Source organism: Rhea americana, unplaced genomic scaffold (genome assembly GCF_003343005.1).
Source record: "Rhea americana isolate MKP2758 unplaced genomic scaffold, rheAme1 scaffold_230, whole genome shotgun sequence".
Taxonomy (NCBI): domain Eukaryota; kingdom Metazoa; phylum Chordata; class Aves; order Rheiformes; family Rheidae; genus Rhea; species Rhea americana.
Window position 1 is genome coordinate 763,472 of NW_028186347.1, and position 50,675 is coordinate 814,146.

The following is a 50,675-nucleotide window of genomic DNA, read 5'->3' on the forward strand; positions in this document are numbered from 1 at the left end:
GCTCCGCCGAGGTGGGAAACGCTCGCCGGGTTGGGGCGGGGGTGGCTGTTCCTCAGCCCCCTGGCATCATGAGAAACGTTCACAAAGTTTTTCATGGCAAAGAGCTAAATTTTAGGTCGGTGGGGATTGCACTAGATTGAGCAACAAAAAAAGCTTGTTAAACAATCTTTTGTTTTTGCAAGATCTCAATAATAAATGCGGTGGTGATTTCACCAGTAGAGGGTTTTTGTGGGAGATCCGTATTTATCTGATTTATTAGAAATGCTCCATTGAGACACAAAGCATTTTTCTAATAAACCTAGAGGTTAGCACTATTGTTTTCAGTACAGCTGACCCTTGGATTTGCTGTAAAACCAAGATCATTAGAAATGCTCCATTGGTTATATTGGAGCATCTCTAATGAATCAGAGGGTCAGCTCTAGTGAAATAATGTAAAATATCTAGATTCATGAGAAAAACTCCATTGAAATGCATAGAGCGTTTCTAATAAATCCAGATTTTAGTGGAGCTCAACCCTGAATATATTAAAACGTTATGAAAAAACAGTTACTAAGCATGCACCTTAAGTACTTTTTCTTGTGTTAATCTCTCATTTATTTTAAAATGCGTTGTAAAAATAGCAAATGGCATCAGCAAAAATTTGTTATTTAAAGAAGTCTGCCATTTCCTCTACCTAYATATGAGCAGAAAACCACTGGTGCCACCAGAAAGACAGCCTTGGCGCCTCCAGACAGGTGCTTAGCTCGCACTGCTCCCAGGCGCCTTCCGGGAAGGGGCTGCACGAGCGCCCGGCTGCCGGCACGGCACAGCCCGGCCCGGCCCGGCCCAGCCCGGCACGGCACGGCACGGCACAGCTCGTCCCCCAGACGTGTGGTGTGGCTTACGTGAGTCAGGGCCGCGGTGGTGAGAACGAGCCCCTCTGAGGGCGGGCAGGCCAGCGGCGCAGCACCGCACCCTCTGAGGGGGCCGAGCGTGGGGGGTCGGCGCTCAGCCAGCGGCGGCCTGACGGAGCAGAGCCCTCCGGAGCAGACACAGATGTCGGGCGTTTCAGGCACGTGGCCTGAAGTTTACTTAAAGGTTGCAGATATAACAGCTGTGGTGCTCTAATAGTGTGTCCTAGAGATGGATTTATTTTGGCCTCATGCAATCACTGACGTTGTTCTTTGCCATACAGCTAAATTACATATTCAGGGGAGCTGATATCTTTAACCAAGAAAGAATTTTTTAAAAGTATTAATTCTGTGTTCAGTATTTGCCCATTCAGTGTTGTTGGCCTGTTTAACTCCCTGAAAACTGAGGCCTGTAGTAATAAAGATTAGGTATGAATAGCTGCATGTTAGGAGCCAGAACACACACACAAAACCGCCCCCCAAAGTCTTTCTTAATTTATTTCATAACATAACAAGCAGAAGTAAACATTGGCAAATTTATATTAAGGGCATGCAAGAGTCAGTCCCTCAGTGCCTCTGACTGACAACCCCCTACTCAGAGCAAAGTTGAAGCTGACTGAGAGTTTTGCAAATAAACCACACATATGAAAGTTGCTGTGGCAAGTTGTCATGATGCTGAGGCCTACTACTTTCTGGTTTGAAGCTAACTTTATTTTGCATCTTCCAGAGTACTGCTGCTGAGATGCCCATGCTGTAGCCGTGGAGCTGCATGCACCAGCCCAGTGCAACGTCACGGAAGAGTTCCAAGGAGAATTTGGGTCAGTGACTCGCTGACAACCCCCTGAACTCAGGAGACGCATTTCAAAGCTCTGAAAACTTAGGCAAAAGGAATGACTGATACAATTTATGAGTTCAACCAAAAGACTCCGAGTGAGTGACAGGAGATTTGGTATATCTGATGCAGTAGTTGAAAGATTTAGATCCATCATGCCAGAACTGGTGAGATCAATGTTATCTTAGGTTACTTTCTCATTGGTACTTCTGAGGAGCACCTGGAGGCACGGTGAGCGAGCACCTGGAGGTTTGGATGTCACTGCTCTGTAATCCATAGGGATCTCCAGCCCTGGTCTCAGTTTCAAACGAATTGAAATAGATTTCTCTATAAGAAGCTGCTGCTTAGTGCAAGGGCAGGTCATGAGCCACTGAAAAGCAGCAGCTCAAGCTTGGGCAGAGGACAAGCTTATCTAGGTTTTGTAATGCTTGCACCTCAGTACTACCCTTTCATTGCAAAGGGTTCACCGTTGCTAACTGATTGAAGCCAAACTGGGTGGTGGGTAGGAGGGGGCTGCAACAGGGCTATGAAGTCCTCAAGCATCTTCTTCGCACTTTTGTAGCCTTGCATTATGTCTTAAATGTATTTCAGAATAGTTTGCTTAAAATCAGGCACAGAAAGACAGTACATTCATCACATCCTCTTTACAAGGCTGTTCAAGGAACTAGGCTTGTGTGTGTCGTAGCATTTTATAGCAACAGTCTTTCAATAGGTCCCCGTGCTTTTAGCAAATAATGGAGAAGCTGCCTTGCCTCAGAGATGCAGACAGGGTTCTGTTTATTTTATGAATGCATACAGCCAGTGTATCTGCAGTTTGTCAGATTATGGCTGTTCCTTTAACTGCTTTGTGTGTGTTTATGTATGTGTGTGTGTGTATATATATATATATATATAAAAAATATATATATGTATGTATATGTATACACACACCAAAAATGCATGTGGAATGTATATAAAATGTATATTTAAAGTATATTAATAGAATTCTGTCTCAGCAGATTTAATTCTTAAATGCTACATATACTTGTTTAATCTCTCGTTTTAAAAGTAGAAAAGGTTAGATTATAACATCAGGTTAGCTCTCTTTGAAGCAGGTAATAATTAAGTTGATTCACTGTTGCAATTACTGTCAAATCCCCCTTAATTACCACAGATTTTATAGCAGCTTCATTATATGTCTGCTGTAATGCATTGTGGCCCTAAGGAGAAGTGTTGCAGGAAATTCTGCATAGCATGTATAATTCTAACCTGCAGTTAAAGCTTCCAGTGAAAACCTCTGCACTAAATTTATCTTTTTTTGACATTTTTCCCCCTATCATTTAAAACAGTTGAACTGCAGCAACACCATTAAAATACACACCTAACTTTGTAAGTTAAAATTGATCTCTTTACAGGTATAAGGAATAAATACGGAGAAATTATAAGATTAGTGGTGAATTATTCTTGTGAAAGAGCTCAGYGAAAAAATGAATAACAATTCTGCTCTGACACGATGGGGATGGGGGAGAGCAAACTGCTGCCATATCCTGCAAACCATACACCCCTGACCAACCTTTTCTTGCTTGAGTAAACCCATTGAATTCAGTTTTCAAGGAAGTAAGGATTTGCAGGATCAATCATCTGCTATACATCAATATTTCCATTCATTGTTCATGTTTCCATTTTATGAACTGGATTATATATAAATTAAATACAAGGCACACACAAACAATAGCTTTAATGTTTTTTTATTTCATCTGCATATTAAAGATGCTGTTACATTACATGTTACATCATTACATGATACAGATATTTGGTGAAAATAGGAATTCAGAAAATATTAACATCTATTTTATTATTAACCATATAGGAATTTTTAAAACAATTCTTCGTTAAAATTGACCTTGCAACTAACTTTTGTAACAACATAGCCTTATGAAACTGCTGCTTTATGGTTCATGTGTCACTGCTTGTTTCCATTGGAAAAATCTTTACAAATCAGAGTCTGTAAATTGAGCCTGCAATAGTTCAAAACAGATAACTGAGTAATGTGTCCCATGGATTCTCTTGTAACGAAAGAATTTACTCCACAGAATATATTAGATGCAGAAAGGGCTTCAGTGTCAGTGACACTATTGGCAGCTGTGTTAACAGTTAAGGAGCTGGCTTTGTACAGCAGTACAGTTATTAAATTTCTCCAGAGACCATGACTCATTAATCAAATATTCATACATCTCTGTAAATACACACTGAACAGAGAATACCCTCAGAGCTGAGCATCCCRGCACAAGTGCTCTTTCATGTAACGCTGACAAAATCCTGAGAACATGCGGTCATGTTTTGCATTTCTAATGCTGTATGTACTGTTTAGTACCCCAATTCCTAAAAACAGAACACAAATGATCTTACTGATTGCAAGTGTTACATAGTCACAATTAAAATTGCTTCACTATTGCTTCATACCATCTTTTTTAAAGTGAAGACAGTGAATCAATTCTTCTGTTCTTTGTTTACCATCAGACAAGCAACTTTTTCCCATACGGATGGAGAAACCCAAGGCCATGCTCCTTTTAATACAAGAATTTGTATTAGCATGAAAACAACAAACCACTGGCTGAACTGCGAAGGCCAAAGAACTTCATATATTTGCAAAGACATGAGCTTGCTGTATTTAACAAATAGTATATTCTGTGTTTCCTCAATGCCATGAAATGGCATGTCCTCTCACCTGCTCCAGGGGAGGCTCCAGGGCAGGCAGGTCTGAACTGGAGGCTTGACCTTGATCAGGTAGAGATCACAGTTCATAGTGCAAACAGCTCTGATCAGCTACATCACTTCACCATTAGCCTTTCAAAAAAATTCAGGTCTTCATTTGAACCCCCCCATCCTAGGACTTTCCTATCCAGGAATGTGAGTTTGACTATTGCAGAGTTATAAAGTTCTGGTTTATAAGTCTGATTCAGACTCTATGTGGTTTGAACTAGACACTTTTATATAGTGTTAGCTGTAAATTAGGATTGGCTCATGTTTATGCAATATCATATATATTATATGCAATACTATATCATATGTTTATTTTTAAATTCTGCAGTATTGTGCTCTGCTGCTGTGAACCCAAAGGAGCAACGGAATGGAAGGGACTGGCCTGAGTCAGCAAGTCCAACCTGCTGAAAACATGGGCAAGCCCAAAGTCCCGAGTGATTTTGCTAAGAGAGGAGGAATTTACAGAGAAATCACAGTGAGAGGTGAGTCTCAGAAAATACTCCTTGGTAGTTTTTAGAGTCTACAGCACCACTGGAACCAGTACTCAGCTGCCAATTTTGCAGGGAAATTTATAAACTGGCAAAAATTCCTTATAGTTTGTAAATAATTTGCACATGTGCCATCTTAAGGGTCAAACTCTGATCAGTTTATTGCATAGCAGTTCAGGAGACTGGATTACCTTTCACCAATGGTGTGAAATGCTTCATTAGAGTTGCACTTGTTAGTGGGGATGCAATAACCCAAAGGAGCAAATTCTTCCTTTCCTAACTAAATAAATGCAGAGACTCTAATTTAAGCACTTCCACAGTTCTTACCACAATAATTTCAGTGCATTTGACATCTACATTTTAAAAAATAAAGCCACTCCTTATTGTAATTAGGACACTGATTGAGGCTGCAGTTAAAATCCCAGTTGCGTTTTGTCCATCTAAGTGTAAGGCCTAGTCCTGGGCTCAGTACAAATGATCCTACTGCCCTGGATGACCTTATCCACTGACCCACCAAGCTGCTGGGCGTGGATAAAGCCCTAACCCTTTGACTTTAATAGTGTTCCCTTGAGGCACAGGGATTCACTGGCAGGATCGGAGTATAAGAAGTGAGGGGATGGAAAATAAGAATAATATGAATGCAGAGCAGAGAACCCATAAAGTCTTGATTTTAACACATGCCTACACACCCACTAGAGCTAGGCGAAAACAGCAAACATTTATTTGCGCATCTTCTTGCATAAATAAAGCCCTGCTGATTTGCTTTGATGGCATTTACGACCACATTTATTCATAAACATTAGAGTGAGCAAGTTTTTATTTGCAGGAGTGTTCACAGAAAACAAAAGCGTCGTGAATTCTGGTGTGAATAAATATCAGAAAGCTCTCACACGAGAAGGGCTCCTGCAGACATTAAGTAAAGCTCTTTTTACTATTCACACCGTGGATTCAGACAATTACTGCTGCCCGTGAACTGCTTACAAACAGGGAAGGGAATTGTTTATAAAGCTCAGTTCTTCCAATTAGGCAACAGAAACCATCTCATGAAGATAAGCAATCGTATGGTCAAATGATGATCACTCAAGGCTCTATTCTGACTCTCTCAAATGCCCTTTTACACCTTTTGGCAGTATAGTTGAGATATCTGCATTTTAAGATCCCTTTACATACCATCATGGCCTAACTAAGATATCCAGGCCATGAGGATCACATAAGGAAGGGTTAGGCTGAAATACTGCTATGGGAATTATACCTGGTCGTGATCCACTGCCTTCAGTGCAGGATTAGGGATTTGCTCTCCAAGCATTGAGAAGAAAGCAAGCATCCGTGCTCCTGAACGAGTAACAGTAATCAGCTGCAGGGTGGCAAAGGATCATAACATATTCTGCCCCTTTGGAGGCTCCCAGTGCTACAAAAAGAGCTAGTGCTGCACCCCCCCTGCAAAGTTGTCTGTGGGTATATCATCAGCTTCAATGAAAACATTGCATAAACTGAGCATAGGGTAGGCTGGGCTTCAAACATGCTGTTTGTGTTCATTTGTGGTATTATTGACCTCTCATAACTCACTTATGGTTGCTTTTCATTCCATCATTCCAGTTAAGAGGTTGTCAATAACTCTGGAAATAAATCGGGTCTCCCAAGTAAGTCCAGTTTCTAACTACAGTAGATGGCAAAGGCGCGCTGCTGTGTGCTTCTGACGTGCTGTGCGTGACTGAAGGATCAGCCTGGTTTCTACTACTTCTTGTTGAGGGATAAGTAAAATAAATTATAAAAATAAAACACAAAAGCCTTTTCTTAGGATAAAAGCTCTGTAAGCCAAGGGCAAGGGCGCAAACCAAGATCAGGGCCTATTGCTGCCTCTAGCGCTCGCGAGCGTTGTCAAACCCGAGCAGCTCTCCCCTTGCACTGCGCGTGGCTACTGTGCAGCTGGGGAGACCCCGGAGCACAGGTGTGTTCTTGCATTCACATTCACACTTGCTCTTTTCCACTTAAATTTTCATATTGATGGTAGAAGGCTGAAAGCGCTGTTTAAGTGTCAGTTAATAGAGGTAGAGCAATGGCTTGTTTGTAACGCTTCAGCTGAGGAGCACGGCACCAAGCTGACCGTCACTCGGGTGTATTTACCCACTCCTAAAAGTGCAGTGTAGCGCAGACTCCTTTCAGGAGCCAAGGGGACTCACCATGGACGGATCCCGACTTCACACGCTCTTGCCCGTTCTGGGAGTCCAGAAGGGGTTTTGCTGAGAACATKCAGCCAGCGTTAGCTTGAAACATCGCCGGCAAGATACACGGGGTCACTTCGAGAGAAGTTGCTGCTGCCCCTGTAGGGAAATACAGCAGCTGCCCTTTACGCGCAGCTTGCTCTTGCCTGCTCACACTGCTGCTGTTTGAGGGAATCTCATTAATACTGCAGCAAAAAGATAACGTCAAGCAAGAAATGTGTTTGGGGGATTCCCACCAAGCTATTCTCCCAGGAGCAGACCTGCTTGCAGACCAGCAGCAACGATGTAGCAGGGTTTTACATAAAACCAGCTGAAGCACTGGGTACTGAAAAGCAAAATGTAAGCCTTCACAGAAAGTAAATACCAATAAGCAATTCTGCTTGTAGCCACAAATGGGCGCTAACTTTGTAACTGTCCTGAACTTCTTTTCCCTTCTAGACAGTCTAGAAATTGTTGCACAATTCTCCAGACACTGTTTAACATCAGTTGTCACTAGCAACGTGAGTAAATAAACCCCTTTCCTGAACGGTCACTTTAGAAACTGTCAGCTCAACAGTCATTATGGGGCAAACGCATCCTTCCAGCATGATCGTTCCCGAGAGCCATCCCCCAACGGGCTGCCGGCTGCCCCAGTACAGCTACACCAGCGTGCCAGATTTTTCTGACGTTCTCCGTCCCATCTGAGGCTGTGAAAGTCACCAGAAATGAGCCGCTGTCTTCAGTGATGATCTGCAGGGAAGGTAAGTCCTGGCCCTCAGACAGTTTTAAAATTGGGACTTTGGCTTGAAATGACAGCGGCTACAAACTAAGAGCCAACGGGAACGAGGTGACATGGCAGGATGGTTTTCCCACCGAGCAGCTGCACAGGCAGTCCCCCCCACGACGTCCTTGGGCTGCACGACGCAGGCAACGCACATGCTGCGTCCCCCCTGCGTCCCGGCCGGCACGCCGCCTCTGCGAGGGACAAATGCCAGCCCCGTCACCGTCGCTGCTCCAAGTGCCAAAGGTTTTGGGTCACTAGTCAACTAGAGGCAAGGAAAAGAGGCCCTGCGGCTTCCCATCACTTTGAAAAACGAGGTCAATATCTTGGCTAGACGGGGAAGACAAGTCCCAGCTACTTCGAGTCCCAGGCTTGTGTCATGCCCATATTACAAACACACAAGAAAAGTTCCTTTTAAGGGAAAAGGAAATGGTAGAAAAGTAAACGTTAGGAAGAATTAAAAGATCAGATTTTTTTGAAAAGAACTACTGCTTCCCACTGGCTGGGGTACGGGCAGGCTGGTTCTGCAGGAGAGCAAGTGATCAGGCAGTGATTTGTGGAAGTCCTTTCAGAAAACGGGCCACTGCTGGGTGTGTGAGTAACTAATGCTCCTTTGGTTTTTGTTTGAAGGCAGCAGCAGCAACAGTGATGACACAAATTAATTGCACAGTTTTCAGGAGATAATGCAGACGAGGTAAARAGAATTACTATGCGATTAACATAGCTTCCAATTAAAGTCCCCTGTAGTTACTGAAAAACATTAATTTCTAGTAACTTGGTAATTTAACTTGTGTCACCACTGTACATGGCTCTTCAGCACAAGGGCAACTTGTGGGYTCATCTATGCTAGAGTGTGTTGGGTGAGAAACATCATTAAAAAATATCTGGAAATAGCTATTAGTTTTTTAACAACTATTTATAGCAGGCTTCAAAAAAAACACCACTGTGGTAAACTAAAGGATTCAATAACAGATTTAAGGACTAAACAGTGTCAGCTTTTCTAGCACTAAAGTCTTGCCCTCATCCAAAAAGTATAAAAAAAATCCCCAAAACTCCACAAAAATCCCACCTCACAAGGGTGTTTCAACCTTTATGTTTCTTTATGAACAAGTTGCAGGAAGACTGAGATAAATGAAAGTATTTCTCCCTTGCAGGTAAGTTTGCTGTTAGGAAGGCAGAACTACATTTTTCTTTATAACACTTAGGTACTATAACTCTTTTATTTCCATTTAACCCTTTCTGGTAAAGGAGTGCCAAACCAGAAGACTTTCAAACAGCAGTGTATTTCTAGAGGAACAGCTAGCATTGTGGGTACATGCCCATAGGATTTTCTTAGCTACTTCAATTTCAAACAGTGGAGTTCAGGAACTGAGAAATTTAATCCTTCAGTTACTACTTAGGTTAAAGTTGCAGGTACTGCAGTGGAACAGTTACCCATGCTGTGCTTGTAAGTATTCAACAGATCAACAGGTACCAAGGGAGAGACAGGGAAAACTTGTAGAATTACCAGCCCAGAGCAATTTTGTTTCAGTCTGAGACAAAACGTCATCTCTCTGTCATCACCAAGTAGAGTCATTATTGTTTTTATCGTGCATTTTCAGAAACATACATCTGTTTTGAACAGCTTGTTTCAAAACGTAAGTATTTGCTGTGACTGATACTGGAATAGTCATTCCTTTGACGGCCGCCCGACTGACAGGCTTGCTACCAATAAYGTTACGAAGGGCAAAGTCTACAGCAGGATAGGACGGATCAAGTCCTCCAAGAGAGACGTGGTCTTTTGCTTAAGGCTGGAATGTCTTGAGACATATGCCAGTGTTTGTACAGTTACTTTCCATTTTCAAAAGTAAAAATACCACAAGGGAAACAGCACTAGGAAGAAGTCCATTGGGCAGCTAGATGTTTTTCTTAGTTTCACGCAACTAAACACTACTTCCAACTTCCTCATTACAAATATTGCAGACTCCTGTGCATTAAAGTCTGTAAATCTTATTACATTTTATTATTACTACAACAACAGAAGTTGTAAATGGAAAAGACATTATTGATTCAACTAATCAACTGAACGCAGGACTGTTCTTTATTGTGCAGTTGTTAGCCTTTGGGCCAGCCTGGTTTTTAACAGCCTTGCATGGTAAGACATTGAGCACTTCTGAGTGAGCGTATTCCACAACGTGGTATTCCCCTGTAGGAAGCTTTTCCTTTAGTCTTTTCCCATTCCTTAAAGATGTATGTCCTTTCAGCACTTCCTCTAATCCCTCTCCTCCTCACTGGTGCAGATATGCTAAGTACTTGTCAACTGTCACGCTTCCCTCACCCTAAGCTCACTCTCAGCCACAGAGTAACAGAGCCAGGAAGTTAGAAGTTTATCTTTCTTCAATCCATCCCTGCAGGCTCCTGATCATTTTTACTGTTCTTCTGTGGACTTTAATTAATTAGTGCCTTCCTCGTGGAAAGGTAAGCAGAAAGGAGAGCATCGGTGAGACCGGACTACACCATTATATCCTCCTGCTCTGTGACAAAAGCTTTTAATGATGCAGCACAGAATTGCAATTCTTTTTCTAAATGTGAAAGCAAAGTACAACTTCATGTCATAATTTCCTGTCCGCTGTTACCCAAAGGAACTGCTTAACAGTTTGCCGTTGTTTTTTCTGAAGCTACATTAACTACTGCTTTGCTAAATAGGAATCTGCTATTTTTCAGTTCTCACTGACATTCACAATTCTCCTCATTTTGACATCTAAATTCCATAAATACGATGTTTACTCCCTCTTCTGGACTATTAATGAAAAATATTAAGGAAGATCAAGCTCAACATCCTCACATACATGCAGCATCTAAAAGTAATATTATGCCAATTATTAATATGATTTAACAGTGCAGAGGTTACTAATTTAGACAAATGATGTGTTTTTTTTCTGAAAAAACACAAATAATCTCATTGGGCTTTCTGGAATTCTAACTCAGTGGACACATGTGAAAATGCACATTTCAACCGTGACAGATACATATACTCAATCCCGTTCTGCCTGAAACCTAGCTATTAGTCACTTCTTCCTCATCAAGGGAGAAAAAGGCACTTTAATGAATACACGTGATGCTTATTATTTGGATAGACAACATTTGTGCCTTCTGTGCCTGAACGGCACTTAGAATAGGTTAACATTTAGTTTACAACACAACAATAAAATCTGCCTTTATTACAAATAAACAGTACTCACACCTTACAATATTTTTTTAGACACAAGATTATATCTACTCTTAGAGGAACCAATATTAATATGAAACCCACATGCATTTAATGTTTTCACACTTTTTATTTTCCAAGCAGTGTTAATTGAATCTTAAATACTGCATTTGCTTTGTTAAAACATGAAATTATTTATGTACATTTGTTTACAATTTTAGAACACAGACATCGAGTAACCATTTGTACAATAACATGTATCAAAAAAATCATACGCCAGAATTTTTACCACCTACTTCCCTGCTTGCTTTAAAAGCTGCACTAATAGCAGAGAAGCCTCAACATTTTAATAGCTGAAACAGAAAACAAACACTGCTCCCTTCTATTAACTGTCTTTATCTATTTTGATTGGTTGCAGTTAATATTAATAGTATAACCTTTAAAAATTGCGGGGMAAGCTAATACTTTATCTTCACTCCTCATATTAAGGCTCCAAAGCAAGCTTAATGAGAAACCATTATAAAATCATACTGCTAAATAGTATCTTAACTCACAATTCAGCCTATATAATTATATCAGTATTGCAACTAACAATTACTGCTGATATATCAAACTTAATCCTGAGCAGCCCAGTGGAAGAAAGGTATGCCGCAATTACAGTGTGAACTGTGACTAGGGCCTACATAGCAAACCAGATTAGAGAGTTACTCTTACCACAGGAAAGCAGAGCTCAAATTTTGCTTACAAGCAGAAAAAATTGGTCTCAAAACCTGTGGATGTATGTTCATGACATAAAACCAACATGCACTTGGCAGCCTCTGCTCAGGATTCGTCCTGGACTGAAACAGCAGTAGGGTCACAAGGTAGGACTCAGGGACTGGCCAGGGCTTTTAAGAGGACAAGCCCAGGGCACAGGCACATTTCAGCATACGGGCTCTAAGCAACGCCGTCCGTCTTCGCTAGCACAATGTAACGTGAAACTCGCCCAACTACCAATGAACAAAAATAATTAGTAAGTACATTTATAAATGACATTTTAAAGACTATCAACGTATAAAACATCATAATCTTTATGAAAATAGACCATTTCCAGCACAGCTTGCCTTTTGGGGGGAGGGAGGAGGACACATGTATCTATTTTTTTTTTTTAAAAAAAAAAAAAACAAGTGTTCTCCTGGACAGCTGCCAATAATCTAGTGTAAAATGTCCTTAAAGCAAGACAAACTCCTCTGTACTAAACCTTTTTAATCTTTTCTTTTCATCCTCAGAGAAAAGGTCATTTTCTTCATGGAGTGGACTGGAAGCAAACTCATAGTCTCTAGAATGACCCTTTACAAAAGTAAACAAGGGGTATTTCTCCTTCGATGAAGATTTCAGCATCTATAATGTAAAACACATACCAGATAAAACGTTAATGGGAAATGAACAAAAACAGGAACTAGTAATATCGATCTAATTAATGACTGTAAAATGAAGAATGCAAAATGCATTTTTAAATTATTTTCATTATTATCACATTAACAAAAGCACTGCAATATCTAAACATTCCCTCCTCCTCTTAAACTTGTATTTCCATTTCATCATCTTCAGAGAGCAGACAGCTTCATTCACAGTTTTGTGCCTAACACTGTGACTTGCTCCACACACATCATCTCTGGAATGTTTGTTTCAATGGAGCTAGAGGGTAAAAAACCCTACGAAATAATTAATAATCTCCTGGATCACAGGTATGAATTCTGGAGTAACTAAGCAACTTGGGGCAATATTTTTATTGTAGAAACATGTAAAATAATCAATATTTGTATTAAAATGTACATTTAAGAAAGTAAGCCCATCAGGAGCACTTCACTAAAAATAGATTGCCTATGATAACAGACTGTGGTAATTAGGGTGCCAGAATCTACATTTCTGAAAAAGAATACTGAGTATGCTGCAGAAGGGTAGTAGCGTGGAACAATAAATAGAAAAAAAGGCAAAATACTTTTAATAGCAGATAATACTCATCCAAACACTGAATGGCATTTTAGTCTTTCAGGCTGTTTAAAGCTCTTGAATGTCCACTGATTTTCTTTCTTTCTTTCTTTCTTTTATTTCTTACTGTCTTTGTTTAAAAAAAAAAAAAAAAAGAAAGAAAGAAGCTCAATATACAGTGATGTGCTGAGATGCAGAACTGTGTTACTACACAGGCATGTACTGGGTGGAACTAAACTCTAAAAGTAGTTTTAATAACAAACAATCTAGAGCAGTAAGAAGAGAAACAAATAGATCTTTAAACAGAGCTATTAGAAAATCAAGGCTGGAAAAGTCACGCTTACAGTAAAATCAGGTTTTCTGATTTTTACTGTACTTGAAATTTTCCATTTTGTTCTGATCTACTTTAATTGCATTCTGCTATTGTACTGTAAAACCTGAGGAAAAGGGCAAGGATATACAGAAAAGACATGCAGACATTAACAAGCAAGAGCATAGGAGAGGAAAGGAGGAGYGATTTGCAGAGGAAAGAAAAAAGTTTGACTAGAAAGCAAGCATTTGTAAATCTTACAAGACTAGATAATTGGATGCCAACCTCGTCCTCCCTGGGAGCTCAGCAGAAGCTGGGTCGGGAGGAACAGCCGCACGGAGCCATACAGAGGCTCTTTGGTGGCCTGTGACCCGGACTCTCCSAGATCCTAACTGACCAGTCTGCCCCTCAGAAGTCACCGCTGCTCCTCAGGGCAGCCACGCTCGCCTCAGGGCAGAGCAGACGCCTCGTCGTTAAAGACGGCTGCTCCCAGTCAGGACAGAAACGCTTCATCCCTGGGAAAAACTGCACTGCCCCTGCCACTACCTGTGCTGAGCCTTCCCTGAAACTTCATTCTCTACGGGTACCAGTAGCAGCTCTCCTTGTACTAAGGGAAGTGAGGGAAGATTAAAGGTAGAACTGGACAGACAGACAGAAGTCTGAACCTGAACAAGAAGCAAGGTTTAACTTGAGCAAGGTTTAACCTTAACTTGATTCAGATTATAAAGTTACGTCTCACTCAGTGATTACAAATAATTTCCAAGCATTAAGCAAATTCTAAAAATAAAGTATAATCAAGTGAAATAATCAGGTATTTAGGTTTTATTTATTTTACTAAAATTGTACAGATATATGTGCTTTCATACTACTTGTTATATAAATGGCTATTTCCACTAAAATGTTACTGAAAAATCGATCAGACTCTGGAGACCACAAGTTTACTGGGATGTGATACGTACTTAGATGTCCCATGAGTACTTTGTACACAGCAACTCTAAAGTTAGCTATGTGAGATTGGTTTATAGTATCAGTGGAAAATTAAGAATACAGATCTATTGCATTTAGAAACTCCTTAGGTCAAGATGGACAGTGGACAGACTTGAGAAATGTGTTCTGTTCTCCGTTTTGCCATGGATACCTTAGGTAATGTGGAGGAGGTACCAAGCATGGGACTCTGTGCTATAAAATGGGTATAATGATTCTCTACTGAAAAATGCCATTGGATAGATCCACTTCTACTTGCAAGTTCTTTAGATATGACTGTAATGATTTCTACAGAAAATATCAGTATTTTTTAATACTTCAGTGCTAAACTCAGATTGCCACTGTAATAATGAGTTCTTTGTGCTGAAGCTCACCCAAGTTCAGTACTCAGTCCAGTTTTCCTGAGAACTTCTCATTTCTGCTAAGAATCTGGGCTGTAAACAGGCAAATACAATCATGGCCCAAGTTGATTATTTGATATGGAAACAACACACTGCATGAGCAGAAAGCCAAGCATGGTGTCAGTCATGTAGAAGCCTGCAGCAGGGAAAGGCAGAGCCTTCCTAGGTGTGGCGCGAGGCCGAGCTCGCTTGTCTGCCGCGGCCGTGGAGAACCAGGCCAGCTGCAGCGCGTGCCAGGCTGTTCGCCACTACTGCTGCAAGTGCAACATGCAGGTAAGGCTACAGCCATCCCTGTAAATCCGTACTTTCCATCTGATGTGTTTCTAGGCCGCCTAAATCTATCGGCTGTTTAATTCTAGATAATATTAAACTTCTTAATAGCTACCTGAGCAGCAAGTAGAGCAATAGAGGATAACTTGAGTGTGATTTGGATGGATTTTCACTCCTCGCTTCGTTTGGGTCCTTGATTTCTATGCCCTGATTTCTCTTTCATTGAATATATGGCTCACACAGGGTTTATCCTCAAATAATAAAAGCTAAATAAATATTTTCCCCAATCTCTTATTACCCATAAAAGAAGCAAGAATCTGAATTTGGTAGTCTAGCCTACATAGGACTCACTGAGAGTATACTGTGCTACTAGTTAAAGAATTACAGTGTTCAAATTGTGAACAAAGGGAAAAAACAGTGGAAGAGCAGGAAAAACAAAGGATGTAAAGAACAGATTGAAGGACCACAGAATCTGTCTCTCACATGTTTTCTCTCAAATATTTGTATGCAAACTTCCCTCTATTTTGAAACTTTCTGTGTCTGAAATATATTGAAAATAATGTCAGTAAATATTTAAAAACTTTTATCTAAATTGCTAGGAAGATAGCTCCAAGACTTAAATCAATTACTGTTTTCATAGCATATGTTCAGGGAAAGAAAAATACTTTTTTTCCAAACTCAAAAGAAAAAAAAAATGAGTAGGAGAACTTCCAGTGTAACAGATTTTGTAATCCAACTTTTTTTTTTTTTTTTACCATGCTCTTACATTCTTTCTCATATATCCTAGAGTAGGAAAACAAGAAAAAAAAATAGAAACTTCAGTATTTAAGCCTTCCATATATTTAATGCTTAGGAACTTCTTTAAATCTATTTTCTAGTTCTCTGTGTATGAATCAGACAAAGAAAAAAACTTCAATCAAACCTACTGAAGATTGTATCTATAAACTTCATTAAGATGATTATTAAGACTACTAAGTTTAAAATGCTGGTTTTGCTATAATACTAATACCACTTAAAAGGATATTCGAAGTTTTGTACATATATTTATCTTTATTCTGCTGTAACACTATTGTGGTTGGAATACTAATATTGTGACTATGTTCTGCTACCGCTGAATCCCTTCATAGACAATTTTTAAAATTACAAATCATGTTATTCAGTGTCACAGTTAATACAACATTAATAATGTCAGATTGCATAAACTCATTTGCTGTAACAGTCAAGGAAAAAAAATGTCAATTACATTTGGACCTAAAGAAACCTATCTCTATGTTTTTCAAGCAGAAGAGATATGATCAGACAGATTTACTGAATGATACCTGCTCTGCTGAATTTAAAACACTGTTATCAAATCATAAACACGCTGCTTTACGTTTAAACACAATCAGAAATAGCTCTTACGCTAACAAGAAATAATATACAATTTTGGCTTGATCAAATACTTCCTTTAAAAAAAAATCCCTCCCAAGGGATTTATTGCCTCTTAAAAATTCCTCCTCGTGTATGGGGTAATTCCAGTGCCTCTGAAGGGCTGGCTGCGGAATATTTTCATTTCAATAGTGCCACCTCGTGGAACCGCCACGTGCCAGCTCGGCTTCCCAGCTCGTGCATTGTTTTTATTCAGTCGGTTTTCTCTATTACAGACAATCTCTCAAAATACAATTCAGGTTCCCTCCAGGTTTTACACATTGACATTMAATAGATGCAATGAAAAATAAGCTACATTTCTCATCATTAAATAAGTAATAAATAGCAAAAAAAGAATGATTTCTAATTAGTAAAGCTATGATTCTCTCCCCTTACCACGCACAATATATACATATTGCTTCCGACTGAGGAATCGATTTTGTAACTTCAACACCTACCTTTGTTATTTCTTCTGAAGCCTTCTCAAAGTCCTGCACACTTCTACAATAAAATCCTATTGTACAGCTTGGATCCATTTTTTTGAATGACATCTTTTTGGGAGAAGGACAGTGGAACGACTGCGGTTTTCAAAATTAAAAAATATAAAATATATTGTTAAGGTTGAGAATAGTACAGATCAAAACATTCACTTTTCTATCAGCAGCTTTAACATAAAATTTCCTGTATTACTTATACTAAAACCCAGCATACACTTTTGAAGTTATTTCTTCCTGCCCCCAAAAACATTCAAGTAATTCCGCTCTTCTCCATGTAGAAGACCTCCTGCTGTTCATGCTGTATTCACCAAACTTACACACAACCCCATGTTAGTTTGAAATCTGTCAAAGGTCTGGCGCTCCAAACAGTACTTTATGAATATTCCCAAGGCAGAGGAGGTGAATGCTCTTCTGCAAATTGAATTTGTAACAGCTTTTGCACTATCTTACAATTACTGCTTTACTACCACCGCCCATTGCCCCCTTCCCTCCCCCAGCCTCCATAAAAGAGCTAGAATGGAATAAAACAACCTCATGTATTTTTCTTTAGTAAATGAAGGGGAGGAGAGAAACACACACAAACCACAAAAGCAAAAAAGTATTACACAAAAGTATCACAATAACCCGCAAGAAGGAAGGGGGAAAAAAAACACTACTAGCATGCCCTACTTTATAAATGTACTACTTCTGTGAAATTTCTTATGATGACAGATGATGCTTTGACAGTGCTGTGAACTGGTATTATCAGCAGTCATGGTATAAAAAATAAAACAAATCCCCCAAAACATAAAAAAAGCTTTTCTACAGTCCTTCACTCACAGTTTATGAGAGAAAGCATAATATATTTATCTGGATTATGTGTTCATTTTTTTACCAGAACTGAATGCAGAAGAGGGCTGTAGTTCTGATAAGGCTCATCATCTAATAACTGAAACTGTTTGGCCACTGCTGACTATCTAGTTTCAAGTCAGTAACTCAAAGGTAGTTGTCTTTATCCTACTACTAACATAAAATTATGCAGTCATTTAACCTCTGTGAAATCATTAGCAATTCTGCTACAGCTACTCTGTATTTAAACTAATAAATGCTAACACAACACATCTGCAATGCACTGCAAGAGGATACCACTGTACTAAAAACGCATATTTTGATTTCATGGTCTTTCCCCAGTGATCAGTATTCTCCAGGGAACATTCTGTGCTATTTCCTCTTACATTTGAATATAAGCTGCGCAGCAGCTCAGGCTCTCCTGGCACAGTGCTGGTCTGCACTGGACATACCAGCAATGTCACTAAGCTCACTAACACAACAGTGTAACAGGACAGAGCACCAGTGTGCTGCCTCTGTAAAAGGTAACTAAAAACTGTTGAAATCTAATCTGACTACAGGAACAGCAACCCCTGACAGTTAATAACAAGCAGTCTTTAAAACAGAAATCCATTCTACCTTTTTAATTTTTCTTTTGCCAGACAGAAAAGTCGATCTACCAAAGAAGACAGCACTACTTACCTCATCTGAGAATATTTGTCAGTGTAAGTCTTGCATTTTGAAGTGTATTGCTCTTTACTCATGATTACTAATCTAATGGAGGTATTTCTACTAAACTTTCGATAAAAAGAATTAAGCAAAGAGAAGAAATAATATTTAAACAAGACTACTTTTGTTTTTCTTCTAATTGTGTTGAAATTCTATATGCAGAATTTATAGGTTGACTTCATTCCCGGGTCATCAAAAATGTAAATTGGAACTCTGCCTTACATTCTGCGTTTCAGCAGTAACATCCCATCTCTAGTTTTGCTATACTGTGCAGGGCAGTATTCTTAAAGCTGCATGAATCACGGTGCAACAAAGAGAAGTGGGTTGGCATTTCTTTTTTCACTCCTCCAAACAAATGGATTCTGGAAGCCAGTACAGAGTGGATTGATTTCCAACTTATTCTGGACAATTTATCAATTTTGAAAATACTCCCTACAGATAAATCTAACAAGCAACTATCCACACTAAGAAAGCAATTTCTGTTTACTTTTGACATTTCTGGACAAAGATATAATGCTATTAAATGAACTAAACATTAAATTGCAATATATTTTCCATCTACAGAAAAGCATTACGATGTGACCAAGCCAAGCTGGCAGCTCACATGCCTTCAAAATACATTTTAAACATTATTATTTGGAAATTTGTATTAATGCCAGCCTGCAGCACAATCTGGAGGATTAGTCATAGGAACAGAAACCAAAAATATATGTATTTTTTCTGGCTTGGCCACTGAGCTATTGTGTGACCTTAAGAAAGTCACTTCAGCTCTGCAACTCTGATCTTCCCATCTTTTGACAGGCTTGCCCAATTAAACTGCAGAAATCTTCAGAGAAGGCACTGTATTTTACTACAGTTATTAGCATAAAGGGACAAGGATCTTGGTTATAATCTCTGGATGCTACCACAATGCAAATTAAGCAGAACTAGGGCTCTCACCAACTCTCCTTCCAAAGATCTCAACTGTGTAAACCTAAGATGATATCAAAAAATAAAGAAAATTTCTGCCTAGGATACTTTCTGTTATGTTTTACCCAAAGTAAAATAGCAGCTATGCTCCTTTTTTGAATTCAGAACCCCCTAATTTTCTACAGAACCTTAGATTTCTACATTATATGCCATTTTAATCAAAGCATTCTGTTAAATGTAAATACTGAAAAATGTGTAGTGTTTGCTTTAATTCAGCCCTAGGTTTTAACATTAGCCCCTTATAAGCCCTTTGACATAAATAAGCTGTTTTCATAAATACTGTTTGATAGTATTTTAATTAAGGTATTATGATCAAGTTTAATTTATCACCTCTCTGAAACTGATACATTAACAGATTTTTTTAATGATAGTAATAGACTAGAAATTTGAAATTAACTTTACCGTTCTCTCTCATAAGATAAATGTAAACTATACAAAACAGCAGCCACAAAACATTTACTTTACTACAAACTGTTTGATTTACATTCTAAGTGTAACCGATCAATTTAAGATTACCTACTCAGTTCCTAAGGTGAGATTAAGAGCTGCATTCAAAATCTTAAAACGCACCGATCGTAAGTCTCATTTCCACTTTCTGCAGGTCTTTCCTGAAAACCTTTAAGAATTCTACTTAATATTTCAGGGGTGGAGGAGATAAATACATATTTCTCTTCCTTCTTTCAGTGTAATATGTTTTTTCTGAAGCTGTGTTTCAACATTTAGGAGTGCATTCTCTAGCATTTCTATACTTAATGAAGAGGTGCTCTGAGAATCCTGGAGGTTTATGCAGAAGTTGGGCATAACAAGATCGAGCAGAGGTGGTATGGATTACATCGTACTACTGTGAGTACTATGGAGATTCTGCAAATACATTTATAACTGATGATTCCTTAATAAGCTCCTTTAGCTTTCTCCCTATTTTCAATGCAAGTTATTTGTGAAGAGGCTAAAACAAAAGAGAACACTATTGTAAAAAAAAAAAAACCAAGGCAAAGCCCAAAAAGGGATCTAAAAGCCATGGCCTAGGAAGGGGGAGAAAAAAAAAGAAAAAAACCCATCACCTATACTTTTCAGACCTGTCAGTTTCTCAGAAGATACTAACACATAGAAATAGCTAGATTAAAATAATAATGCTTATTAAAAAAAATAGTCCAGAAAACTTGAATAAAATTCACGTAGTCAGACACAAACCTCACTGCTAAGCCTCCGAAATTTCACCTGTATGAAACTAAACAAAGTGACCTGCAAAGTTAAACTACATTTAAAATGGTAACCAACTGCTCCAGTATAGAAATACCGAAAATACTTGAATAAAGAATCAGCAGCTACACCTGCAAGAACTGTGGTTCAAAACTGACGACAGGCTCCTAACTACTGAATACTACAGTAATTCTCTGACTGATGTTCCCTGCAACTTAAAATAAATAAATAAACAAAATACCCCAAACAAATCCAAGTATCTCATGTTTAAGATCTCCAAGTATGGTCTAGTCTCTTTAATGAGGCGATCATTTTTGAGGTTTTTCTGATTTTTAAGAAGAAACAGACAAAGATAAATGAAATAATAATTATAACCACATATCAAGTATTTAACCTCTGGTCATTTTTGTTGATTATAAGCCTATAAAGAAGGGCAGAACTTTGATAAATAACATGTAACTCTAAAATCATAAATATGCAGCTAGCTAGAACATCTCTAAATAATTAGTGTTTGATTCATATGGGAAGAAAACAGTGCCAGCTCTATATCCATACTACCTCAAGAGGGAAATCCTTTATGCTGACATCTACAAAAGATTGGCAGTAATGAGGATCCATGTAAATCAAACTGTCATCTACAAGGACAAAACAGAAGACAAGTAATTCAAAAAACACCTTATTATTACACTGCTTACAATCCAATTTCTATGCAGAACAGCTGAAAAAAAAGCCAGCAAGTAACTGCTTGCCAGGCTGATATTCATTGACTGAAGCATAGGTTTTTGCAGGACAGATTAACTTTTGCATAATCAAATATGCTTGTATAAGCAGAATTTTTATAAAGTGATGAGACTGTCATTTAATTTTTGGTGATAAAATTACTTTTACAAACACACAATTATATTCTGGAGTTTGCATATGAAAAATGCATTGTTCTACTTCATCCTGACAGGAAGGATATATTGCTTGTCATTTAAGCGTCAACTAACACCACTTAAAGTAGTAAAAAGTAAATATGTAAATAAGAACTGCCAGACAGTAACAGCAAAGGCTCCTGAAGTTTGGTGAAACAGATAAATTATGCCTTGTTTATGCAACATGGGAAATTAAATGTACATTTTACAGAATCCAATTACTCAGAGGATGAATGACAAATGACTGGACTTTGGTAGATATGATGAATTAATAAGGTACTCATTTTGCTACTTTAATCATGCTATTTCCCACTGGTTTTATATTAACTTCCTAACTCTTAAAGAATAATATTGAAGAGATATAACATATTAAAACACTAACCTTGAAATCCAGCAAAGTAATATGATTGCTTGGGTTTGCCACCGATAATACCAACACAATACTCAAGGCTTAAAATTCCCTACAAGCAGAACAATAAATAATTAGCAAGATAGTGTCAAACAGAATAGTGCATTAAATGGAATTCAAATTTTGCTCTGCCTTTACTCTTTTAGGCAAATCACTTAGAAAAAAAAGACTTAAAAATGATTTAACTTAACTCAATTTTTAAATGTTTCTTGAGAGGAAGAAACAAAACATAACATCATACAAATTGAGAATGTGTAGGCTGCATAGCTAAAAGATATTGAAGTATCCACATTTACAGAGTTCACATAAATATACATTCTGCCGCTCGGAAGGCTCTCTTCCTTTCGCATTCAAATGGAGAAATCTGACTGAAGGGGAGTATGGACTTCTGCATCACAGGGAGAAATGCCAGCTAAAGCAACAGTAACTGTAGGAATCAGACTCCTAAAAAGCAGCCCAAAATACAGGAGGAAAGACACAACAGACAAGCTCCTTCAATCTTGCTGTGTTCTGACTGTGAGAGAAGAGGAAACAAGCTATCGGTATGTAACAACTTTGAGAGAGACAAYCACAAATGTACTCAATGGGATTTACAGAGGGAGGTATGGTGAAATACAGGAACAGTTTCAGTCTGGAGATGTAAAAGAGCAAATATACTCCCCCAGCTCACCACAAAGTTAGCAGACACTGAGGAAAGAAACGAGGGATGGCAGTCGTGGAACCCTGTCACACTAGCACAGTTCTAGTCTTTCAGGTTGTAAATAGTTGGGATCTGTATAATCAATGTACCTGTGCAAGCACACAAACCTAGCAGACACACAATTACATAATAAAACTGTTACTTTACAGTTTTACCTTCTATTTCTGGGACAAGGATTTGTATGTATAGACATAATTTTGCTACAGGAAGAACATTTTCCTAGTAATAATTGCCTAGAATTCCTGTATCGCCTACATGCTCCAGGTGGAGTCACAGACAACACACACCAAAAAACTCTTGAAGTTCTTGTGGAGGCTGCTCAGGATATTGCTGCCTCCAACTCTTCCAGAAATGAGCACTCCCCAAAGGGCAGAAAGAGTGAACGCCTGTCCAGCCTCAGTCACCACCACGCTCAATGTGTATTACAGCTTAAACAGCCAACCAAACTGCCTTTTCCCTAGGAGGCCAGGCTGTGTGAGGCACAGGCACATTTTTGCTTCTGTTGCTCCTTCTTCAGGGGCGATGACACCCAGCAGAACGGCAGGATTATGTTAAGGGGCAGTAACATCTCAAACCATCCCAGCTGTTTGCCCCAAAGCAAGCAAGGCAGCCAACAACACTGCTTACTCTTTGAAGCTGTTGCATTGACCTTTCCTCACCTGCTTTGAGAGAAATAATGCAATTACCCAAGGAGCAAAAGACTCCTGATCAAGCCTACCTCAATGCCAAAGTACTCACCAAAAAACACCACTGCCACCAACACTCCGAGTGTGCTTATCCCCTGAGCCTCATTTTAAACAGAGCATCTGTGAGCTTACCCATATGTGTCAGGTTGTACTTTACACATTACAGACAGCTTGCTTAACAGCTACCTATGCTACATTGTTGGAGCATAAGCCAAAAACTAGACTAAGAAAATTTTCTTGATCATTAAAAAAGGATCACAGGAAAAAAAAGGCAGATCTAGAGGAAGCTTACAATAGCAGCATTATTCTGAAAACTGTTTCAAGAGAATATATCAGCTGTTAAAGCAGCATTATTGACTTAGCGCTATCACTAGCGCCTTCACTGTAACAGATAAATAATAGAGAGATGGCACACTTAGGGGTTTATTTTTTTTTCAAATTCCCTTTAATTAAATAAAGATAATCACCTCATGCTCCATTAGAGGTAGAACTGAAACATCCCAGGTACCTGCCATTCAGAATTATTTTCTTGCCTGGTTATGTGGCCCTGGCTCATCACCTGGGAGTTCCTCATCAGCTTTGTTCTTTTCTATATTAAAATAAGTACCTAAAAAGGAATAGAAGCAGGCAGGGAGGACTTCTCTTCTCTCTAGTCAACTTATTTCCACCAGTTTCACAACTTCTGTTACTTAACAGAACTCATTGGGATTTTTATGAGTGTTCAGTCTTGGTGTAACACAGACTTCCCCATTAGTTATCCAACCAACTCCAGCAGGAGCTGGATTTTGCCAAGACTGAGCACTTCTGAAAACTGAGCCCAAGGGTTCTAACATAACTGAAGCCCAAGATTATTAAATACTCTGAAAACTGAACAGCCTTTAAATGCCCATAAATCACAGTGGATTTCTTGTGGCACTAGACAAGTCTGGAGTCCCAAAGCTCAGATGCTGGCCCAAACTGGGACAGCCATCCAGAAGGCTATCATTTGAGCTAGTATCAACCACTGGAAGTATAACCATTACATTGTCACTTTCTAAATAGGGAAAAATTCTCTCAATAAAGCGACCGACATTTCATGTCAGGCCAAGGTTCTTGTTGGGATAAAATTTTCCCTATTTATATGATGATAAAAAAAATAACATAAGAAAAACGTCTRTTCTAATCTGAGATGCTAACAAAGTCAGCTTCAGTGTGTCAGTGTGGTTTATATAGGTTTATATAGGAATGAGATATCTTTAAAAAAAATTAAAAAATAAAATAAAAAACCACGCTCCTTGATAGCCATACATTACAGAATATATGTAGGCAGAGGATGATACTGCTAAGGAGAATATATATTCATCCTCTGCCAGTGAAACAGAAAGAGAGAAAAGCTACTTGGAGTAATGAATAACTGTTTAATCTACAGAAATCTTCTTGTAAAAATGAATTATAAAAAATTTAACAATTTTCATCCATAAATATAAAACTCTTTGTAAAAATTACCTCTTGCACTACATTTTAAAATCTGCATTTTTAACTTAAATCCAGACCCCAAGAAATTTAGTTGCTTCTTGTGAATAGTCAAGATAGAGATTGGAATGACTAATATATGCAATTGAAAGCCCTCTTATCACAGTCTAAGAGACTGAAAAAGACAGTACCAGCCTTGGTGAGCGGCAGAAATCACCTCAGTAAAGCCAGCTGTACAAGGCAAACTTAGCATGACTATGTTATGAAATCCAGTGCCATGCAATCAATTTTATTCTAGTAAAAGACTGCTTTTCTGAACTAAACTGAAAAAGCCTCTGCAGTGTAGAATTAGCCTCAGTTATCGGTCAACAACAGCAGCCAGTATAGAAGACCTGGAGTCACATAACTGAGAAAGCCTTATCCAAGTTGCAAAAGCAATTGTTTTGTTAGCTTACAAATTAAGGGTTTTCCTGGGCCTAAACTTAASACTGATTCAAAGGCTCGTTTGCAGTAACAGTGATGGTAAACCAAGTAGTGTTACAGATCGGGTCTTCAACCTCGGTCATGTTCTAAATGCATCAGCATTGCTCAGAAAAGAACACTTTTCCAAAACCAAATGCCTAAGAATATAAAGAAAAGAACGAGGAAAAAAGAAAAACAGTTCATCACTTAAAATAAAAAGTTTCATAGTTCTATCTTCCTGTGTCATTAAAATCAACAAATGTTTTCCTGAAATTTTGTAGAGAACAGAAAGTCAAAACAAAATAAGATGATGATGTAACAGAACAGACTCCCCAGTGTTGTTAATGCTATTAAATTATGCTATTTTAAGAATATAAATTAAATTACGCTATTTTAAGTGTATTTTCTATTATAAATAGCAGCATGGAAAATGACAAAGCACCAGGGCTAAGAGAACAATCTCTTCACTGTGAGAACCACTCTTGTGTTTAAGAAGCTGGGGATGGTCCATTCTATTACAGTCCATCTTTTAAGTGTTCAGCACCAGAAGAAGAACTTCTGTTGAAAAAACAAGACAGTATAGACTTTTGTACCCTCTGCTGTCTCCTTAAATTTTTCATTTTTTCAGTTCACTTTCATTTGTGTTCACTGAGTGCCACCTCTGCATCACTGGCTTTAAAAAGATTCATCCTAATGTCCAAAGAGTGAAATAATAGTTGAAGCTACAGTAATGACTAATTATATCAAAAAATTCCATGCCCCCTTCTTAAGGCGAAGTCAAAGACAAAAGAAATAAAAATAAGAACAGCTAAGCAACAATCTTCAACCATTTGACATTTAAGAAAGTAAGAAACAGAATAAGGCATTTGGTACATTTGTGTTTTAAAATGCTGACAGACTTAATACAGCACAGCTCTAATAGCATATGTAACTAAATTACCATTTGTAATTTGAGCCACTGCATTAATGTCTTTTCAGGTAGCTACTTCAGGAGTAGAACAGTTATCACTGCTTTACCAAGGGACATCATGTGCTCTGCAATTATGTCTGATCTTGTAATAGGGAAATTTAAAATCTGTAAAGTCAAACTTTACAACCTTCAACTGTAAAATCACCACCACACATTTAATAGGTAGAAGATTACCATCGTGAAGTCACTTTTCATATCACCTAGTGCTACTGTTTGAAAAATGATTGAACTCTCATTTCATACCTTTACAAACTCTAAATAGTCCATGTTTGTTCTCTCTCCACCAAGTCTCACAGGAACTAATATAATTACAGCTTTTGTATCTGCTTTTTCAGAATCCATAAAAGAACACTGTCTGTCAATAACATCTGAACTGTAGACTGAAAGAAGACAAATGAAAATATTCATATTTAAAATATATCTTTTTACAAAAACACACCTAGAAAATGACATCACTTCATTTGACAAACTAAAACTGCAGTCCTGTGAAAATATTACTGTTCTCATGAAATGTAAATCCTGAACTATGCTAATAAAAGATAGTATTAAGTTTCCTTATTTTCAGCAGTATTTTCAAGAATGATAATATGCTGCTACTGAATTTTAACACAGTGCCAGGACACATTGCCAGGAAAATACAAAAGGGTAGGTTAGGAGAAAGCCAAGAAATATTTATTCAGGTACTAAAAACTTCTTCTAGAGGAGCAATTTAAAACTTAAAAGCCTATGACTAACAGAAACATCTACACATTAAAAGAAAAAAGACAACACTTGGTTTTAATAAATATTCAAGTTCAGTGCCTGAAGTTAATACTATGAATGTGAGAACGTGTTAATGCATCGAACGTGAGAAAGCTTAATGCAGCATTATTGCTTATTCCCTCCAAACTAAAAAAGATGCAAAAATAGTCACGAGAACAAACACAAAGTGAAAAAATGACAGAATTTTAGCAGTGTCTGCACTTAATACCTTAAATTGGTCATTGCAACGCAAGTGAAGAAAGTTGTTTGGAACATATGATTAAACAGTATCTCTTTAAAACTAGCTTGATTGATTACACACAGATACCGTTTTTACCTGTCCTATCCCAAGATTGGTTACGACATAACTAAAATTTCTGGCAGGTAAACGTTGCTACAGAAGTAATACATTGTGCTTAGCTCTGAAAGACTACAGTCGTGAGTGTAAAGTTTTACCACACATTTAGTTGGTCTTGTCATCATTTTCTGCGCCTGAACAGCCAAAGCTCTAAACTGCTCTGACTGTTATTATTTAAAATGCCATGCTGGAGCAGAAGAAAGGTTGCCACAGATGCTAGTTCACTATCCTACTTGCACCTTTGAGCTTAAAGTAGAAATCACTTCTTATTAGTCTATGAGAGTGGTGAAATACTTTCTTTGCACTGGAAAAATGGGTTAAAAAGAATGTTGTGATGCAAAAGTGTACTGTTCAAATGTTTAAAATATAAATAACAGATCTGCTTTAAATAACTGAAATAAAGTATTTTTCAGTTGTTTGGTTGGGGTTTGGAGGTTTTGGTTTGGGTTTTTTTTTATCTTTAAGAAGCATATGAAGGTTCTTACTAGCTTTCCACTAAAGCAACACTGAAGCATAGTACAGAATAGATTATGGACTGATTTAAATCCACATACTCTCAAAATACAGAAGTTAAAACAGGCAGACTGTAATAAAAAGTTATCTTGATGGATTTTGAGTGCCAGTATCTTTATAAGATATGAAGCAAGCAATGTATCAAGCTTTCAAATTACGATGTCTGATACTTAATGAAAAGAAAGGACCCTTTTGTATCCATAATCCTAATTTTGTGAATTCATTTTTGAATTTCATTTTTTTCCTGTAGAGGTCTATTGATTAGTGCTTACTGAAAGACATAAAAAGATCTAGAATGTTTGTCAAAAGTTACATAACCACAACATTTACCTGTACAATCCTGAGCAACATAGACTGTTACTCCTTGTAGCTCAGGGTCTCTTGCTTCTTCAACAGCTTTTCTAAGTACAAACAAAAAACTATTTAACTCATCTCTGATTTTAAAGAAATTAACAGTAAGCAAATATAAATTACTTAAYTTTTAGCAATGGCTTATTTTTAATTGTGTACATTTTTAATTTAAACATCTTTCATTTCTGATAAATACATTTCTGATAAATCAGATGGGTTTTTTTGGTTTTTTTTTTTAAGTCTTTTCCCAGGCTCAATATTATAATACTTTTTCCCCCTCAAGTAAAGATGACAGTAACTGGCTATTGAGGAGAAATAATGAAAATCACATTGAAAAAAAAAAAGAAACTTCACTAATTTACAATGAAATTCATATGCACTACCTAACTTCTTTGAGTATATAATGATTTTGTGTCTTGTATAAGATGCTAGTAAAAGCCAATTTGGTAACAAAAATACTAATTCCAACTTGATTGATCTCTTTAGCTAGCCTTAACTCATATGCTAAACACAAATTAGCACTTCATATCTATTGAAATAAGAGCTAACACAGAAAAAAGCTGTAAGGTTTCTCCAAAACTTTCAAAATGTAATGTAAATGTAATATTAGACTATCCTCAGAAGAGTAAGAGTAATGGACCTAAAAACTAAAAAGAAAATATATGCCAATAGTCTAAAACATGATCATCAATCAAGGACAACATCTGTAAAGAAATTAAACTGTTCAAAATAGAAGACTACCCTTTGACTTCCAACATATGGTAGCATTAAATGGTCACTATCCCTTTATTTCACAATATATTTTGAAGAATCATTTAGTGTAGTCATTCTCAAGTTATGAGAGCGCTATACACACTTATTACTGCTGTAAGAGAGAAAGGAGATCTAGGAAAGGAAACCTTTGCAGTGTTTAAAAATCACTGAGGGGTTTATTTTGAGGGGAATACTGGCTTATCTTTTAATAAGGAAAATGGGCTAATGCTATTTAAAATATACAAAAAGAATTCTAACAGTTTCTATTATCAGGAAAAAAATGCAAGAAAACACATAAATAACGCTAATCTGTCACATCAGTGTATGCACTTGCCTGTATGCGCCCCAAAACACCAGAGTATTTCAGTATAGGTTCATTTAAGATAAGTAGACTTGTATACTAAATATCAAATTCTTCTACCTGTATATATCTCTATATATACATATGAACTTTGTTTTTTACAGTTATGTTCTATTGTATTCCAGTTTATCTATAAACTGAATCTCTAGTAAGCCACCTAAGCAGCAGAAGTCAATCTGTAATATTCAAAGAAATGGCATGTAAAGGTACATAGTATGGAAAAATTTGACTTTCGACTTTTTTTTAAAAGCACACTGAATGTCACAGACCCTTTACTTTTACTATGATATAATTATAATATTAATAGTCCCATACATTTACAGTTTCACAAAAATTTGATGTGTGCAAAGAAATGCTGAAAACATCAATTTTAGCTCTGACATTTCATTACACTATCGGTACCTTACAGCCCCCAGGTTACAGTATTAAAAAAAAAATCTTTAATATTATGCATATTCCAAGGTTGAAAGAGTGGTTAGTTTTTAGAACATTTCATTAAATGCAGCTCTACTTAAAAGCCCAGGTTTGGGAAAGAACTTGGGACTTCTACTGCCCAAAGTACAGGAAAACAGGAATGCCTTTTCTTTCCTGAAGACTGGGCAAAGGCTCAGAGTTCAGTTCCTGCTCTTACTGCTATTTCCCTCCCTGTCTCTGAAAAAGCTCTGACATTACTACTAATATGGAAATTTTACAAAGCCAATAACAAATGGTCAGATGTTCAATTAAGCCAAAGCAATTTCACAAAACTTTTGAACACTTCTTCTGTAATGTGTAAGGCACTGTAACAACAAAAAGTAAAGCAAAGACATTTTTACCTTAAAATATGTGCAACAACTGCAGGCCCATACCAATCTCCAGCCATTTTCCCAGACTTCTTTCCATATTCTATTAGCTGATGTAAGCCAAAAGCTGCCACTGGAGAGTCACCAAACCAAGAAATTATTTTTCTATGATAAACTTCATTTCTCATTTCATTGTCACCACAGTTTCTCTTTAATGTTCCCTTATGATGGTTTGACAAGATCTTGGGTTCTCTTTCTGCTGTAAGTGATGCTTCAAATGATGCAGTCAGCTTTTTCACTGTATGGGTCGTCCATGATTCAGAGTCTGAATTTTCAATGTCCAATGCATCTGGCCAGATCCAGGCTGCCACAAGAAATTAAGATGCGTGTTAGGCTTAATATTAACTTTTTGAGATAATTAGCAAAGCACATCTATTTCCTTGTCCTCTTTACATACTGACATGAGAATGTCAATATTAAAATCTAAACAAAGAACTTTTATTCAACTGCAAGATGGTTTGCTTTTATTTTCTGCAGAACGATAGCGGAAAAGAAATAATAATGGTACCCTTTGTTAGCCATTTATCCTATCTGAGATAGTAGATCAGACTCATCATTCCAGACAGTGAAGATATTCAAGATATACTTGATTACAAAATATAGACTAGAAGCATTGTACATAGAAAAAAAGAAAAAAGCTAAAAAGCTTTATCTAAGTCAATTGTTATTCCTAGGAAAATGTAGAACAATATACATCAGTCAAAGCACGTCAGCAGAAAAATACATGATTTCTTTATTCACTACACTTTTGAATTCTGAAGGTTTACCTAGACTACAAGACAGACTTGTTTAAAAATTAAGTTTTCAGCAATAGTATCTAGAGTATGCATTTATAGCAGGTTTCTCTAATGATATGCTATTAATAGGAATACTGCATGTGGAGTGTAACTGTAGTCCAGTGTATCTAAAGAACAGTAACGCTTCCCTCATTAGATGACTGAAAGCCTCTCCCACAACTTTGAGCAACTCCTTGCAACACAGAATGTAAGGAAATCTCCAGAACACTGTGAATGTCCTGCTACATCAGAAAATATTCTTAAGGTCTATAATGAGCATCCCAGAACACAATGGGGAAGGCTGACACACACAGCAGTAAAGAACACGCTCCAGGGAGGAGGTGCTTTTGCCCAGCAAGCCACCTTTCTCTATGCTGCTGGTGGTTCAGCTAGTTGCCGTTAGGGCAGCAAGAGGAAATTTTTCAGAACAAATACTGACAGAGCAAGAGCTGCAATCCTCCCTGCAATTCTTGCTGAAGCATCCAAGTAAAAGTCTCTGACTAAGAAATAAAGAGGAGGCACAGAGGCAGCAGCACTTTAATTCTAAAATCTAACTTATGGCTCCAGTAATGTCACAGGTGCTGCTGGTGATGGCACTGATCCATTTTCCCCAGTACTGTTACTTGCTGCAGAAGAGTAAGAGCTCCAGTCAGATGGGCACACAAGCTCAACACACCATGGTCCTCACTCCTTCTGTACTGTGAGCATTAAGTCCACATTTTCAGCACAGTAAAACTTATTAGTCCCTTAATATTTAAAATGAAAACTTACTGACATCACCATTCTGCAGTATCTAGAACATCCCACATTGTAGTGGAACTGTAAGTATTCTAGCTATTAAATGCAGTCAAGTTTTGCTTTGTAACAGAAACAATACCATTAAACTATAATGAAAACATCTCTGGGAAAAGAATAAGCAGCAATGAAAAAAATCATGTAAACCAATATGTTTAAGAAGTTACTCAAATCTCATAACAAGCTTTCAAACGATAATTCACCAGCTGTCAGAAGACCAAGTGATGAGAAAAGTAATCCAGACAGTCCATATATATATATATGTATATTTTTTACACATTTGGATTCCCACTAGCATTAGAAATACTAGAAATACTAGCATTCTGGAATCACCAAATCACTTTCCAAATTAGGGTGCATGGAAGATAGTGTAAGAAATTCTTTTTAAGTAGAGAGTTTAAAGATACAAACTTAGGACTTTCTTATTTTGAGTTACTTTAAAATGGGTCATTATGCATTCCTACTTTACATGTACTCTTCTAATCAGATTTTTAAAATTTTTAAATGTATGTATAACAAAGGCTATCTTTAAGGGATTTGTTCTCTCAGCAGAAGCATTTTGTATGTTTTTGCATTTTGTATTTGCAGTCAGCTGAAAAGGAATAATGTTATGTTTTATGACTTAAATATCTATAGCAAAAAGAACATTCAATAAACCAATTTGACAATTCAGCCATGGCACTGCCAAGAAAGAAGATGTTGCAATGCAGCTGGTTTGGAACTATGTTCACAGCTTACATCATACTCACACAGTTAGTGCAAAGTATTATCAAAACAGGCTTTCAGAACTATCTGCTACTAACACATTCCTGGGGGCCACCAAACAGCTAAATAAACAATATACTGTATTCTCTCCGACTGATGCATCAGAGTGGCTTCAGGTCTACAGCCTGGAACATCTTCGACAAAAAGCTGTGGTAACAGAGGGAACGAACGACTATTTGAAAGGGGCAATGTGATGGATTTTGAAAGTGGCGATAGAAAAGAGCATGAACAGAAAAGGCGGTTAACGTAGAGACCGAAATATCTCTATGTAGGACATGACTCAGGCTTGAAAGAATGGGTAGGACACACATGTTCAGCCTCTGAAAGCAGAAAGTGTTCCAAGCCTTTTAAAAGCAACTCCTTTCAAGTGACTGAAAGGGTATTTTCAGATAGATGAAGATAAGAAAAAAAAGGGAAGTTCCTTTGCAAGTACAGGGAGTGGGGTGGAGGGAGAAGAGAGGAAATGAACTAGTGAAAATTTCAACACAAAGAATGATATATTGAAGTCAGATTAGAATCCTTCTATTAACTCAATATATTAATACTAGAAGAAACTGAATAATGTACAACCTTAAAACTGATAAAAGAACATCACTTCTGCCATAGCCTTCAGCTATGGACTGTGGAACTCATTTCTGCATCTTGAGTTCAACAAACTAGCAAGATTCAAGAGAATTGGACATTTACACGGATAAGAGGAATACTTAAGTAAGGGATCACAAAAATTTTTATGTTTTTCTTTTTTTTACTTCACAATTAACTTCTGTGGTGTTTCCAGTATCTTCTTTTGACACACCCTGGTATTTCCTTTTTCAGGAATGGAAAAGATCACTGCTCTGATCACTGATCTGATGCCATATAACAATTCCAACATTAATGAAAAAAATCCAGAACCAAAACCAGTCTGCACTTTAGATTCTGGCTATATGAACGAAGACTGCCACACTCTACAACACCCATACTTATCATGCCAAATACAGACAACTTCCTCTTATAACTTACCTCTACCAAGAAAATGAAGCACCAGACCTTGAGCCAATAGCATCTGACCAGTTCTCAGTGTGCAACCCCAACCACAGTCTGTTGTTAATGCAGAGCCCTTTATCTGAGGAAATTCTTCTCTGTAAGTCAGCCACACTCTAGAAATAAAATCTTTACGAAACTCCTCAACATTTCCTGAAATCTCTGTGCTGATTTGATCAAACCCAGATCCATCTGTAGAAAGCTCACCAGATTCTGTAACACAAAACACAATGTAAGTTACACCTTGCTGTGTGACTTCTCTTATTAGGAGGAAAATGGAAGTACACTACTATTCTGTTAGAAAGTAGTGGGCAATCCAGCAAAAAGTAATTATTACTTCAAACACAAGAAAGAAAAATAGGAGGGCAAACATAATAGAGGTGTGCCAGCTGATGCAAAAAATGATGCAGCCAGCAGGTTTTCAATGGAATTGCTGACTTGCTTCTGGGCAACTTAATTCAGCTAAATATAAATGGTCAAATAGAAAAAGGCATTCATGGTTCTTAGAAAATAGCATACTGGAAAATAACAAGGTGCCTACTGAAGTGACTCTTCTTGTGCAGGTATCAATTTCATTGCTAACTTTTTAGACAAGAAAATCTCAATTTGACAGGTAAATTAAGTAAAGTGCAAATCATAGGACTAATATTTACAAAAAGAACAAGACTGGATGCTGAGTTTGCACTGAATAATCCAGGCTAGAATGGGTTACATTAATGCTATTGGAAAGTCAAATGAGAATTTTGTAGGTTTTTCACATTTGAATCTTGAATTCGGTAATTGCTAATGAAGGTCCTTCTAGAGGACTAGAAAGATATTCACAGAGCTCTTGCCAAGAGAGTTTGGAAGGAGACAAGTGCTATGTACATACCATCAGATTTGAAGTGGTAACATTTTCCTAGCAGAAAGACTGGAGAGTTTCTACTAAAGTAAGTTTTTGTTTTCAACACCCAACCTAAAACAAATACAAAACAAATGCACATTTGACTGAGGTATACCAGAAAGGCATTTCTAATAGCATCTGATTAAGCCAAAGACATCCTACAGAAGAGGAATACAGAGAAAATGATTTTTTTTTCTTTCAGAAATAATGAGAAGTTTAATAGTTCCACAAAACACAAATCAGAAATCTCTTTTAATAGCAGTGTTAGCCATGTATGAAAGTTTGAATGTTAATACAATTCCAATGTTGCATAATTTAGAAGTAAATTGTTAGGATATAGAAGTGCTAAAGCTGAATTTAAGCTGCTATGTCTCTGTATGTGAAATCATTACTGCAGTTTGAGTCTATGAGGTTTAAAACTCCTATAATACAGAATAAACTTCCCATATGATGAGTGAAAATACATGAAGAATACAGCATGACCTGTAGGATTAAGTAAACATACTTCTTCACAAAAATCAAATTTTGTATTTCAGACAAAGGGGATACAGCAAATTACATTTCCAAAAGTAAAGCTAACTTTTTGTCTTCATATATCTATATTAACTGCATACTGCTTCAGAAAATGTCATTAAATGCTGTATAAATTTGAACAGCCAGATTAACGTAATGAATTTAGATTTAGTATTTTGTTCTTAGATTTTGACAATGTGCCCAGACTTGAAAAAGTAGCGTTTCTTAAATAGTAAACCAGTAGCTTTTCCACTTAAGTCTAAATCCTATGAGGTTTTTTTTATCCCAAGTCCCTAGCATTTCTTGAAATTATCCTTTCATCTGTAGGATGTAACAATGACTGTTCCCCTTTGGCTGCTTGGTAGCCTTAAAGAAAATAGAAGAAAATAATCTTTTCATCTTACTAGACATCTCCAAGGCTCAGTTACGATAATTAACAAAATTTATCAAAAACAACAGGGACAAAACTGAACAATCTCCATCTTGGAGGGAAAGTAGAAAAATTAAGGTTAAGGATAGATTAAGATTTTAGAGGACACACTAAAAAAAAAATTACTTTCTTTTAAAGAAAGTACTGATGTTGAATTGTGGAAAAATACGTTACTCAAGTGGAACTAGGTTCCTCAGTGGAGTTTGTATTGCATGCAACATCTTACATTTTCAAAAAAACCCAAACTTACAGCAGCTCCTTGTGCAGGTGATCCCGCATTATCCCCATTTAGAAGTCCATTTAAAAATCTAGTGTCCTCTGTACTTATTTGCACAACATATTTATTTTTAAGACAACACTAATTTAAAAAAGAAATGATGTAAATTTATTTGAAAAACAAAGAGTTAAGTGTACTTACTCAAGCTGTTTATTAGAGTATCACAGTGAAAATGCTTTCAAGGACCATATTGCATTTTTTATTACTAATTATTTGAATTATGTTATTTTCTGACTCATGATCCCATTCAAGTCAACAAGAAAAGTTTCATTCATTTCAATGGAGACAGGATTTCACCACATGCTTTCACTTACTGTATTTCATGTTATGCCATGCAGACATAAACTTTGATTTTATCTTTTCTACTTCATCTGTCCCTGTGGCCTCCATATTCAAATTCTAGAGAAAAAGCCATCGCTGTCTTGTAAAACATTAAATTCTGCTACTGTAAAAACAAAAATACAAACATATCCATGGGCATAGAGAACACAGAGGACAATAACACCAGGACACTTAGGTACTTAAGCCTTACATGACCAGAAACAGTAATAAACTTGCAGAATCCTTTACTTCTAGGGAGTGAAAAGCAATCACATGTTCTATGAATAAGTAATAAAAACATTTAATTCCAAATACACACCAATAAAATTACCATACAAAGCTAAATAAAATATGATGTTCTCCAGTGGCTCTCTATTGCACAGCAAACTGATCTAGAGCACATAATCTGTGCTGGCATACAAGTACACTCATTCTGATTTACATTGAAGTGAATAGCTGTATTTCATTAAATAGATACTATTTTTTCTGCTGAATGGGACAGAACAAGTACTTTTTTCTCACATCTGGGGTTCTGAGTACTAAAAAGCAGATCTTACTTTTAAACAACAGTTTTTCAGATATCTAATCAAGAATTTTCTAGCCCAAAGCGTACATATGTTGAAGGTACTGAAAGACAAAGAGCTAGATGTTTTGCTGTATATGTACAAGGCAGAAAATAGTTGCTGAAAATATGTGCGATAACACAGACATCATTTTATACAGAATTAACTTGTTAGAGGGACAGCATCAAAAATGGGCAGAATACTGTTAGAAAAAAATCTATGTTTACTTTACAACCCTTCTAATGAGCACTTGCAGTGTAAAAAGGTTTCTTCTGACTTGATCATATTTTCTATAGTAGTTCATATGTATAACAAACATGAGATTGGTAAAATGGTGGTAAAAGCCACTGCAGTAAAGATTATTTTGTAAAAAACACTTACAAATTGTTAAAATACAGGGGTGTGGAAAAAGCACATTTACTTACTCTTTCTGAATTGCAGCACAAGACAGGCTTCACCTTAAAAGCACACTAAGCTTTTTATAATACAGAAAAAATATATATTACCTTTATATATTTATCCCTATTTTTAAGAAATATGAGAAGACTAGACAGAACTCCCTTGCTAATTCACCTATGTCATTTAGCAAGAAGAAACCTGCTAGCAATACAGCTGCCTTCACTTCATGTTCACTTTAAAATAGTTACATAGGAGATTGCCTTGATGATACTGAGTAGATCAAATCCTTGAACAGATAAGTGAAAAATTAAGAGCTCCTGCTGCAACAGTAAATTCTTCTGGGACATCAAAAATTGATTTAGAGGTGCATCACTGCAACCTTCACACGTTTTTAGTTAAGTATTTAAAACAACAGATGATGAAGGGCATAAAAGTGATCCACCTCACCTAACTATCAACTTGGATCAGCAACATACACCATCATTGAGGTGGACCACCTACTTGCCTTACTTTAAAAGGAGACTGGGAGAAGCCAGAATTCTATCTACCTTTTCATGTGTTATTTTCCATTCAATCTGGATCAAAACCAGGGTGGAGACTAAACCACACTACTTCTCGTTTCCACTGGGAACCTATTTTAAGTAATTAGGGAAATTAACCCTAACCACTGGTAATGCAATTCATAATGCTGATGGGCAAAGAGAGGGTGAAGATGTCAGAGCCCCGGTGTCTTCAGGGCCTGAAAATCATACAGATGCACTATTTCTGGGATATGTATGTAGCACACGAGAAAATGCAAGCCATTGCCCAAATCCTCCCTAGCGCGTTTTTCTGCTACTCCATTGGATTACTTGATATATGTTTGTCAACCACTTTTCCACAGAAATGGCAATATAAGCTCACAAACATAAGACTGACATTTTTTTGCTAATGAAAATAGTTAACGCAGTGGTTACAAGTCCATTTTAATTAGCCTTGCATTAGGTTGGGTTAGGGGAAATAAGAGAAAGACTATTTAAGGTAGGGCTTTAATTTATTGCTTTTTTTTTTTTTTAATGCGAGAGAATTAAAGACTGCACGGACATGTGTCACTGATGCTAGCAGACAAAGCCGGTAAGATGAACTTCTTCAGGAGGTGTTACTGAAGTCCAGTTACTGTTCTTAGGTGATCAGCCAGGGACAGTCATTTATGTAGAGGCCAGTGATTGCCTTAAAAGCCAATAACTTTAAAAGCTCCCCGTGGCTAAAATTAGGAATGAAACAAATTCTGCTGTTCAGAGAAACAGCTCATTTTCCTTTAAAGGACAATGGTCATCTCAACACATTTTTCTTTTATCCCTTTACATTTCTTCCCTAGTATTATCTGAAAGATGTGAAAAGGACTGGTAAGAAGAATGCTAACACAAAACAGACAGATTTATTCCACTGGGAAAATACAGGTTCTTCTCCCCATTCGTGCAAGAACTTCTCAGTAATAGTTTCACTGAAATTAATGGAACGATACCAGCGGAAGGTCACTGTGAATACAGATTAAAGCCCAACAGGCACAATGCAACCCCCTGTTATTAAATCTGAACCTAATAGTTTTGTATTGAAGTTCTCTTATTTAAGATGTTATCTAGAACATACATTTTTACCATGATGCTTCTTTTCAGACTGGCAGGACAGACCTCCGAATGCAAAACGAAGCCCTGTTGTCTCAGGGCCCCTCCAGAGCCAGGCTTTGAGAGGGGAGGACTACAGCAAGGTGATTGGTTTTACTTTTATTTATCCCCCCCATAAATAGTTAAGCAGTTAATAATAGAAGAGCAAGCCAACCCGCTGAAGCAACTCCAGTGAACAAAGTGTAAATGTGAAGACCCCCTTCACTTTTTCTATCTGTAACGAAATTGCACTGGAAGCAATGACAGCAAAATTCATCTGGAAGCCGGTGGTAAGAGAATAAACACGGAAGGCCAAGATGTCATTTTTAAGGAGACACCTCTCTAGCTGCAGCCACGTACTGAGACAGCTAGAAACGCTGCTCTGAGAAAAACAAAGGGCAGGCGACGAAAACTAGTTTGCTTTTCTCTCTCCTGCGCAGAAGTTGTAGCGTTTGGACCCCCTGCGGTTCGCAGCGCAGCCGGAGCTCCTCGCGGAGGAGCCGCCGCTCCGCGCCCCTCCGCGGCGGGAGGAGGCGCCTCTCGGCGCCGGCGCCGCCCCGGCCAGTCCCGCCGCCGGCTGACGACCCCCCTCCCCCCCCGCCCCTCCCCGGCGGCCGTTTAACCGCCCCGCGACGGCCGTTTGTTTTCGAACGCGTAACCAAGCAACCGGCCACGGCACGGATTTGAAATTACCGTACCCACGCCGCGAGCCGGCAATCGGGGGAGCATCGGCATCGCGCTTCCGCCGCTCAGGCTGCCCGCAGTGACCCTCGCCGCTCGCGTGAGGGAGCGGCCGCGGCGCCGCCGCGGGAGCTACGCGCTGCCCCTGCAGCCGTCTCGCCGCGGGCCGCGCTTACCGCACGCGGCTCCTCCGCGGAGGGSCCCGGCCGCCTCACAGCACACGCGCCCGCTCCCGCCGGCCGCACCGCAGATCCCTCCGCCGGCGGCCGCTGAGCGCGCACGGAGCCGCCGCGGGCGCTTTACGCTCCCCGCTCACGCCACCGCCGCGCCTAGGGCTCTGGCAGCGGTCGTAAAGGGGCGGAGGAGCCGAGCGCCGGGGGCCCGGCCGCGGCCGTTCGCGCGGGGGAGCCGCCCCGCGGCTGATCGCTTACCCGCTCGCCGGGTTTCGAAGCGGAGCCGGCCCGCGGAGCGGCCTCTCGAGGGCTTCGGCCGCGGGGGACCGGCGCGGACTACAGCTCCCAGCGGGCGCGGCGGCGGCGGCCGGCCCGCGCGAGGCCTCCTGGGAGCCGTAGTCCGCGCGGCGCGGCGCGGCGCGGCCCCTGAGGCGAGGCGCGAGGCAGCGGCGCGGCCCCCTTCAGAAAAGCCTTCCGTTTCCAGGTTTGCCTTCCTCCCTCTCTCTTTTTTCCCCTTAACTACGGCAAAGCGGTTCCAAAATCCGCTCCTTTGAAGCTACCAGTATTTCCAGCCTCAGCATGTATCCATTCATACTAAAGCTGATGCTTGTTTTCCAATTCACATGGCTTTTATGCCTCTTCTTTAGAAATATGAGAGAATAATCCCATCTTCTCTCACTCTCCTAGGTTAGACAGGCTGAGGTGGTTTTTAAGGCTTTTATAAAATAACTTCTTTGTTAACTTGTTTGCAGCTGCTTGAAAATCATTGGGCATATCAGATAGTACGGCCTAAAAAAAAAAAAAAAAAAAGTATAGCATTTAGGAAAGATGTGACTTGAATTGTTTGAATGCCCAGAATTGGAATTCCTACTCACCATCCTGTATAGAGTATACTCCCATGTTTCCTGCGTACCCAGCACACTTACTCTAACAGTGCAAGTTTGGGTTCGTGGAAAAAGTTTTTTTTTTTTTTTTTTTTTTTTTTTTTTCACTTCTTATTTTATGATTTTACTGCCTCCTGCTGGTTGAAGATGGTCGGCCTGCTTTTAATTTCTTATAATCAGCACATGATTATAGTAGCTGATCGGAAATTAAGCTGCAGGAGGAGCTGAGATGCCAAGAGTAGATATCGTCTGTATTTCATTTGTGATTTTTTTTTTGTGTATGTAATCTCATATGGACATAATATATTTTGTGTAACAGGATCCATCATAACAAAGATCTTAGGTATTAAATCTTAATATGTGAATAGAAGATGAGTCTTGTTTCAAAGATCTAGCTGTTGGCATGAAGCTGGGAGGTGGAAGACCAGGCTTATGGTCCTTCCTCTGACTTTAGGCCCATTGTTTGACCTTTGGCAACAGCATTTCACACCTGTATTTCAATTTCTTTAATTTAGAGATTACAATACTGATCTCCTTTGGAGACTGCTTGCAGTTTCAGCAGTGAAAATCTCTACATAGCAGCATAATAATAACACTATAGTGATTAAAATTTAAAAAATCCTAAAAAGTAGTTGCATATCGTTCCTTTTTTACAGTGGAAAAGAAAGGTGATCCAATCACAGAGAGTGGCACACAGACATTGTACATCTTTCTCTTCCAGGCAAAGATAAAGACTTAAAAAACACTTAGTTTGTACTAAGTTCCTGAAATATTGTGGCTCCACAGTACTGGATGCTCTGAAGGCAGGATGCCTGTTGCCTTCTGTATTGACAGAATTTTATGACTTATTTTAGAAATAATATATCTTTAAAGTACTGTCTTTGTTTTTATTTCTAAAGATGAAGATCAGTGTGCCTGTCCGTTTGTATATAGTCTCTAATATTGAGCGCTGAAAAGGTAGTGCAGCTTGAATTTATCTAAATTATGAACAAAGAGTTATTCAGTTGATCAGATGAAATTACTGTTCTCTTGCCTTAAATTAGTTGCCTGCACCTTCCTGCTCTAAAATTTAATAACCATGTCCTGATTTGATAGGCCACACAATATGCCATCTGGATATACATTGTAAATCTCTCAGGTAATTGGGTTATGAGAGTGAAGATACTTATTTTCTGCTTTTTGCATCAGTCAGATCATGCAAAACAAAGCTTTGATTACAAAATAATTACACAGGCAACCATAAATAACTACATATCAAGAGACAGTTTTCTTCACGTTTGCTAATTCCTGATTCTGTAGGAAAGACTGCAGGGGGAGAACATATTGTGTTCAGCAAACTTCTAACAAAAGTCACAGAGTTTACACTTTGAACATTGTAACACTATTGGTGCTAAATTATATGGTACTAGCAAACAAACACTTAAAATCTATTCTTAGAAAACATAATTTGTCTTGCATTTTTTTAGTAATATTAAGCAAGTAACGCAAACAGACAAAGCCAAGAATATTAGAAGTCAGGGAAGATTCTATTGGCTGAATGGATCTTGCAGAGATGCTACAGTCAAACAACATTACCTAAAAATACAAATACTGCAGAAGGGTAAGAGAATATCAATAGATAATAATGACGGATAATATTGAATGTTGTTGAAGATAATAGTATGATAATGACAATATAATACTGAATTGCAGGGGAGTGTGGGGAATGAAGCTTCTACTCTGTGTCTGCCACTAGCTTAGTGGATGGTGTCTGGCAAGTCATCTCAGCATTTGTGTCTAACATTCATCAGTAATCTGCAATATATTTGGAAAAGCTCATTAAACATGTGGCCAACAATATATTCTTTTTAAAACATCCATTTGTTGTGTAAACAGAGAAGACCTTAGGTCAAGGAGTTATGGAGAAGGGAATTCCTCCTTGTGTATTTTTAGTATCTTTTCCTAGAGAGGTTAGCCATCTGTGATCTGTTTCCCTCTGGGAAGTTTTGAAATCACTCTGCAATTTAATCAAGTTTGCAGAGCCTCAGAAATACCTGCAGTTTTTGTAGAAATAGCTGTTCACATAAAGCAAGACTCTGGAATATCATAAAGGATGGAGAATAGTGGATTCCACGCTTTACTAATTCTGCTGCTCACAGAGCTACTTGTTCAAATAGCTATACTAAGCTTGCCACCACCCATTTAAGAACAGGAAACCTGGGATTTGTTTGTAGAAGGATTGTTTGCACTTACTAAGACAGCTGTTGGGAATAGAATGGTTAGATAAATGGTAGTGATACAGAGTTTTATAAAGATGAGTAGCATTATTGATTAAAAGCTAACAGCTGTGATGAGTGTTTTGTCTCTGAGGCAAACCCATTACTCTAGAATGTCATGGGTTTCCTAAAGAAGTTGGCATCCTGAAGCTTAGTAGTCAATGCATGCACATAGTAAAGCCACAAAAAAGTATGTGCATTTGAGAGATTATTTCAGAGAGCGAAAGATTCCCCTGAGTTTCTTCTTGAAATGTTCCCAGCTGCATGCACAGACTATGACGGTAACTACACTCTCTGGTACGTGTGGCCCTGAGATGCTTTTTCAGGCTAGACATACATATCTCCCGAACAGTGAATCTGCTCAAATGTGCCTGGTATGTCAGCCTGTCTGTAGAAGCAATTGTGGCATTAATCCGAGCAGCATCTTTGAAGCAGTAATGCAGGTTGAAAGGGCAAGACAGTGAGCATACCCCCTCCAGAGGCTGCTCTTGAGATGTTTGCCTCCTCTGATCTAGCCAGCATGCTGCTGCTTGTCTAGCTTATTCTGTCCAAAAAGATACCAAGGTTTTCTAATCCCTCCCTCCCTTTTTTAAACATTTTTCTTATCTCAAGTTTAGCTTAGGAAAAAAGAAAGCTCTAACTGGATAGTGTAAGAATCTGCGCCAAGAAATCCTGCTTAACCAATCTGATAGCCTTCTATGACGGAATGACTCGCTGGGTGGATGAGGGGAGAGCCGTGGAYGTTGTGTACCTTGACTTCAGCAAGGCTTTTGACACTGTCTCCCAGAACATTCTCCTAGGCAAGCTCAGGAAGTGTGGGTTAGATGAGTGGACAGTGAGGTGGATTGAGAACTGGCTGAAAGGCAGAGCTCAGAGGGTCGTCATCAGTGGCGTGCAGTCCAGTTGGAGGCCTGTGGCTAGTGGCGTCCCCCAGTGCTCAGTCCTGGGTCCCATCCTGTTCAACTTCTTCATCAGTGACCTGGATGAGGTGACARAGTGCCTCCTCAGTAAGTTTGCTGGTGATCCCAAGCTGGGAGGAGTGGCTGATACACCTGAGGGCTGTGCTGCCATTCAGAGAGACCTGGACAGGCTGGAGAGCTGGTCGGAGAGGAACCGCATGAGGGCAAGTGCAGAGTCCTGCACCTGGGGAAGAATAACCCCATGCACCAGTACAAGCTGGGGGCTGACCTTATGGAGAGCAGCTCTGCAGAGAAGGACCTGGGAGTGCTGGTGGACGACAAGTTGACCATGAGCCAGCAATGTGCCCTTGTGGCCAGGAAGGCCAATGGTCTCCGGGGGTGCATTAGGAAGAATGTTGCCATCAGGTCGAGGGAGGTGATCCTGCCCCTCTACTCAGCCCTGGGGAGGCCTCATCTCGAGTCCTGTGTCCAGTTCTGGGCTCCCCAGTACAAGAGACACATGGAGCTACTGGAGAGAGTCCAGCTTAGGCCTATGAAGATGATCCGAGGGCTGGAGCACCTGTCCTATGAGGAATGGCTGCAAGAACTGGGCCTCTTCAGCCTGGGGAAGAGAAGACTGAGGGGGGATCTTATCAATGTGTATAAGTACCTGAAGGAGGGTGTCAAGGGGATGGGGACAGACTCTTCTTAGTTGTCCCGTGTGACAGAACAAGAGGCAATGGGCAGAAATTGAAGCACAGGAAGCTCCGCCTGAACGTGAGGGGGAATTTCTTCCCTGTGAGAGTGACGGAGCACTGGAACAGGTTGCCSAGAGAGGTTGTGGAGTCTCCTTCTCTGGAGATCTTCAAGGCCTGCCTGGATGCAGCCCTGTCTACCATGCTCTAGGTGACCCWGCTGAGCAGGGAGGTTGGACTAGATGATCTCCAGAGGTCCCTTCCAACCTTAGTGATTCTATGATTCTAAGACTACCTTTAATTCAAAATCTTGGTTAAAGATCTGGAAGAGGAAATAAAGAGCATATCAGTGGCATTAACAGATAGTATTAAACTGGGAGAGATTGAAAACTGTATTCAGAGTAGAAACAGAAACAGTAGCTGAAAATGATAAACATGAGCAGAAGTCAGTGAAAGTTCAGCCTGGAAGATTGGGAGTATGTGGCTGAATAGATTGAGGAGATTTAATTAAGAACCAATGTATAAAAATGAAGAAATCTGGAAGTAATGCTGGGAGGCAAAGACTAAAGGCAAAAGCAAAGCAGGTATCATATACTGGTATGTGAAGACTGCTGCAAAAATGCCAGTGCACTTGAGGATTCAAGTTCCTTTTTCTCTCCTCAGAGGAGCTTTTCCTGCAGTAGAAGCACAAGCCTGGTCACTATTCCTGCCCCAGTGCCTGCTGTGCCTGTGTCCCCCACTGTTCCTCCTAAAACAGTGGAGGTAAGTCAAAAAGAAAGGAGAAGCTCCACACCACTGGTGTTTTCTGATCCTCAAGAGATCGTCAAGGAACTATGGTGCCTCTCACTGAGGGAGGAAGCCTGAGCTTCTTGAGGGCTGGGCTCACAGGCTGGGAGATTTTGTGCTAGACAGAAGACTTTTACACACATCTGTTTTGCTTCATGCAGTAGCTGATATGGTTTGATTTGATATCCAGAAATACAAAGCATCTCCTTTCCCTGCTGTGTGGATCCTTTGTGATCTTTTGATGGCTGGGATGAAGAACCATGATTCCCTCTAAAACTGATCTTCGAAGCATTCAGGGCACCTTGGTTCTGCTTCCAGCTCTGCTGTCATTACCTTTGCTATGCCTGACTTCAGCCATTGCTAAAAGAAGTAACATAGCTGTGAGGGATGCAGTGAAGCTTGCAGGCATTCAGAAAGTTCTCAGCCCTTCTTTAATCTGTTGAAGTTTTACTCTGTTAAAGTTTCCCATTCGCCCGGGAGAAAGATGCTGGGCACTACCAAACAAGGCTGCTCCTTCTTGCTCTAAGAGCATTAGTATCTGCACTCTTACCATACATGCCTTGAAAAGACAATTATGCTTATGTAGTTCATATTACCCAGGGGTAGGCCCATAGCTTAAAAGAAATTACTTGCATGAGAGAGGCAGAGATTTGGCCCCTACTTAATTTAACACGTTTCACCTAGCTGCCAGTAGATGGCTCTCTTAATTTACAGTCCCATATTTACTTCATTGTTTATTGAATTATGCTGGACACACTTTCAGTGGAAATACATTTTTCATGTGCTTGATTGCTTTGAGGAAGTTTACATAAGAACAAGGAAGCAATGGACTGAATAAATAGATTACTAAAAAACAAGAACCAAGATCAGTTCGCTTTTTGTAGAATGTTTTGTGGGAACAAACCAAAAAAATTTTCCTGTACAGAACCTAACCGTATAATTATCAGGCTCAATGAGTTCTATCTTTATTCCCATGATGTATTTATCAAATTTGATTATAACCAGGTAAAAATTCATTCTTAGAAAAAGGATTTTAGTCACTAATTTTAAAGGGTGCATGTGGTTTATGGACAGGTGCCTTGCTGAATAGATGGAAGCACTTCTTCATTCACACCTCTTCAGTGTGAGAGAGAGGAGAGCAGATGCTGTTTCATAGCTACAGATATGTTAATAGAGCATTGTGTCTAGACTATGAACTTTTGGATAGGTAGTTGCCCAGCATAAATACTGCTCGCAGATGTAGACTTAACTGTTCATTCCGTGCCTTTTTGTTACAACGTTTAGCTGAAAAGAGTAAATGGTCACTTTAGTGTGACAGTGCATGTTTTGATGAATTGCTGGGCTTTTCTCAACCTCTGCATCAGCAAAGTAACTAGAAAGGAAATGTAAGAGCTATGATGGAGACCCATCAGCTCTGACAGGGTTCCTCAACTTCCAGCTTAATATAGGCATAAGTCTTTGTCCTGGTGGAGTACTAATGCATCCAGGACAAGTGAGGATTGCACCCCAGCTTCTCACAGACTTCCTGCCTGGAACATCAGATGGCTTATTGATGAGAACTGCATAAATGGATTAACTCCTTTTTGGCAATATTTACCTATACTTCYTTGCTGCTGGAATCCTTTCAGAATGCAGAAGCATTTGCTCAGTTCCAGTGCCATTATAGCCATCATTCACTCTTCAGCTTGGCTGTAGTAATACCTTTCAATAGCTGATTGATTCCACAACTGGAATTGTATGTAGACCAACACAGGTTTCTTCCTTGCTTTCTAAAACATGATTAAGGATTGCAGTATGTTAAGGCAGAGTAACTATTCATTATCCTCATAGTGCTGATAAAGCTCTATGCTTTAAATTGGTTACTGGGAATATGTAACCTTCATGCAAACATTGATTTAAATTAAGTTGAGCCATATGGAAGTGTTAACTGTAGTGTACACAGTCCCTCCACTGAAGTTAGTCTTGATCTGTCCTCATCGTCACGCTGAATTATCAGTCATCCTTGAGGACAATATATATATGCAGTCAACTTCATAAAAAATAAACCGCATAATACTACAAATATATCATCAATTGCATACAATTTCACCCAAATTAAAAGAAAATATTTTGTTTTTCTACTCCAGGTAAAATTTGCCACACAGCACGTGTTTTTGAATCAGAGAAAGATGCTGGTTTCTGCAGAGATGTTTGAGAAAATTATTTTGCAGACTGAAATTGCAGACTGAATATCAGGTCTCTGGGTCCGGTTGGTTACATTCTCCTCTTTGCAAAGCAGGAGTTTGTTTCTTCAGACAAAATGTTTCCTTCAGCTAATCTCTGCTTTTAAGATGAGAAAACAGGCAGAAAGATTATGGGACTCACAGTGCTTGTCAATGCACCTTAAAACTCAAGACAGCGTGGCACCACCACAAGTTCAGTCAGGCTGACTTGTCAGCAACATGGAGACAAGATTTGCTARTACCATAAATTTTAGTTTGGCATTATTGGAAATATACTAGTAAAAGGCTACTTCTTTTTTTCTAACAGTTCTTCATTTTTCCCTTCACTTCTTTTGGTTAATGTTCCACGCACTGCAAAATTTTGAGTCAATCTACAGGAGCTCATGGTTCTCTTTACAAGGTCATGTATAAATTTCTACCAGCCTCACTGATGTCTTAGTGTTTAAACTCATTGGCATCAACTTGGTAGATTGTTACTGGGCTRTTGCTATCTGAAAAGTAACCAGAAATGTTTATATTATTTTTTTCTGAAATTCACTTAATGAGGTTCACTGAGTTGAGAGGTTTTTTTTTCATATTTACACCAACTATATGTAGAAATCCTGTTTATCTGTAATGCAATAGCCTCCCACTGAGGGCATGTAAGAGCTTTAATGAGTGAAGAGCCAGGTTTTCAATGATTGGTGAAATTGTGGGGAAGCAATGAATCTGCAGTATATTTGTARTTATGTTATATTTTCACACAGTTCAGTAACATGGAATAAAGGTTTTATAGGTACTGGCTTGAGAAAAGTGCATTTACTCTAATTAGCAAAATAGCAAGATCAACAAGCCAAGTCATTCTAACAGGTACCACAAAACACCTGTGTAACAAGGAGAAATGTCAAAAGTGCATCTGAGCCCTGTTTTCAAGAAGGATTTAAGATCCTGTAATATCAAGGTACAGATAGGAAAACACCATTGCAGTATTTTAAAACTTGATTGCTCCTAGTTRTTACCCTGCCCTTCCAATGAGGCTACAGCATCCTCTGGCAAGAGTGGCAGAGCAGGATGTATGTCTTCACCTCAGTTAGCAGTTTCAAACTATGGTATCCAAGCACAGACTTTCCTTCCTTGCGTTTTCAGATGTCAGAGCACATCTGTCTGGTGTGGCTGAGGTGCAGACACATGTCTCATCCGACTGCCCTTCCGCTGGTAGCCTCCAGCACAGCGTTGGAGTGGACAGGGTGGTAACCTCTGAAACTGCTGGGATTAAATCTGCCAGAGCTCATCTTGCTGAGCTCTAAGCTGCAGAAATAGTCAGAGAAGAATAAGGCTCTGACAGATGAGCAAGGGTGACATCAAAGGCTCAAGCCCCTGTGCTGTACACTGCGGTGATGTGGGAAGAATGAAAGTTAAAATCCAAGAGGTCTCTCAATCAAACTTAGATATTCTGCACTCCCTGTATCAGGGCAGTAGGGGCTGCACTGTTCTTTGCACCTTCTTGCAGTGATAACAATTTCCCTTTTCAGAAATGTTGGATTTCCAGTTTCAGTGTTGTAGAATCAGGGAGTGGTTTGCCGTTAAGGCAGGACTACATTAGCCATCCTGCAGCTCAGACTGATGGCATTTTGGAAAGACTGGATGGGGGATGGGAAAGAGGAAACATTTCTGGGGGTCCCTCATGCAAAGGTCTGATCTTGTGAGCATGTACTCATGTAAGAGAAGTTATCCATATGTAAGAATGTAAATAGCTGATTGGCTYATCCTGTCCACTTTATGTGAGGGGCTTATCCTGTGTGCACTTCTAATATATGGGCAGTAACTCAAGAAGAAAAATCTTTGCCTTGGCAAACATTTGGGAGGTCAGGTTCTAACTATTTTCTCCCCTCCCCCTTTGGGAAAAGAAGCCCTTTCTCAGTGGCATACAATAGGTCTTTGCTTTGCAGTATCTCCATCTGCATGCATGTGCGTGTGTGCATCTGTGTTATGCATGACAGAACATTTTGGTAGTAGGCCACAAGATTATCTACATTGGATTCACTTTATATATGCAAAAAGTCTGATTAACTCCAGTGGGATTATTCACGTATGTATAAATTTGCAGATTTCAGGGCCTGACACCCCCTMTGTAAATATATACAAACACAAAAGCAGAATAATTACATGCAGCTGGAAATCAGTGGCTTCTCCTAGTGGAAAAATTGGTATACTCAGATTGCAGTCGCAATGTGCTAGAAACATTCACACAATGCAAACAGATGGACTCGGGTGAATTAACACTTGCTACTTTTGGACACTTCCTCGATTACTATTAATAGTTCTCTGGTTTAGATTAATGCACAGCATATGTCATGTAGCAGTGACTTTGAAGTATCTGCTAGAAAGTGGCCTAGGTAACAGTTCCATTTTTTTTGAGTACCAAAATAGTCTTTTACTCCCCACCCTGTCCCTCCTCTTCCTATTAAAACTACCACCTTAAATACAACACATTTACGGAATGGTGGTAACGACCAGGTTGGATGGAAAGGCAGTCGTCACACTGTTCCAGCCACCTTACAAATCACTGCTGGGGAAGGGAGGATTTCCAGCCTTTCTCAGGGAGAAGCTGCTACCCAGCAGGGTTAACAGAGAGTCCAGCCTTGTCCCTGCTCAGCAGGCGCACACGTCCCTCAGGGCCATGCTGGGTGGAGACACGGGAAGTCAAGGGACGGGGCCGAAACGTGCGGATTTGGGACAAGCCAGGGCTGTAGAGCAGTCCACGGGTAACGCCGCGCAGCTCTTCCAGGGGCTCGTCTGTGTGAGAGCCTGGCGGCGCTTTCCAGCCCAGGCCGCTGCTGCTCGCCGTGGGGATTTCACTCGGCGCTGGGCTGAAATCCCGGGCCCGCGTGAACCGAGTTACGAGCAGCTTTCCGTAAGCATGAGTAAATCTTCATCGCTGCAAGTAAAAATCCAAGTGCCCTCACTTTTCAGACGGGAGGAAAAGGAAAGGGCAGCGGCAGCCCCGCAGCGAGGCAGAGCCCCGGCCCTGGGGTCCGCGCAGCGGCCCGGCGCGCCGTGCCCGCCCCTGGGGAGCAGCGCGGCTCCCGGGGGCCCCCCACGCCCGCGGTGGCGCCTCGCCGTTCGTGCGGGCACCATCTTGCGCGGGGGAAAGGGCCGCTGGGGCGCAGCCGCCGCCGCCGCAGAGGGCCGGGGCCGGGCCCGAGTCGGGCCGCGCCGCCCCGCCCCGCGCGCGGACAATAACTCCTCACAGCGCCGCGGCCGCCCGCTCGCCCCGCCGTATGTCTGCGAGGAGCGGCCCCTCGCCGCCGACAGGGGAGGAGGCGGGCGGGCGCTGCGAGCGCCGAGGGTGGGAGCGGTGCGTGCCTGCGCGGAGCATTACGGCGCCCGCTCCCGGCTCCTCGGCTCCGGCAGCGCCGCGGAGCAGCCGCGCGGAGCCCCGGCAGCGCGGCCATGGCCGAGCGCCGCGCCTTCGCCCAGAAGATCAGCAGGTAGCGCGGCCGCGCAGGGCCCGCGGGCGGGGGGCGAGGGGCGG

At 39.5% G+C, this 50,675-nt stretch overlaps 2 protein-coding genes across 12 annotated transcripts in view; one reads left to right on the forward strand and one right to left on the reverse strand.

Moving 5' to 3' along the window:
• Nucleotides 1-11,106: 11,106 nt before the first annotated feature.
• Nucleotides 11,107-39,760, reverse strand: ATG4C (autophagy related 4C cysteine peptidase). 3 transcript variants are annotated; one of them, XM_085306058.1, is made up of 11 exons: nucleotides 39,679-39,760; nucleotides 35,955-36,085; nucleotides 34,409-34,492; nucleotides 33,517-33,750; nucleotides 30,152-30,482; nucleotides 28,202-28,272; nucleotides 26,503-26,639; nucleotides 21,963-22,041; nucleotides 21,225-21,301; nucleotides 16,923-17,042; nucleotides 11,107-12,501 (listed from the first exon to the last, which is right to left on the reverse strand). In XM_085306058.1, the coding sequence occupies exons 2-11, from the start codon at nucleotides 36,028-36,030 to the stop codon at nucleotides 12,331-12,333; spliced, it is 1,380 nt and encodes a 459-aa protein (XP_085162184.1). In that variant the 5' UTR covers nucleotides 36,031-36,085; nucleotides 39,679-39,760; the 3' UTR covers nucleotides 11,107-12,330. The 3 variants fall into 3 exon arrangements, with proteins under 3 accessions (XP_085162184.1, XP_085162185.1, XP_085162183.1); XM_085306059.1 differs by lacking the exon at nucleotides 39,679-39,760 and adding an exon at nucleotides 39,424-39,581; XM_085306057.1 differs by lacking the exon at nucleotides 39,679-39,760 and adding an exon at nucleotides 39,265-39,581.
• A 10,666-nt stretch (nucleotides 39,761-50,426) lies between these two features.
• Nucleotides 50,427-50,675, forward strand: part of DOCK7 (dedicator of cytokinesis 7) — a 109,130-nt gene continuing 108,881 nt past the window's right edge. For 6 of the 9 annotated variants that reach the window (XM_085306060.1, XM_085306061.1, XM_085306063.1 and 3 more), the window contains exon 1: nucleotides 50,499-50,631. In XM_085306060.1, the coding sequence (XP_085162186.1) occupies nucleotides 50,594-50,631 (38 nt within the window). In that variant the 5' untranslated portion in view covers nucleotides 50,499-50,593. Of the gene's footprint in view, nucleotides 50,632-50,675 lie in introns of all 9 variants that reach the window. The other 3 variants (XM_085306068.1, XM_085306069.1, XM_085306067.1) reach the window with 2 other exon arrangements.

Bases quoted from the DNA above. Each gene is read 5' to 3' on its own strand.
- ATG4C (XM_085306058.1), bottom strand. From the start codon at position 36,030: ATGGAGGCCACAGGGACAGATGAAGTAGAAAAGATAAAATCAAAGTTT. The intron at 30,483-33,516 runs GTAAGTTATAAG...TTCTTGTGGCAG, and splicing joins GCTTCATTTTCTTGGTAGAG to CCTGGATCTGGCCAGATGCA. The intron at 26,640-28,201 runs GTAAATGTTGTG...GTCTTCTTTCAG, and splicing joins TGTTGCTCAGGATTGTACAG to TCTACAGTTCAGATGTTATT.